Genomic DNA, 72089 nt, shown 5'->3' on the forward strand with positions numbered 1-72089 from the left:
AGCAAAATAATGTATAGTAGGAAAATGAATGCTCCCTATGGTAGCTTGTGTTATATCTCTAGATTCCCCCAGAGTTATATTAGCAAGAAAATCTCTAAACTCAGATTTGCGAGGCTCACTAGGACTACCCCATTGTGGAAGTTTGCAAGCAGTATTGAAATCCTCTAAGTCCATAGTGTAAGAATTTTCATAAAGATCAAACATGACAGTTTGAGAATTGCGTGATGATGAAAATTCAAACCTCCTCACAAAGGAATCAGTGAGATAGTGATACTAACGGCACTTGTCTGCCTCGAAGCTCACAAGATCAGCGTTACGCACATATGCGTTAAATTCTTCCTTGATTCCTGCTCGATCCATGAAGTCCTCTGAAGGCCATTCACAAGCCCGCACTTGAGCGTCCCTTGGTGGTTCCTCGTCGGCATCGGGCATTGCGAGCCTGGGTCCTTGCTTCCTTGAAGGGCCACCTAGGTACATTTTCCTAAACATATTTCTTCCTCTGAAAAATTTCTGAAATTTTAGTAACTTCAAATAAAAGTGAACCAAACTCAACAAAATTGATAGCAACTACTCCCACAAGTGCCTAGAGACTATATCATGCATTAGAACTACTTGGAACCATATAAATTTGACATGCAAGCTCAAGAACATGGTCACCTAGGCAGCACAAATTTGCAATGAATAAAGCACTAGAACAAAAACTAATTGGACCATTGGAGGAGTCATATACCAAGGAACAATCCCCCAAAGCAGTTTTGTGAGAGGTGCTTTGAGCAAGGAGATCAAAAATCGCAGCAAAATGAGCTAGAACTCGTGCTTGAGCTGGTTGGTGATTTTTTTGGGAGGAAGAAGGAGTGTGTGGGTGCAGGAATAAGTGGAGGGGAGCCACCATGGGCCCACGAGGCAGGGGGTGCGCCCTAGACCCTCGTGGCTAGCTGCTTGCGCCCCCTGCTGTGTTCTCAGTGCCAGATATTCTCAAATATTCTAGAAAAAATCATATTTCAATTTCGGGGCATTTGGAGAACTTTTTTTTGGGGTATTTTTTATTGCACGGATAAATCAGAAAACAGACAGAAAATACTAATTTTACTTTATTTCAACTAAATAACAGAAAGTAAAAGGAGGGTACAGAAGGTTGTGCTTTCTAACTTCATCCATCTCATGCTCATCAAAAGGAATCCACTAACAAGGTTGATCAGGTCTTGTTAACAAACTCATTCCGAATCACATGAAACCGGAGAATTTTCGAATAACACTATGTTACCTCAACGGGGATATGCACATCCCCAATAATAAGAATATCATATTTCTTCTTGACAGTAGGTAGAGGAAATTCAAAACCTCCAAAAATAATCGATGGAATTTTTCCAATAGAATTTATACTATGAACTTGAGGTTGTTTCCTCGGAAAGTGTACCGTATGCTCATTACCATTAACATGAAAAGTGACATTGCCTTTGTTGCAATCAATAACAGCCCCTGCAGTATTCAAAAAGGGTCTTCCAAGAATAATAGACATACTATCGTCCTCGGGAATATCAAGAATAACAAAGTCCGTTAAAATAGTAACGTTTGCAACCACAACAGGCACATCCTCACAAATACCGACAGGTATAGCAGTTGATTTATCAGCCATTTGCAAAGATATTTCAGTAGGTGTCAACTTATTCAAATCAAGTCTACGATATAAAGAGAGAGGCATAACACTAACACCGGCTCCAAGATCACATAAAGCAGTTCTAACATAGTTTCTTTTAATGGAGCATGGTATAGTGGGTACTCCTGGATCTCCTAGTTTCTTTGGTATTCCACCCTTAAAAGTATAATTAGCAAGCATGGTGGAAATTTCAGCTTCCGGTATCTTTCTTTTATTAGTAACAATTTCTTTCATATACTTAGCATAAGGATTCATTTTGAGCATATCAGTTAAACGCATACGCAAAAAGATAGGTCTAATCATTTCAGCAAAGCGCTCAAAATCCTCATCATCCTTCTTCTTGGATGGTTTAGGAGGAAAGGGCATGGGTTTCTGAACCCATGGTTCTCTTTCTTTACCGTGCTTCCTAGCAACAAAGTCTCTCTTATCATAACGTTGATTCTTTGATTGTGGGTTATCAAGATCAACAACAGGTTCAGTTTCTACATCATTATCATTGCTAGGTTGAGCATCAACATGAACATTATCATTAACATTATCACTAGGTTCATGTTCATTACCTGATTGTGTTTCAGCATCAGAAATAGAAATATCATTTGGATTCTCAGGTGTGTCAACAACAGGTTCACTAGAAGCATGCAAAGTCCTATAATTTTTCTTTTTCTTCCTCTTAGAAGGACTAGGTGCATCTACATTATTTCTCTGAGAATCTTGCTCAATTCTCTTAGGATGGCCTTCAGGATACAAAGGTTCCTGAGTCATTTTACCAGTTATAGTAGCAACTCTAACAGCAAAGTCATTATTCTTACTATTCAATTCATTGAGCAAATCATTCTGAGCTTTAAGTACTTGTTCTACTTGAGTGGTAACCATAGAAGCATGTTTACTAATGAGTTCAAGTTCACCTTTAACTCTAGACATATAATCACTCAAGTGTTCAATCATATAAGCATTGTGTTTTAATTGTCTACCAACATAAGCATTAAAATCTTCTTGCTTAACCATAAAATTATCAAACTCATCCAAACATTGGCTAGCAAACTTAGTAGGAGGGATTTCAGCTTTATCATATCTATAGAGAGAATTTACCTTTACTACCTGTGTCGGGTTATCAAGACCATGTGTTTCTTCAACAGGTGATGGATTAAAATCATGTATTTCTTCAACAAGCGGTAAATTAAGACCATGTATTTCTTCAACCGGAGGTAAATTCTTAACATCTTCAGCTTTAATACCCTTTTCTTTCATAGATTTATTTGCCTCTTGCATATCTTCTGGAATTGGAAATAGAATACCCCTTTTCTTCGGAGTTGGCTTAGGAGTTGGTTCAGGAAGAGTCCAATTATTTTCATTGGTCAACATATTATTCAATAGAATTTCAGCTTCATCTGGTGTTCTTTCCCTGAAAACACAACCAACACAACTATCCAGGTGGTCTCTGGAAGCATCGGTTAGTCCATTATAAAAGATATCAAGTATTTCATTTTTCTTAAGAGGGTGATCAGGCAAAGCATTAAGTAATTGGAGAAGCCTCCCCCAAGCTTGTGGGAGAGTCTCTTCTTCAGTTTGCACAAAATTATATATTTCCCTTGAAGCAGCTTGTTTCTTATGAGCGGGGAAATATTTAGCAGAGAAGTAATAAATCATATCCTGGGGACTACGCACACAACCAGGATCAAGAGAATTAAACCATATCTTAGCATCACCCTTTAATGAGAACGGAAATATCTTAAGGATATAATAGTAGCGAGTTTTCTCATCATTAGTGAACAGGGTGGCTATATCATTTAATTTAGTAAGATGTGCCACAACAGTTTCAGATTCATAGCCATAAAAGGATCAGATTCAACCAAAGTAATTATATCAGGATCAACAGAGAATTCATAATCCTTATCAGTAACAAAGATAGGTGAAGTAGCATAAGCAGGATCATATTTCATTCTAGCATTCAAAGTTTTTTGTTTCAGCTTAGCTAATAATTTCTTAAGATCACTTCTATCATTGCAAGCAAGAAAGTCTCTAGCAGTTTCTTCATCCATAACATAGCCCTCAGGCACAACAGGCAATTCATATCTAGGGGGAGAATCTTCATCATCACTTTCATCAATATTATCAGTTTCAATAATTTCATTCTCTCTAGCCCTAGCAAGTTGTTCATCAAGAAATTCACCAAGTGGCACAGTAGTATCAAGCATAGAAGTAGTTTCATCATAAGTATCATGCATAGCATAAGTGGCATCATCAATAACATGCGACATATCAGAATTAATAGCAGAAGCAGGTTTAGGTGTCGCAAGCTTACTCAAAACAGAAGGTGAATCAAGTGCAGAGCTAGATGGCAGTTCCTTACCTCCCCTCGTAGTTGAGGGATAAATTTTGTTTTCGCGTCTTTCAAGTTCTTCATAGTGACCAGCAGATATAAATCCCAAGTGACTCAAAGAATAGAGCTATGCTCCCCGGCAACGGCGCCAGAAAATAGTCTTGATAACCCACAAGTATAGGGGATCGCAACAGTTTTCGAGGGTAGAGTATTCAACCCAAATTTATTGATTCGACACAAGGGGAGCCAAAGAATATTCTCAAGTATTAGCAGTTGAGTTGTCAATTCAACCACACCTGGATAACTTATATCTGCAGCAAAGTATTTAGTAGCAAAGTAGTATGGAAGTAACGGTAACGGTAGCAAAAGTAATATTTTTGGGTTTTGTAGTGATTGTAACAGTAGCAACGGAAAAGTAAATAAGCGAAGAACAATATGTGAAAAGCTCGTAGGCATTGGATCGGTGATGGAGAATTATGCCGGATGCGGTTCATCATGTAACAGTCATAACATAGGGTGACACAGAACTAGCTCCAATTCATCAATGTAATGTAGGCATGTATTCCGAATATAGTCATACGTGCTTATGGAAAAGAACTTGCATGACATCTTTTGTCCTACCCTCCCGTGGCAGCGGGGTCCTATGGAAACTAAGGGATATTAAGGCCTCCTTTTAATAGAGTACCGGACCAAAGCATTAACACATAGTGAATACATGAACTCCTCAAACTACGGTCATCACCGGGAGTGGTCCCGATTATTGTCACTTCGGGGTTGCCGGATCATAACACATAGTAGGTGACTATAGACTTGCAAGATAGGATCAAGAACTCACATATATTCATGAAAACATAATAGGTTCAGATCTGAAATCATGGCACTCGGGCCCTAGTGACAAGCATTAAGCATAGCAAAGTCATAGCAACATCAATCTCAGAACATAGTGGATACTAGGGATCAAACCCTAACAAAACTAACTCGATTACATGATAAATCTCATCCAACCCATCACCGTCCAGCAAGCCTACGATGGAATTACTCACGCACGGCGGTGAGCATCATGAAATTGGTGATGGAGGATGGTTGATGATGACGATGGCGACGGATTCCCCTCTCCGGAGCCCCGAACGGACTCCAGATCAGCCCTCCCGAGAGAGTTTAGGGCTTGGCGGCGGCTCCGTATCGTAAAACGCGATGAATCTTTCTCTCTGATTTTTTTCTCCCCGAACACGAATATATGGAGTTGGAGTTGAGGTCGGTGGAGCTCCAGGGGGGCCACGAGGCAGGGGGCGCGCCTCCCACCCTCGTGGACAGGGTGTGGGCCCCTGGCCTTGATTCTTTCGCCAGTATTTTTTATTATTTCCAAAAATAATCTCCGTGAAGTTTCAGGTCATTCCGAGAACTTTTGTTTCTGCACAAAGATAACACCATGGCAATTCTGCTGAAAACAGCGTCAGTCCGGGTTAGTTCCATTCAAATCATGCAAGCTAGAGTCCAAAACAAGGGCAAAAGTGTTTGGAAAAGTAGATACGATGGAGACGTATCATACCCAGACATTCTGAGTATATGTTCACTGACAGAACCATTCTCCTCCATTTTGTAGCTGTAGAACTTATTGGAGACTTCATATCTCTCAATCCATATTAACTTCAACTCCTGGAACATCTCATATGCTCCATGACGTTCAAAACGTTGTTGATGTCCCGGTTCTAAGCCGTAAAGTATGGCACACTGAACTATCGAGTAGTCATCAGCTTTGCTCTGCCAGACGTTCATAACATCTGGCGTTGCTCCTGCAGCGGGTTTGGCACCTAGCAGTGCTTCCGGGATGTAATTCTTCTGTGCAGCAATGAGGATAATCCTCAAGTTACGGACCCAGTCCGTGTAATTTCTACCATCATCTTTCAACTTAGCTTTCTCTAGGAATGCATTAAAATTCAACGGAACAACAACACGGGCCATTTATCTACAACAACATAGACATGCAAAATACTATCAGGTACTAAGTTCATGATAAATTAAAGTTCAATTAATCATATTACTTAAGAACTCCCACTTAGATAGACATCCCTCTAATCATCTAAGTGATCACGTGGTCCATATCAACTAAACCATGTCCGATCATCACGTGAGATGGAGTAGTTTTCAATGGTGAACATCACTATGGTGATCATATCTACTATATGATTCACGCTCGACCTTTCGGTCTCAGTGTTCCGAGGCCATATCTGCATATGCTAGGCTCGTCAAGTTTAACCCGAGTATTCTGCATGTGCAAAACTGGCTTGCACCCATTGTATGTGAACGTAGAGCTTATCACACCCGATCATCACATGGTGTCTCGGCACGACGAACTGTCGCAACGGTGCATACTCAGGGAGAACACTTATACCTTGAAATTTAGTGAGAGATCATCTTATAATGCTATCGCCGAACTAAGCAAAATAAGATGCATAAAGGATAAACATCACATGCAATCAATATAAGTGATATGATATGGCCATCATCATCTTGTGCCTTTGATCTCCATCTCCAAAGCACCGTCATGATCACCATCGTCACCGGCGCGACACCTTGATCTCCATCGTAGCATCGTTGTCGTCTCACCAACTATTGCTTCTACGACTATCGCTACCGCTTAGTGATAAAGTAAAAACAATTACAGGGTGATTGCATTGCATACAATAAAGCGACAACCATATGGCTCCTGCCAGTTGCCGATAACTCTGTTACAAAACATGATAATCTCATACAATAAAATATAGCATCATGTCTTGACCATATCACATCACAACATGCCCTGCAAAAACAAGTTAGACGTCCTCTACTTTGTTGTTGCAAGTGTTACGTGGCTGCTACGGGCTTAGCAAGAACCGTTCTTACCTACGCATCAAAAACCACATCGATTTTTTGTCAAGTGTGTTGTTTTAACCTTCAACAAGGACCGGGCGTAGTCACAATCGATTCAAATAAAGTTGGAGAAACTGACACCTGCCAGCCACCTGTGTGCAAAGCACGTCGGTAGAACCAGTCTCGCGTAAGCGTACGCGTAATGTCGGTCCGGGCCGCTTCATCCAACAATACCGCCAAATCAAAGTATGACATGCTGATAAGCAGTATGACTATTATCGCCCACAACTCTTTGTGTTCTACTCGTGCATATAACATCTACGCATAGACCTGGCTCGGATGCCACTGTTGGGGAACGCAGTAATTTCAAAAAAAATCCTACGCACACGCAAGATCCATCTAGGTGATGCATAGCAACGAGAGGGAGAGTGTTGTCCACGTACCCTCGTAGACCGAAAGCAGAAGCGTTATGACAATGCGGTTGTTGTAGTCGTACGTCTTCACGATCCGACCGATCCTAGCACCGAAGGTACGGCACCTCTGCGGTCTGCACACGTTCAGCTCGGTGACGTCCCACGAACTCTAGATCCAGCTGAGGTCGAGGGAGAGTTTCGTCAGCACGACGGCGTGATGACGGTGGTGATGAAGCTACCGGCGCAGGGCTTCGCCTAAGCACTGCAACGATATGACCGAGGTGGAAATCTGTGGAGGGGGCACCGCACACGGCTAAACAATCAACTTGTGTCTATGGGGTTCCCCTCCCCCGTATATAAAGGAGTGGAGGAGGGGAGGGCCGGCCCTCTCTATCGCGCGCCCAAGGGGGAGTCCTACTCCCGGTAGGAGTACGATTCCCCCCTTCCCTAGTTGGAGTAGGAGAAGAAGGAAGAGGGAGAGGGAGAGAAGGAAAGGGGGGGCGGGCCCCCTCCCAATTTGGATTGGGCTTGGGGGGCGCGCCCCCACCTTGGCCGCCTCCTCCTCTCTCCCACTAAGGCCCATTAAGGCCCAATGACTCCCCGGGGGGTTCCGGTAATCCCCCGGTACTCCGGTAAATGCCCAAACTCACCCGGAACCATTCCGATGTCCAAACATAGCCTTTCAATATATCGATCTTTATGTCTCGACCATTTAGAGACTCCTCGTCATGTCTGTGATCCCATCCGGGACTCCGAACAACCTTCGGTACATCAAAACACATAAACTCATAATACCGATCGTCACCGAACGTTAAGCGTGCGGACCCTACGGGTTCGAGAACTATGTAGACATGACCGAGACTCATCTCCGGTCAATAACCAATAGCGGAACCTGGATGCTCATATTGGTTCCTTATATTCTACGAAGACCTTTATCGGTCAAACCGCATAACAACATACGTTGTTCCCTTTGTCATCGGTATGTTACTTGCCCGAGATTCGATCGTCGGTATCTCAACACCTAGTTCAATCTCATTACCGACAAGTCTCTTTACTCGTTCCGTAATTCATCATCTCGTAACTAACTCATTATCACATTGCTTGCAAGGCTTATAGTGATGTGCATTACCGAGAGGGCCCAGGGATACCTCTCCGACAATCGGAGTGACAAATCCTAATCTCGATCTATGCCAACTCAACAAACACCATTGGAGACACCTGTAGAGCATCCTTATAATCACCCAGTTACGTTGTGACGTTTGATAGCACACTAAGTGTTCCTCCGGTATTCGGGAGTTGCATAATCTCATAGTCATAGGAACATGTATAAGTTATGAAGAAAGCAATAGCAACAAACTAAACGATCATCGTGCTAAGCTAACGGATGGGTCAAGTCAGTCACATCATTCTCTAATGATGTGATCATGTTAATCAAATGACAACTCATGTCCATGGCTAGGAAACTTAACCATCTTTGATTAACGAGCTAGTCAAGTAGAGGCATACTAGTGACACTCAGTTTGTCTATGTATTCACACATGTACTAAGTTTCCGGTTAATACAATTCTAGCATGAATAATAAATATTTATCATGATATAAGGAAATATAAATAACAACTTTATTATTGCCTCTAGGGCATATTTCCTTCAAATATATCTTAATGTTATGATTGGGTTTTACCTTAATTAACTTGTTAGTAGTTGTGGATGCTTGTTAACAGTTCCAATCATAAATGCATAGAATTCCAAGTAAGGGTGGACATGCTAGCAGAGGCCTCTCCCACATGGAAACTTGCAATCAGTTTAGTAACTTAGCTAATTGCCTAGGGACAGTTCTGCACACCATACCACCATTATTCCACACTCGCTATTTGTATTATATTGTAATATATTGTATCTTTGCTTAGGAAGCACCTATCTTTTATGATTACTTGCATAACTACCTCTTTATACTCGCAACATACTTTTATTTCTTGTTTCTAGATAAAGCAAATGCTCTGTGTACGTAGGGTTGTATCAGTGGCAGAGAGGGCTTGAGAGAATATTGATCTTACCTTTAGCTTCTTGTGGGTTTGACACTCCATACCTACACTTCCATCATTGGAAAGTGCTACGATGATTCCTTGCACTTGGGGGATTATCACGGTGCTAATGAGGATGTTGATGGAGAGATGATTATAGTGATGATAGGGCCTGGAACGACATATTCACTCGTTATGCCAAACTAATTCGTACCTCCAAATCGGCGGAACGACTTGCTCTCACCACCCCACCCCCTTGATCCCACTCACCTCCAAACCATATCCCTCTCACAGCTACCACCCCTTGCCTTTCTCCCCCTCTCGATATGGTTGTGTGGTTGTAATGAACTTCAAGTCGGTGTGCTATCAGATGTTAAGTATGTTAACTTGACATGTATGGTTGTAGTGAGTATTGGTTCTTTTTGGATGATTTGGTATGTGAACTTAACATGTATGGTTGTAGTGAATTTGGCTCCTTTTGAATGATTTAGATGAACTTGCTACCTTATGATATCGTTGTTGAAAATTGTGTTATGTGTGTTGCTTGCCAGTATCTATTGTTATATTGTTTGTCTTGAAAATACAAATGAAATGTTGCCGAAACTTCAACTTTTATCTTGTCTAAATGAAAAGAGCTATAGTCCAGTTTTCGTTACACCTCTCCAACCAAACACAGAAATGGAAGCAACCCATTCTAAAAATAAAATATCTTGAGAGCTCAAAATAAAATTAATGAAATGAGAAATAGTTCACATTCTCTTTTATAACTTACACAAAACTAAAGTAGAGGATTTTATATTAAAAATACGTTATTCAAAGTTGGAAATTCTAAAGGCGACAATGCATAGCGGTCAAAGAACTACCATTGAACCTTGAGCATGATTCGCGCCAACTTTAGCCATAAAAGGTGTGGAATAAGCAATAGAAACAATACGACTTACAAAAACCTGCCAACACTTGAACAACCACCGAAATGGTTTCCATGCACGGTTGGATGATTTGACGATATCGCGGTATCAAGCTAGAACGATTTCAATTCCTTTGTGAGTCAGTGTGAGAGAATGCCGAGAGAGATGGGTTTAGTTGCATGTAGAATCACTCCCCTCTCTTCCTAATCAGAACAAATCCTTATTATTATTATTGTTATTATTGTTATTAGCATATATTGATTATTGATATCTTCTAAGCTAAAAGTTCATTTTTTAACTGTTCTGTATTTTTGAAATCCTAGCGAAAAGACCTTCTAAACAAGACCATCATTGGATATATTTTAAATGTTTAGACCTGCAAAAAACTTGTTTGTTTTTCACTATTGACAAATTGATTCAAATACATTTCACAAGTGATAACAACTATTTTAGAAAATGATTTTAGTCATTTCAGAAATGATTTTAATTGTTTCAAAAATAAAAATGATTGAGATATACTCCCATGTGTTCCATAATGTAAAGCCTATATATTTTTCTATAAGTCAAACTTTACTAAGTTTGGCTAAGTTTAGAGATGGAACCATCTATATCTATAATGCCACACATATATAATATGAAAATACATGTGCGACTGTACCCAATGGTATGGATTTTGTATTGTAGATGTAATTAATTTTCTCTAGAAACTTGGTCAAAATTTGTAAAGTTTGACTTTTAGAGGAAAAAAATCTATAGGCACTACATTAGGGAATGGAGGGAGTATGTTGTAAATATATACCAACAAGTGCTAAAGCAGGTGAAATAAAATTGAAATAGGTACTGAAGTGTTTGATTGAAAATATTTCAAATACTGAAATATGTAATATGCGAAATACTAAAAACAAAGTGAAATTGAAACAAGTACTGAAATAAGTGAAATGTGCAACATAACTTTTTGTGCGGGGAAGGTGAATGAGATCCATTCCAACTCACAGTCAAGGAAAGCGGCCTAGGCCACTTATTTTAGTGGAAAGCCAAAGAAAACCACCATTGGCCCCTTCTGCGCAGACCACCACGCGCACAAGCACAAGTCGACGACCAAAAACAGAGGAAGAAGAAGAAAAGGCCAGGCCTCCAAGATCTCGGCTGCGAGAGAGAGATCTGAGAGAGACGGAGGTGCTTCGGAGATGCACGACTTCTGCTTCACGATCCCCTACGGGTTCGCGGTCCTGGCCGGCGGCCTGCTGGGCTACCTCCGCCGCGGCAGCACCGCGTCCCTGGCCGGCGGCGCCGGCGTGGGCGGGCTTCTCCTCCTGGCAGGATTCGTCAGCCTCAAGGCCTTCGAGAAGCGCCGCAACTCCTACCTCGCCCTCGCACTCGAGACCCGTACGCTCCGTCCCCTTCCTCCAATTTCAACTGCGCATTTAATTTATGCTTTATACTTCATCACAAAAGAAAAGAAACGGATAGCTGCACGGTGTCGAGACTACCTCGCCATTTTCTTGTTTCTGTATCTTTGGATCATATCATTTCAGAAAAAGAAAAAATGTTTTTGTCATTGATGGTGGATGATACGTCACTGGTTCAACTAATGCGAAGTGGGCGGGGCATCATGGGAGTTACGCGATCTCAATGTGAATGGAATTACTAATAGAACGGTGGTTTCCAACATTTTGATTTGGCTAGGATCAGGATTTTGTGGTTATTGCGCATCCAGGAAATTGGGCTAGAGATTTCTGTTCTGATGTCAGTGAAAATTGGTACCACACGAAATTTCCTCTTTGTTGTTAGTGACGCTGAACGTGCTTGAGCACTATAAAAACTATAAATGTAGCAGTTGTATTTCTCAGCATAGTAGCCATTTTCATTTAGGACATGACAAGAGCACTTCTTGTTGACATAGGCATGGTTCTGGTGTGGTTATAATAGAATGCATTGCTGTAAAATGCTCCCTTCAAAGTTACAGTTAATTGCATCGGTGTATCATAACATTAAAGGTTAATAGACTTTACTGAATGGGACTTTGAGCATAGTCGATTGAATGATCAGACAGCACAGCACTGATTGCCCCCCTTGGCATTGTAAGTTGCGCTTTGCTTGGGTCCTGGGGTGTCTGAGTACCTGGTGACCAGGTTAATTCGTTATCCGTCATTCTTTAATGTAATGTGTGTCAATGTGTAGCTGGAACCTGTGATGCCTTGTCTCATGTAAGCATGTAGATGCTAGATTATTGGCTTGATCCTTCCAAATTTTATTTTGATGTTTGATTTGGATTGATATTCGGATCCACTTTAATGTGAATGAGTTACTTGTAACTACAAAGTTTGAGGCTCATTAGCAAAGCGTCTTTTGGGATTGTAGATTTCTAACTCAATGAACTGTACCTTTGCTTTTACATCTGTGCTGGAATGCTTTGAGCATATCGTCATATCTTCCTTCCACACAACTTTAACTGGAACATTGTTTGCTCTAGTAGAAAAGTAACATGTTAATCACCAATGCGTGAATCCGGAAATAAAAGGAAGTCCTCCCCATTAGGAATGAGGAAGCTTATGCAAGAAATGTACCTACTCTTGTGGGCTTGCCTGAAACATGAGTCTTTGATCTGTTTTTTCTGCTCTAACCGTGCATTTATTTTGGTCTCAAACAGTTTGCGCACTGGCCTTGACCTTTGTTATGGGGCAAAGATACCTTGAAACTTCAAAGATAATGCCGGCTGGTGTCGTTGCTGGTCTCAGGTAACCTCATTTCCTCTTTCTTTTCCAACCATGCACCCCCACTGGATTATACTCCCTCCGTTCCTAAATATTTGTCTTTCTAGAGATTTCAAATGGTTACCACATACGGATGTATATAGACATATTTTAGAGTATAGATTCAATCATTTTGCTCCGTATGTAGTTACTTGTTGAAACCTCTAGAAAGACAAATATTTAGGAACGGAGGGAGTACAACATTGTGCATCTGGTAGCGCCATGTGAAGAATTTTCATATATTTCATTTATGTCGCTGCTGTGAACACAATATGCATCTCTGACAGAGCTAATTTGTTCGCCGTCACAGTGCTCTGATGTCGGCATTCTATCTATTCAAAATTGCTACCGGTGGCAACCATTTCTCGCCAAAGAAAGAGTAGACCAGACGGTGCTTGGCCAAACTCAAAGACCATATGGCATATTGTGTTCTGCATTCGAATTGTAACTTAACTGATGCTCTATGTTGTGCTTGCACCTTTGCTCAAATGTTTTGTATGCGGACCTGGAAAGTATTCACCATGTAAATGAACTAACATTTCAATTGTGCTTCGCTGAGGCGCAAACTTGTCTTAATTGCCTGTTGTCATTGAGCAAAAGTAAATACGCCTGATTTCTTGTTCTTCGATTAATCGTGGAGAATTGCTGTCTGGATCATATGGTGTGTGATGGCATAAGTTACACGGCTTAAAACTTCTACGTAGGCCCCCCCAGCTTTGGATTTTTTTTTGTTGGAAAGGAACTTCATAAATCAATCGTGATGATTACATTCAGAATCAACAATGCTAGCTATCACCATAGGGAGTTTCGGAACCAACGTGTTGTGCGCTGTTCCAGTCGACCCATACAAGCAAGGGCGTGACTCGCCACATTCGCGCGCCTACTAATCTTATAGCTTGACTAATGTTCCTTTCTTGAGCTTTGGAGGTTGAAGACAATGCGGCAGGTAACCAACCAACAGCCTAGCTAGGCACCATTGTTTTTGACTGCTTTGCCTATTGGTGGTCCAGAACATTTTCCTGTGTGGCTGATCCGATGTGCGCACAGTTGCCATCACAAAGACGATGAGGCTGTTTCAAGTGGTCCATTGTCAAGGTTGCTGTAAAAATGAAGAGACGATGAGCAGTAACATTGTGTGCATTATTCGTCGATTACAGTTACATATTTAATATGCCCTGAAGGGGCGACTGTTACAAGAGGGGGGGGGGGGGGGGGGGGGCGATTGTGAACGCGATTGTTACAAGAGAGCTTATAATGGAACTGCTGTGCACACAACCATTGCACGATGGCTCATCTAGCGGTGTGCTGCCGTTTGTTGCCATGCATGGATGGCCTTATTGGATTTGTCATTCAAGAATCGTGTGCATAGTGTTGTGCGCATATCAGTGCTCGTGCTTAGAATGAGGGAAGCATATAAGGCATATCTTAATTGCCTGTTATCAGGCGCAAACCTTTCAATAAATATGCCTTATATGCTTCCTTCAAAAACTCTGATGGGAAATATATGTAGTATGACATAAAATCTTGTGCTGATATTACCTTATTAGAACCTTGAGAGTAGTAAGTTAAAAAAAAGATCCTTGAGAGTAAGTAATAAGTTCATAAAGTTTAAACGAGCGTGGAGTTTGTGGACTTTTAAACAAGTGTATGCAAAATCTGCAAAGCTTCACAAAAATGAGCAAACTGGGACGTCCACCATGGAGAAACCTCGGGCGCAGGTCCTGCCAGCTGTCACTGTCGCCAAGCGGAGCGCCAGGGGCAGCGCCAAGCACAGCGATAGCAGCACAGAGTCTACAACGGATAATCATGCCCAGCAAGTTCCAATAGTTCAAAGAGGAGCAGGCAAAGATCAAATGACGAAGCAGAACCAAGTTTCGGAGTTTCAGACACAGCAATCTGATAAGTGTACAGCGCACCATGTACATAAGCACATCACCTCAAGCACACAGATAGGAGATAGTTCAAACATATAAACCACCCACATAGCACACTTTAGGTTGCAGTCATACAAGTTCATAAAAGAGGGGAATGATCCGGCACCAACAAGGGAAACAAGACCAATCTTTATTCGTGTAGTAGCGAGATGTGGGGGCGATGGCAGCAGGTCAAGACCATGCTGGATGCTTAGTCGTCGTAGTTGTGGCGGCGGTGGTGGTGGTGCTTCTCGTAACGCTCCTTCTCATCATCCGAGTCATCGCGCTTCGCGTAACGGTTCTTCTTCTCATCATCAGAGTCGTCATCCTGTAAAGAAGCAGCACGAAATATTTAGGGTCGATGAGAAATATCTGATTATAACATAAGAGATTGCTTCTACAGGAAGCATAATGTTTGTCTGCTTCAAGAAGTGCACCAAAAAAAGGGAAAAGAATATAGCGAAAAGGTGGTACAAGCAAGATTGCAAACAATACTCCTATTGCTGAGGGCTATGCCACAATTTTTTTAGCTTAAATTTACAAAGATTGCATTTACTCAAGTACACAGATGATAAGTTAAGAAATGTACGATCAGTATGGTCATAAGATTGCATTCTTAAAGCTAGGTGTTCAATCTTAGACGAATAACCATTAGTGTGATTTTCTAATTTGTTTAGCTACATTTCTAATTCTTCTGGGAGACAACATAGCATATACCAGATTAATTTACAACCATATCAGTATTTAAGTAAATGATGAATTTGCACAACAAAAAAGTACCACATAGAGTCAAATCACTACTGTCAAATAATCAAAAGAAATACCACATATAAAATCAATCAGTGTTGTCAATGCTCAAAAGTAACATTACAGATTAAACTAACTCAATTTCTAGTAGACACGTGGGCATGCTTATTGAGTACTGGGAACAAGAAAAAAATCCCCATTGCACCAAGCATTTCAATGGACCAGCTGAACAGAACTGTTCATGTTAGTATAACTGTACTATTCAGCAAAACATTTTTCACTTTCCAGCGTTTAAATCTACTATACAAGCAACTTTTCTTTTTCTTGACCACATATAAAGCATGAGTTCTAAATTGTGCATTGGCATGCTAACTCTAATCCTATCAAAATCCACCACCTGTTGTCGGCTAACCACATGCAGTTGAATGGCAAAAAACGATTGCATCCATATCTCCCTCTTGATGCAAGACATAATTGCAATTCGCAACCACTACAACAAGTAATAATCGTCTAACCTTTCCTTGACCACTCACTAAACAAGTTAATCACAACAAAAATGCATAGGCACAAAACAGCAAACGCACAAGGGCAGGAGCTTACATGATCCTTGACCATTGCCTAAATAAGTTAATTGTAACAAAATCATATGCTCAAAACAGTGAACGGAAACGGGCAGGAGCTTACCTGCTTCTTGCGGCCATAGTTCCCCCCGCCGTAGCTGGGCTTCTCATACCCACCACCATACGAAGCCTGAGTCTCCTCTCCATACGGCTTGGGCTTCTGGTACCCACCAGAGCCATAGGCACCTTCATCCTCCTCTTGCACCTTCCTCCCAGATCCATACCCAGAACCACCATAGCCCTCCTCCTCAGTCTTCCTCCCACCATACCCAGCACTACCATACTCCTCTCCCCCCTGCGGCCTGCTTCCGTACCCCGACCCATAGCTCTCCTCCACCTGCGGCTTCCTTCCGTACCCAGAGCCGTACTCCGACCCGCCGTAGGTCTGCTCCACCTGCGGCTTGGACCCGTAGCCGGAGCCGTAGCCCTCCTCCGGCTGCGTCGTGTTCCCGTACCCAGATCCGTAGCTCTCCTCGGCCTGCGGCTTCCTCCCGTAGCCGGAGCCGTACCCGGACCCGTAGGCGGGCTCCTCCTGCTGCGGCTTCCGGCCGTAGCCAGATCCGTAGGTGTCCTCCTGGGAGCGCTGGGGCTTGGACCCGTAGCCGGAGCCGTAGGCCGGCTGCTCCTCCTGCTGGGGGCGGAAGCCGTAGGCGGGCTGCGGCTTGGATCCGTAGCCGGAGTCATCCTCCTCCCCGCCGCCGCCGTAGGACGGGCGCTGCTCCTCCTCCGCCTGGGGGCGGAAGCCGTACGCGGGCTGGGGCTTGGGCTTGGGCTTGGATACGTAGCCGGAGTCGTCGTCCTCGCGGCCGTAGGAAGGCTGCTGCTGCTGCTCGTTCTGGGGGCGGAAGCCGTAGGCGGGCTGCGGCTTCTGGTGGTGGGCGTAGGGGGAGGGCTCCTCGGCGGCGTAGTGGGGCGCGTCGTAGGAGGTGGAGGGGGCGGAGCAGGGGTAGCAGGTCTCGTCGGAGGGCGGGAGCGGGCGGCCGAAGGTGACGAAGAGGTCGTAGCCGCCGCCGTAGGGCGTGGAGTCGAACTCGTCGAAGTCGTCCGGCTCGTCGCGGGACCGGAGGTTGTAGGCGGTCGCCATGGCTGCTGCTGCGCTGGTGGGGGGATCGGCGCGGCGGGGAGATCAGGGGAGGGGAAGGAGTGGTGTGTGACCTGGGAGTCCAGAGGGCGCGCGTGCTTATGCTGCGATGGGCGATGGGATGCGATCGATTATTAGCGCGTCGGCGACGTGTCGGGGTGGACGCGAGATCTGTGGTGGGAGTGGCGGGGTGCACGTGGTGAGTGGCTGGGCGGTGGGACTGGCACTGGGGGTGACCGGGACACCGGGTGAGGTGTTCAAGACGAGCTGCCGACAGGGCACGCTGGACGCGCGGCACCGGGGGTATGGATGGGTGGTTTCCCATCGGGAGCGACCGCTCGCGTCGGGTGAAAACGGCACGTTCGGCTGCCGGGCGCCATGGCCTGGGTGACCGCGTCACCAAAATCATGTGACCGCGCACCGGGTAATAAGGTGACTGTCGTGTGTGTTTACCGTGACTTTTACTGGAGAAGACTCGCCAAAATGTATGGGAGTACACACTCTTGGAGTTGATCATGGTCGAACAGGGCAGTTCCGGCTGCGAGGCCAATAGAGACCATCGCATGCTCTGTTCGTCATTCATCGCGAATAAATCGTGGTGAAGTGGTGGTGATGGTCTACTGCAACCCGACACCCTCTCCGCCAAACGTAACTTTCTCATCTATGCATGATTTCCACTATTTTTCTTTAGGACCAACTTAGCCGAGCATGGCAATTGTGAACAATTGCATAGCGGATTATGTTCGCTAAGGATGTCATGTTTAGTTGATAAGCACGACAAATCCTCCATACTCGCATAATATTTCCGGAAAAAACATTCATTGTGCCATGCCCTCCCAGGAAACATCAGCACAATAACATATCGTTTATTTCATATGTCGTCCTATTACCTAGGTGACCTTAAATATTTCTAACTACAGGGCAGTTATAGAAAACTAATAAATAAGTATAGTTTTATCTAAAAAGAGCAATTTGTATGTTCAAATAAAACATTTTCTTTCTCACGGTTCCTACCATAAATCATGATAATGGCATACCACTACTCCAGGAGCAACTCAACTACCTGAGCACCAGTATTATAAATAAGGTAAATCTGGGCACATATAGAAAACAAGGAAATGTGGCAACATATTAGACTCTTCCTTGCCACCTAATTTCAGGGGAGTTTCAAAAAAAAAATCAGGGGTAAATGCATACAGTTCATGTTGGATCAATTAGCACCCTATTCTATGGGATATTTTTGTACACTTGTTACAGCAAAAAGAAAAAGAGAGAAGAATCAACACTGCTGCTGTAAAGAATAGTGATTTTAGCACAAACAGCAGAGATTTTCTTTGGAAATCTAACTGCCAATTCAGACAAATTTGCCATGGTGTGATATACACAAGGCCCTGGCCACGGTGCCTCTTGATGCTCAAGGTGAACGTATCAATAGCATCTTTCTGCCGAATAAACATGAATCATCCAACTTTGGCTGGAAAACTGAAGACATATAACTAAACAAAGGAGGATCCCATTCTACCTGACACGCTGACTCTGAAATCTCAACTTCGTTATGACATTGCCCAACATCACTATTGTGGACTAACTGTCCTGGATTTTTTTCTTCCTTTTTCCTTACTTTTCCTTTGCTTGATGGATGTGTTTATTTTTTGGATTGTCTTCCACCCAATAGATGGACTGAAGCAGTAATGCTCGGCAGATTTCTGCCAGCTTCACTGGAAAATTTACAGCTGTCTTTGGAGGGTAAAACGACCAAAATCTCACCTTTTCCATCACTGGCAAGCATTTGTTGGAGCTATACAAAGAATGGTATAGTTACAGACGGACAGCTGGTGGACGGCAGGAAAAACCAATGCACCCTTTTTGTTTATGTTATCAGCTGATGTTGATCTCTGATTTTTCTTAGTCATCTGCTTCCTGTGCTCGCTGTCTTCGTGGTTGGTTGGCAGACAATTTTTTCAATACTCGTTTTAAGGCAGCCATGATCTCTGAAAATGATGGACGCGTCTTTGGGTCTCTACAATCAGACAAAATACAAACAGAATTCAGACCCTAAGCATATATTGATATATGTAAGTACAGTTGGAGATGTAAAAGACTGATAAGGCAGAGAAGAAAAGAATCATGTAACTATCGCTTTCTTTTCCAACTTTGTTGAAAGCATGGCTATGGTAACCTGTTGTTTTAGTATTGGTCATCACATAGTAACATATGTATGTTGTTATACTAACTACTAATTTACTATTTCAGGTATGGTGTATGTTAGTATTTGTGATAAAAAAAATGTATGTAGTTTCTTCAGTATAATGCGAAGTCATTACTTTATTCCCTCACACAATGAGGCGATAGGTTCTTTCTTGAACACATTTAGGCATATAAAATGAATGTGAAATTAAGAGTACCTCCTTTGCTTATACTCTAGTACAAGTTGTACTAGAGTTGAGACTTGAGACACTTATTTTGGGATGGAGGGATTACCATTTTATACAAGTGGAAATATTATAGGAACTTCTAACAATTTATCATGCAAGAAGAGAACATACAAATTTGATATCTGAACAAGCTTACAAGATTCGACTTCTAAACCAGAAACTAGCAACTACAAAAAACCCGAAAATACAAATATCCCAATAAAAGTGTCATCTAGAACTTCGCTTGTAAGGAAAAACAGAAACATGATGTTCTTTGGCAAGTAGGCATAGCACCACTAGCTTTCTCTAGCATGCAAAAGAGGGCGATATTTTCTCTAGGGGTGCTAGTGTCCTTTTATACAATTAAAAGTTAAGCAAAATTGTTCATATTCCACTTTTCTTCCGACTTCTAATAGTTTGGTGTGTGAAACTTACGATCTGAATCATGAATGTATCTCCCATCCCATTACCTCTTAATTGTAGACTTAAGACACACTTAAATTGCAGGCATATGGCACGCAATTTAACCTATGCTTAGTGCCAAGCCTTCTTCTTTGAGCGGTTGGGAAAGAAATAATTATATGGTGAACAAATTATATTCTAAATATGAATTTTCACATCTGTTTGTATAGTGCCTCCATCCGCAAATAGATGGCGTAGAAACTGAGTCAAAAAGTCAATGCTTTCTAAGTTTTACTGGCGTATAAACTGAGTCAAAAAGCAACGCTTTCTAAGTTTGACCAACCATATATACAAAAATATGAAGATAAACAATATCAAATCAATATCAATATATCCACTATTAGATATTTTTTCATAATGAATTTATCCACTACGGAGGGAGTAGTTGTTAATAGCTTATTAACTACGGAGGGAATATATTTTCATAATGATCTTATATTTCTTTACGGAGGGAATACTAAAATTGAGACACTTATTCTGGGATGGAGGGAGTAGTTGTTAATAGCTTCTTCTATATATTTGGTCAAACTTGGAAGTAGTTAACTTTTTAACTGAATTTATAGGAGATCTATTTAGGGACGGAGGGAGTACTTCCCATTCAATATGTCCACAGTTGCTAGTGTAACTACGATGTGAGTAGCAAAATGCACAACGCCTTGAAACGACCAGCATATTGCAGCAAAGTACTCCAGGAAAATAATAGAAACAGTGATATTCTATCAGATAATGATGTATATGAAGCAAGTTAAGCATACTAACGTCTGCCAGCATCTCTCTATTATCTCTGCTATGGCAGGATCCACCTCGGCTGGAATATCAAGGCGTCGTTCCTGAAAACCAACAGCTCCAACCACTTGCATGGGATTCATACCTTCCCATGGCTGTAACAAGGTACAAAGTTCCCATAATATAACCCCATAGCTGAAAACATCACATCTGCAATGTAAACGGTAAATAAATCATTTGTCAAATAAAATAGGGGAAAAGCACACATATGAGGGAGCAACATGAATAACTTACTTCTCATCCGACGGTTCATTTCGAAGCACTTCTGGTGCCATCCATTCCGCCTGCAATTGATGCACATGGTCAGTAACCTGTAAAAGTATTTGACCTAGACCCAGCTACCAGATCAGCAAACTTCCATGTTTAAGAATACCCTAGATATGAGAATAGCGAACTTGTACATTCAAAATATGTAATGCTAACTTGCCCATAGTACAGTAAACACACAGTCGAGGAACAAGATAACCCAGTTGTGTCTAAATACATGCATGGAAATGGCCATATCAAGGGTGTGTTCTTATTGATGTACTGGTATTTCATCATTTGACCATCATTCCAATCCACTCAGTCTCATACCCACAGGAATGCATCACTCAGTGGTAGACAAACAAGTAACTACGGATAATAAATGATGAATCGGTATGCAAAGTCCACCACACAGGGGCCAATCTGTACTCTAGGTTTGTTATCCAGGGACCATGGTCCTTCGTGTAATACTTAGTACAAAGTTGTACTGAAGTTGAGACACTTATTTTGGGGCGGAGGGAGTATATAGAAAGCCCTTACATAATTTTATCTTTTCTTTTTTTAAAAACTTCTCCCAACCCCTGAAGCTACTTACAGCAATCTCTAAAATCAAGTCGGCTAGCGTTTCAACTTTTCCTACACAATGAAGTTACAGACCCATATACATGTTTATGGCTATGCTTGGCAATGATGTAGATTATGACAATCCCATTTTCTCAACTAGCTTGTGCATGTTTTATCATTTAGCTAACCAACTTCTGTTTCTGCAGCTAACCCACAGCAGGTTATAATATAAGTCCAGTACAACAAAGCTCAGCAAGCACAAACTCAGCCTACATTACAGTGAAATAAATAAGTTCATACAAAAGCAGAACCAACACATAAGTTGTCTATACTCTATGTTCTCCAACAAAAAAGGTTTCCTATTCTTAGTTTAGTGGAAAATGTAAAATTATACACAATCACAAGCAAGCTTACTGTTCCAGCCGTGGATCTTGAGGAAAGGAAGGTATTGTGCTTTATACGTGATAAACCAAAATCACAAACCTAAATAATAACAAGACAATGAAAATGGTTATACAGCAAGAAATGGCAGAAAGAATCCAAAAAATATCACTGTTTACTACCTTCACAACCCAATTCTTGTCAACAAGTAGATTCGGTGACTTCAAATCTCGATGAACTACAACAGGGGTACAATTGTGCAAATAATTCATTCCACGGGCCTGTGGCAAACAAGAACCAGGTAGGCAAGTTAGATACAGATTGTCAAATTCAGTCCAACATTCTGCACATGTGAGCTAGGATAACAAAAACGCAGGCATACCACATCAAGTGCCATCCTTATACGTTTTCTTTCATCCAACTGGTTGTTGGGGCGACGGATCAACCGAAACAAACTACCTCTGCATTGTGCCATTGTCAATATCACAGTTAGCAATTATGGTAGTCAACGAGTCCAGCAGTCTACTGAGAGAAAATATTAAGACCGTCACAATCTAGAAAGCTTAAATATACTGCTCCCTCCAGTTCGTGATAGAAGTCCTTTTGGATGACAACCGAATCAGGGCTCAAAATACTGATATAGTCGGATTCAAATACATATATAGTCAGACTCAAATACATATATAGTCAGACTCTTACTAGGCCGTGGACTCAAATATGTGGACTCCATTATACCAAAGTACTAGCTCCCCAACAATTATCTGCACGATAGCTAGTGTTTGATTTCCATGTGTGTAAAAAAAAGTGAGAGTTATTGTATATATGCAGGTTCTCTACGTATTGTTCTCAGCCGAGGGTGATTGTATCTCTCAACGTATGGTTCTCAGCCGGCAATCAGGTCAGGAGTCTCACAATTGTCGTTAGGAGATTATTTGGAAGTTCGCTACCTCGATTGTATATTCCCAGTTGTTATTTTATTCATTCAAAGATGATACAGTCCAGAAGATCAGGTGACCATAAACTTTTCACGAGGTTGATTTGTATCAAGAAATTACACGTTGGTCCTATGGGGACAACAACTTCATCTGAAACTTCTTTGAACAGCACACACAACTGTTAACCTTTGAGCCAAATACAACCTCTTTCAGTTCCTTTTTAGTGAGGTGACAGTCTGTGAACTAATCACTAATCCGTTTTAGCAAAACAAAAAAAAAGGTTAGAGGAAAGGTATTAGATCAAGATTATCAAATTCTGGGAAACTTTGGCATGTAAATTGGCCCCGGTATTGTTCAATTTTGAAACAGTTGCACTAAAAAACAAAAGAAAATGCATCAAGCCATCAAGGGAGTAAAACGTACCTCGGAAGAAATTCAGTCAAGATAGAAAGGTTGGGTATACGAGTGACAGCACCCATAAAAAGAACAACATTTGGATGCCGCAGTCTCTTCATTATCCGCACCTATACAACAAATAGCAAGGGGAGTCAGAACTCAGAAGGTCATGAAATGAGAGTCCTAGAGGGAACGGCCATGTTATCCATGGTGTTATGTCTTGGGAATAAAAGGATATAGGTGTGATTATTTACTCATTATGTTCAAGACTGGAAATAAATGAGCGCAGATGAGTGTCGTATTTTCAAACAAGATCAATGGAGGGAGCTTTTGGGAGCTCAACAGACAATTCTTAAGTAATTAACAGTATTGTGAGTTCGACTATTGGCTAAAATACTCTTGCCACAGGCTATGCATACATACAGATCACATCTTATCAACTCAGTCATATGTATTTCTCTACAATACAAAGGTAACATCAGCCAAACAGAAAGATATATTAATGCTTAAATCCCTACTACTGTCTCCAGGGCACAATGATTGGTTCATTCCCATTAAAAAAAGTAAGCACATCGGTACTACAGCTACAAGAGAATGCATTTTTAATCTTCAGGCATTTGAGTTGCAGAAAGCCATATACCTCAGCTTTTAATTCTTCCAGTATATCACTTGAAATATCCTGTTGCAAGAATTTCTTGACTGCAACTTCCTACAGAAGGAAAAAATTAATATGATGCAAAAAAGAACACTACAAAATGGTAGTGGAAGTACGACTCAAAGAAAACAGAGTGACCGAGAAGGAATGATAGCTAGATCAAATTTTAATTGGTCCATGATTATTATCTGAGGCAAAAGGTAGGAGTCTCTATCTTATCATTATATTGAAAACAACTGTTACAGACCATAAGTTACAAAGCAGTGAGGATTAAAAGCAGAAGTGAAACAAAAGCAGCAACAGACGGAAAAACTGGCCACCACCCAAGCGAAGGAAACAAAGGAAAGCAGGAAAAGTCATGAATTTGTCAGTACTAGTTGAGGTCAAGCAGGACAGTCCAAGCTATCATGGACAGGCTTCACTTGTCACTGAAGTCCAGAGCTGAAAGTCATCATGCATCAACCAAGCGATATTGGCCAGAGTAATGATTTGTTGCCGAAGATCAGCATATTCCACGCCTTCCGCAGGTGCAGGGCACAGGCAGCAAACAGACAGGAATGATGATTCACATAGCACTCCTGCCAGCGCATGCATCATGCTCCCACAGTAACACCAACGGTGGCCGAGCGCGAAACCAAGCGGTTCAAAGACAGTTGCTGTCCGACTCTTTGGGCACTATCATAGTGAAGCATAATGTGGTAGATAGGTCCATCATCCAACTGCAGGACAACAATCACATCTAGCATGAGGACAGGCTGGAAGCAAGCCAGCACGGTGTTGAGGCAGCCATTGAAAGCAAGCCAGAGGAACACCCTGTGTCTCAGCGGAATGACATGTACAGAAATATAATGCTAGTTTCCAGCACAGGCTGGAAGCAATGAATGAACTGTGGAAGATAAAGTGGTAGGCACTGTTTCATGCACGAGGCATCCATGATTACATTACCAGCAAACGTTATTTGATGCCTGAGAATGCAATCAGGTATCTAGGTGCAATTTGTAACAAGAGTTGATAGTGTTGAAGTGAAGAAGATGATTCGTCGTTGCTAAGTTATACACGGTCGGAAGTTAGATTTCTTGCTAATCCTTAGCAATTACGTTGTGACTATGATACAAACACCCCATTTTTCTTGATTGGAGTTAAACTCATTAGACCAAAAGTGTAAGCTCATTATTCCAACCTGGTGATAATTTCGAAATACGTTACATTGTACCAAGCAAGTTGAATTGATTTCCAGATACAATGAGCCATTTAAATGAAAAACTTACTGTTCCATGCCATTCCCCTCTGTACACTTCTCCAAAAGATCCTGAAGCACAGAAGAGGAGAAGGACGTTAGTCCAAAGAACAGCATATTACAATACAACATCTTTTACGAAGATCTTTATGCTGTCTCGTGGGAAAGCCATGTGAGGCACAAAAGAAAAGAAAGTGGGAAAATAATAAAATAGAACAATTTTTTTCAAGGGCAATACAACACTATTACAGGGTATGTTTTACGTTATGTCATAGGATAACAATGTCTGGTGAATGGTAGCTCGGTAATACTACAAAGACTCACATAGTTAAAATATCAGCAGAGCTATGAAAAATGATAATTTACAGAAAATCGAGATAATTTTACCTAGCCCAACACGTTCTCCTAGAACAATTTCTTCCCATTGGATCTCAAACTCTGCGACATCGTCCATAGTTACATCAGATCTTACACTCTCTGTCCCGATTGACTTGTCAGAGATCCGTTCAGCTTCCCGAGGCACTTCAACCAAAGCATTTCCTTGCTCGAGAGCATTTTCTTGTCCATGATCAACTTCCAGCTGGTCTTTATCCCAGCAGTCAGGTCGAACTCTATGGACTGGTCCATTTGCCTCTGAAGAACTAGGCAAGCTAATCAATTGACAACCCGGATCCATGTATTCATACTGTTTAACAGCAGCGGATGTAGCAACAACAGCAGCAGCAGTGGCAGCAGCAGCAACAGGCACATCTAGTTTAATATCACTTTTAGATTTAGCTGCAGCAACAACCATTGAAGATGCAACCACTGCAGCAGTTGCAACTGCAGCAGCTGTAACAGGCATTTGCTTTATGAGTTGAAATGGGTATTCCCGGGCAAGTGCAGATGATTCATACAGAGGTAAAGATGGATTACTGTTATCATGGAAATTTGAGGGGTGATAAATACCCATTCCTTGGACAGGTTTAGGCCGGTAAGGAACAACCTTTGTTTGGTGTTCATATCCAGGATGAGGTGGCAACGAAGGACCATGATCACTTTCATCATGTGATGTGGATTCAAGCTCATTCATCCGCTTTATCATTTCACCTTTTGTTTGAAACAGAGATGTGTCGTACACAATTAGGTCTTTTGGTTGTTCCCTAGATTCTTCTGAAAACAAATCAGGTGGTGGCACAACTCCATTTTCTAGTAATACAGCATGGATCTTCTCAGCTAACTGGGGGTTATCTTTTGCAGCACTAATCATATACTCTGAGACATCTTTCACCTTCGTCCTCCTTACAGCTGGAGCGCTACCCACCTCAGAAGACGAAGGTGAACTTGACGATGACTTATTTGCTGCAGTCGGCTTTTCTTTGTTCTTCACAGCCAAGGTATGGTCTGCATTTCTAGATTCCTTGATAATAGGCAAACTTTCACTAGCATGTGAGCCAGCTGATAGTTCCCCCAATGAACTTGATTGCAAAGATCCTTGGTTACGAGTCTGGCTAGTTGTTACACAATACGGATCCACAACATTGGTAGGTGTGGATCCTTTTGACTCGTTTTCAAAAGAACCACACACAGAACTTGAAGGTTCACTAATACAAGATCGCAACTGAGTGTCGCCGTCATCTTTGTCACCTTGGTGGTTATCTGCAAAGGAACTTTCTTCAAATTCTCTACCCAAGTCTGCACCGTCTGAAGCAATAAGAGTACCAGGATCTGACATGAGATCGACAATGTATTCCCTGCAAAAATGTGAAAGTAGTACATGTAATACCATGACAATGTATTAATGTAATGCAACTCTCCATTTTTCTCACTGCAAAAGTGGCGTAACATAAAAATCTGTCAAGGAATCAATAAGTACCTTCCATCATTCAATTTCACAATGTTCAAGGCTCCATCGTCTGATCCAGTGTACTGCCTTCCTTTGACTAGTCGACAAGGAACATCAAGGTTGTCGGCCAACACCTAGGTTCATGTTTGCACAGAAGTGGGTATTAACATGCTGTCATCGACAACTAATTGACTAAAGGACAAGTCTTGTGTGTATGCTCACGTGAAATTCAGCTCAAGGACAAGGAAGTGTACAACAAGAATATAGTCAGGTTATGTGCTACTGCTGGGACAAGGAGAGGAAGAATATGCTCACGTGAATTTATCTACTGAACTTAAATTTGAGAAAATAGATCAGGTATTGCATTTGAGAAATAGATGGACCTTAACACTTTTCATGTATTCTATATCCCATCAGATAAACTTTGTAATTACATAAAGGAGCTGGCCACAATGAAATAAGTTACTAGGTGTCAAAAAAAAAACAATGAAGTAAGTTACTGACCTTAAAAAGCAGCGCACGGTGACGAGCCAGGCCAATTGTGAGGCGGCCAAGAGGCATGACGGAGCTTCTAATACTAGCTCTCAGAGAACTACTCATATTCTGGTACTTCAACAGCACGTTTTCTGGATCAACAACTGGCCCACCCATGTGGTTTGCCACTAAAATAGCTAGCCTCTGAATTAAAACACGGCCAACAGAATGTGAAGTTTGAGAGCGGAAGTCAACGGCCATGATGAGTGCCTTCTGCCCAAGGTCTACAAGTTCAGAGTCTTGTGCTCTGTTGACCAACACAGCTTCTGTTTTAGCTCCAAGAGAAAAAGGTTGCTGATGCAGCTCCATCAGAGAGGGTATGGTTCGCAGTGCGGGCTTGCCCCCAGTGGCCCAAATGTCATAGAAACCATCCAATATTTTGTCGTCATAGCTAAGGGCACTGAAACTCTGTGAAGCACGAACAAATCTACCATATAAGGCAAGCAAGAAAATTGTAAGAATAGCAAAAATGTAGGACAATATTCACTTAACAGTCTCTACTCTCTAATTACGGAAATGATCAGTGGTGGATGTTCCAGGACTATTGGTTGAGTGTTCACTACACAAATTACTGTTAGCCCATATCTTCGAAAGTAGCAGGTTGGCTCATTATTTCATTTGGATTTGATAATGAAATCGACTTAGAACTTATATCAGTGAACTGTGCGTAGCCATCAGAATAGCATCAACATGTTTCCCCCCCTTTTTTACAGTTGGATGAGAATCTATGGCTCACGGTTTAGGCTGGGAATTAAGAAATCCACAGTCGATTGAGCCCTGGTCGTCCTCGAACCCAGGTGCTATTGCTCACAAGTCACAAACATCATTGTGGAGCAACCAGTGAAGCGAAGGAGCATATACCATATATATCCAGCTAAGTTGCCTTACTACAGTAGCAACAAAAAAATTGGTCCATCCCTTCGGTGACGATTGAATTGAACAGTCATCGGAAGAACAACACCATGTTGGGCACGTATTTTCAGCAAACAAATGAAATGTGTGATACAATCTGGTTTCAACTAACCTACTGGGTACTTGAGCAATCCAACGGACAAGTCGCATCATCAGAGCACGAGTAAGATCCCATCGCAGTTACAAATACAATGCGAATGTGTAGGATCAGAGGACGGAGGAGGAAGGGATTAGTTACCCAGTAGCGGAAGGCGACGACCTCGGCAGCGGAGCTCTGGAGCGGGCAGGAGCCGAGGCTGATCTGCTTGGCCACCTCGATCTGCATCGCCTCGGGGTCCTCCCGCGCGCTCATCTCCAGCGCCAGCTGCATGTGGTACTCCTCCAGCTCGTCCTCCCGCTTCTCCTGCTTCTCAATCTCCCTCTTCCTGTCCTCCTTCCGCTCGTCCCTCCTCGCCGTCTCCTCCTCCGCCTGCCTCTCCCCAATCGACGACGCCAGCGCCAGCTCCTCCGCCTCCGTCTCCACCGCCGCCGCAGCCGCAGCCGCAGCCGCCAGCAAGGGCGGCTGCGGCGGGTGCGGGCGCCCGGCCACGGAGCTGAGCCAGCTCGAGATTCCAGAGGATGCGTGGTGGCCCCCGGCTCCCCCGCCGCCGCCGCCCTTTTTGGAGGACGGGAGGGGAGGCGCGGGCGACGAGGCGCCGTCGCCGGCGGAGTCGCCGATGTGAAGCTTCCTGAGGAAGTTCTTCATCGCGCACGCCCGCCGCCGACGCCGCCGCCGCCGGCGCTATCTGCTGCGGTGGTGGTGGTGCTGGGGCGGTGGCGGATCCGACATCGCTCCGGATGCAGGCAGGCAGGCTGAGGAGACGAAGCGGCTATAGGCTATAGCCTCCCCCTGTAGCGAAGAGGAGGCGGTATTGACCTGCTGCTGCTGCTGCTTACGAGCGGCCCAAAGCCGCATTAACTTAACCCCAGCTTACTATTTGCTCCGCTGCCACCGGCCGGCGGCTGCCCGCTTGCTTGCGGCCGCGCCACACTCTTTTTTTCCTTTCTGTGTAGCCGACGGGGTGCTCTTAGCTTAATTCCATTTTAAATGTAGAAAAATCACTGGTAAATCGGCGCTTGAGCGCGATTGGTGCGCACTGTGCGCAATCAATAAAGAAAGTTTTGTTTGGGGTAACAGGGAAAGTTCTCGCTCGTTGCGGGCGAGCGGGGCACGGCTGGCTGGGACAGGACTATGCGCACCTCGTGCCGATGACGGGTGGGTCCGGGCGAGGTGAGCGCCCGCGCGGCAGGGAGAGGGGACGTGCGGCCCGCGGACGTGACGTCGCCGTGACTGCTCGCGGAAGCGGCCGAGGAAAGCGACGGGAAAAACTTGCGGGAGGGGCCATGCAGGACGGGGAGCCGGGAAAGCGAAGGCAGCCCGTCCCGGCGCGCGTGGACCCGGCCCACCGTGGGCGAGGCGGGGCTCCCTCTGCCTCGTGGGGCCCTGCGTACTGGTGACGGCAGGCAGGCAGGACCGTGGGGCCATGCCGCATCCTGGCGTCCCACTTGCCGCCGGACGTGCCGCGGCGCTGCGAGCAGGGAGGGAGGCAACTTGGCCGGCTGCGCCTCGAACGCCCCGCGCCAGGCCGTGCGGGGCCTTGGATCCCGAGTGCGCCCGCCCGGGCCCGCGTGGCATTGGGCGGACCGAGGACCCGCGCGAGCCACGCGGTTGACAGTGGGTGGGGTCGGGTGGCTGAATGGCTCAACTTGGACGCGGGTGGGGGTGCCTGCTGGCCTGCAACTGGGTAGGGTGATGGGCGTGGTGGATCGGCCGGCCCCGCGGAGCAGCCACTAGGCGGTGGGCCCCTACTGCTTCCTTGTGGAATTCGGGGCTGTGGCCTGGTTGGATGGCGTGTGTTTCCTAGTGGCGGAATCTTCTAGGTTTGCGTTGCGATTTGGGTCTGCGCACGTGGCTCTCGCTGCCAAGTTGGCATTGAAGATTCTGGCTAGGTTCCTTCAGGTTCGACAGTAATTTCGGGCGAGGGCTGGACGTCAGTCTCGGTCCGGCGCGCCCGACCCTCGGGCAATTGGCAGAGGCAGCGTTCTTTTCTTTTCTTTTCTTTTCTTTCCTTTCTGCGGGAAGAGGCAGCATTCTTCTACGAAAAAGCTAGCATCTGGCAAACGTCAGATTTTTGGCTTCTCTCAGCAAACGCATCGGCTGCGGTTGGATGCCCCCACAGATCTTGATGCGTGGTTGCTTGGCATGTCAGTTTTTGAAACTCGTTCCCTACAACCCCAAAAACTGCGCGAGCGCATTCTAAACACAATGCACACCACACTGGGTAGTGCCTTAAGCTCCACTCGAGAGATCTAGGATGGTTTCACCTTTTTTTTACTAGAACAGACGGCAAAATATGATTTATTTAGATTTTAGGTACATGGCAACTTTCTTGGAAAGAAAATGGGCATGTCAGTTTTTTTTAAACTTGACATATGGCAGATTTAAATATTTTTGTCATCTACTCCCCCCGTCCTAAAACAAGTGACTCGACTTTGTACTAAAGTTAGTACAAAGTTGAGTCACTTATTTTGAGATGGAGGGAGTACATTTTAATTCATAAATGTTTGTCTTTCAAACATGGCAATTTCAGGGTCTCTTTATAATGCTCCAATGGCAAAGCTTTGGGAACTTTTACCATTTTTTATAGCAACTCTATTATTAAGAGCATGAAATTTTTATTTTTTAATAACATGGCAATTTTATTTTTAAGAGCATGACAATTTTATTTATCATGGCAAATTCATGTCAGTAATTTTTATGTTTTTTAAAATGAAAATATAAATCATGGCAAACTATGTGTTTTTTGCACTAAATTGCCATGAAGTTTATTTTTTTACAACCTGGCAAATTATGAACTTGTTGAAATAGAACTTTTGTACAAACTATTTTATAGAGGAGGATGGCAATTATTTTAAATGACCATTTTCTAAATTTATGATTTCTTTACCTTTTTCTTTATAAGGAAATGTTTGTTTTCCTGTTGATGGCGATTTTTCGAAGAAAAAAATCAACTCACTTGGTCTCTGGGCCAACTGGGGGGTGGGGGGGGGCTAGACCCCCACTAGAACGAACGCTCGAGGGGAGCGTTTCATTTACTGGTTCGACCCCCCCCCCCCACGGTGAACCGTAGGATCGAAAGGAGTGTCTAGAGGGGGTTAATAGACTACCAGCACAAGCCAACGACCAATGTTAACATGTTTGACATCTGGGAAGGTTTTGGCAAAGGCTAGAGTAGTACAAACACACCCTACACATGCATTTCCAGAGTATAGGAAGCAAAATATAAAGAACATGCAAGTGCAAGAAAAGTAAGGAGTAGAGTTTAGGAGATTCGCAAACACAGTGGTAACACGGAAGGTTTTTTTACTCATGGTTCCGGTATGTGGTGCTATCATATGTCCACGTTGATTGAGGCTTCAATCTGAAAAAAAATATGGTTGCGTGATTCCACGGAGGAATCGACACCACGAAAGGCTCAAATCCACAAAGGTCCATGAAAAAGCAACCTTGTCTATCCTCTCGTGGCCTACGCCTGTGAAGGACTAGCCTCACTTGGGGTAGATCTTCATGAAGTAGGCGATCTCTTTGCCCTCACAAACTTCTTGGTTTCTCCACAAGATTTGGAGACTCACAAGCACACCTAACCAATCTAGAATACACACCCTCCAAAAGATAATAGACGACGTTGTTGGTGATTTCCTCCCTAATCGTGTGCTTCAAAAGATAATCTCCTCAACACCCAAACACTTTCTCACATTTTTTGGCTTTGGGTATAAGAGGTCTGGGTGAAAAGCAGTGAGGGGACTAGAAATCAATGGATCAATGGTTGGAGTGGAATTCCGTTGAACTCGGCACAAGGAGTGGAATTTCTCTCGGAAATATGGATGTGAAATGTGTTGCTTTTGATAGACGGCGGTGAGTGGGTGGGTGTATATATAGACATCACAAAAATCTGACGATTACTCATCTTTTAGCACATCTCGATGAGACCGACTGAAAACACTCGGTCAGAACGATATGTACAAAAGGTTTGAACTTCAGATATTATAGTGACTCCGGATGAAACTGTTCAGTGGCTCCGAGTTGTGCTGACCTAAGCAATTACACACTTTGGTGTCCCCGACTTAAATTGTTCGAAAATTCGAAATGAATTTCAATATGCAACAGAAGGTTGGAAAGTGCCCTTCGGTGAGACCAAAAATTTAGGGTTTAGGACAACTACTTATCAATGTGACTCGGTGACTCTGACGGGATTGGTTCAGTGAGTCTGAGTTGAATGTTTGGTTTGTGATACAGTGGGACTTTGGGAAATTATTTGAGGCTTTTGGATTTCAATCTTTAAGCACTTGAGCAACGAGCTCATCATCTCAACCTCATCCTTTTTTTATAGTATTGGCATACCTATGGAATCAATGTAATATTTGATCACTTAAACATAAAATGGAGTCGTGAGGCTTGATCTAGCATTTCTTCTTAGCATATTGAGGGGGCCATTTTCACTTTCCTTGTGGTACGTATCTTGAACTTCCCTGAAATATACTCAAGAACAATATTAATCCAAGGATATGTATGTTGTCAGGAATTACCAAAACCACCAAGGGGTTGTGTGTGCTTTCACGAATTAACCCTAGGGGGAATCTCCTGAGCTGGCGGTCGCCAGATATTATGGTCCTTCTTTTATTGGGTGTACAGACAGGTTGATGCTTAATGTTTTACTAATTAATTATAGGAAGATTAACTTTGATCATTAAACTTCTCTTCCCAAAATAATGGGTGTACATATGTACACCGATGTCCTTCTCTAACCTCGCCCTGCCTAGGGTGCAACTCCTTCGAAGTCGATATGTTCAAATAAAATCTTTTTTCCTATGTAGAACATGCATGAAATTTGGAAGACTAAATGCAACAATGCAAATAAACATGTGCAATAGGCACATAACATATGCAACATCAAAATTTGCACTACCAGTCTCATCCCACTAGCTAGCCGATGGCAGAGCCGGCCAACAGAAGCCTCGTTGTTACCGGATCTAGTATCTTGTTGTGCCAAACCATCATTCATGAGCTTAGCAGGCCATCAGGCCAATGGTCCTTTCAAGCTCTATCATTGCAATTCCGTTATGATGATGAAAAGAGGATGCATGAACAATGAGGTGATGTTTTGTACCAAGCACGAGCATGGGTGATACGATGAGCACATAATTATGCATGAATGGTAGTACGAGGCATGATAAGAGACTAGAAGAAGTTGTAGCATATCACTGTAAGTAGAAGGTAGATGGAGACAAGTCCACATTACCCCTCGCAACTATTTCCCGGTGTTCACTTTATCCATGAACTCCAAAAATAGTCAAACTATCCCTTGACGCTCAATAACATCCAGGTTGCACCCCCTCTCAATTTTATGGCAGTTGGGCGAGTGTGACAACCACATTGTCACTGCCACCTTATCATCATCTACGTCCTAGCTCGTGCCACCTCCCAACCAGCTGAGACAAGTTTGAAAAAATTACAAAAACAACATGGTAGCTCGCAGAAAATAACTTATTAATTTGCTGCGTCAAAATTTGTCTCACAATTTGAACAACTTATTGGAAATAAAAACACTACAGAATATCAAACATAATCGACTGAGCTATTGTTCAATTTGAATTACAAACAAATCAAGTATCGTTCATTGAGTCCACCTTTTGAAATTATCTAACATCTTGAGCAAAAAATAAGAGAAAGTAAGTCATTAAATGCTACCTTGATTTTTTGTACGGAAATTCAAATTTCCCATAACTGTTTGAAAAAATCACACACACTTCAACGATTTTAGCCCATTCGGGTAGTTTAGAAGAAAATGATATGTTTTAACTCAAGTTTTTGTCTAGAAATTCAAATTTGGTGTCACTAGGTAGACTAGAAGTCGAGACAATGATGATGTGGCAACCACATAGGAAAATCTATGTAAAAGTTGAAGAATGCTGAGTGGAGGGTCTGACGCGTATCGGAAGTTGAAGGGGGGAGGGGGGGTAATTTAACCGGTTTTGAAATGGAGAGGATAATTTGAACTTAGCCAATCTGGAAATTGAGATGATAATCTAAACCTCTGAGTTATATCTGAAAGCTGAATAAAACTGTTGCTTATTGATTGTTTTGGTGCTGCATACAAGAGTATATAAGAGGGTACAAACCGACTTGGGGTAGGGGTACAAAACTGACTTGGACTAGAAGTCGTATACCATAATGACTACTCTAACATCCCCCCGCAGTATCAACGGCAGGCTCGACGACGTTGAGACTGAAACAGATATCTTGAAACGGCTTAGTAGGCAGTGCCTTGGTGAAAATGTCAGCAAACTGAGCCGTAGAGGGAACATGAAGCACCCGAACCTGACCAAGAGCAACCTTTTCACGAACAAAATGAATATCAATCTCAATATGCTTTGTGCGGCGGTGTTGAACTGGATTGCTGGTCATGTAGACTGCTGATATGTTGTCACAGTAGACAATAGTGGCCTGCTCAATAGGCCTGTGTAGCTCGGAGAGTAACTGCCGAATCCAGATTGTATCTGCAACGGCATGTGCCACAGCGCGATACTCAGCCTCGGCCGACGAACGTGAGACTGTAACCTGTCTTTTCGAAGACCAAGAAATCAAATTGTTACCAAGAAAAACACAAAAACCGGAAGTGGACCTTCGAGTGTCAGGACAACCAGCCCAGTCTGCATCAGAGTATGCGGTAAGCGAGTTTGGAGAAGAATTATTGAGGTGGAGACCATGATTGAGAGTTCCTTTTAAATACCGAAGAATGCGTTTAACATGATTATAGTGAGGAACCCGGGGATCATGCATATAGAGACATGCTTGTTGAACAGCAAAAGAGATTTCAGGACGAGTAATGGTGAGATATTGGAGAGCACCTGTTAGGCTACGATAGAGAGTAGGATCGGAAAAGGGTTCACCGGTAGCCGAAAGTTTAAAACTAGTATCGACAGGAGTGCGAGATGATTGACAGTCAAGCATACCAGCACGATTAAGAAGATCAAGAATATACTGGCGTTGGGAAAGAAAAAGGCTGGAGGAATCTCGAACAACAGCAATGCCTAAGAAATGATGAAGGAGTCCTAGGTCAGTCATAGAAAATTCAGATCTAAGAAGAGAGACAATATGATCTAAGAACTTTTGAGAGGAGGCGGTAAGAATGATATCATCTACATAGAGAAGTAAATAGGCAGTGTCAGAAGTTTGATGATACACAAAAAGAGAGGTGTCGGAGAGAGATGGAGTGAAGCCTATTGTTTGAATGAAGGAGGAGAAGCGTTGAAACCAAGCTCGTGGGGCCTGTTTAAGACCGTAGAGAGATTTCTGAAGAAGACATACATGAGTTGGAAAGGATGGATTTTCAAAACCCAGAGGTTGCTGGCAGTAGACAGTTTCTTGAAGGGAACCATGGAGGAAAGCATTTTTAACATCAAGTTGGTGAATGGGCCATGAAGAGGAGACAACAACACTAAGAACGGTGCGAATGGTGCTAGGTTTAACAACAGGAGAGAAGGTTTCTTCGTAATCAATTCCTTGTTGCTGAGAAAAGCCACGACAAACCCACCTGGCTTTATATCGTGAGAGGCTCCCATCGGAGTGGAACTTTTGGCGAAAAATCCATTTGCCAGAAACAATATTTGTATTGGGAGGACGAGGAACAAGTTGCCAGGTGTTGTTTTGAAGTAAAGCATTATATTCTTCTTGCATGGCAGCGGCCCAATTGGGATCAAGTAGAGCAGTTTTGTAATTCTTTGGAAGAGAAGTGAGAGATACGGAGGTATGAAGGTTTAGGCGGTCTTGGGGTTGATGAAATCCTGATTTGGCCCTAGTACGCATGCGATGATCATTAATCGGGGCTGCTGTAGGAATAGCACGAGGGGGTAAGGTGGGTACTGGTGAGTCCGGCGCAGCGGAAGAGTCGGACGAAGGAGTAGGGCTGGGTGGTGGAGTGGGAGCAGGGCTGGGTGGTGGAGTGGGAGTAGGGGCCGGGGGTGTTGGGGAGGGAGCAGGGGTCGGGGGTGTTGGGGACGTCTCGGGTGGGGTGAGTGTATGGTTGGGATTGGCTATGGTGGGTGTTAATGGTGGTGGTGATAAGTTGTGTTCGGCAGGTAGGGGAGTATATAGTTGGAAAGGACGGGGAGAGGGGGTGTTTGCGGAGCTAGGGGTGTTGGATGGTGTAGTAGTGCGTTGTGAGAAAGGAAAAATGTGCTCAGCAAACGTGACATGACGAGAGACATGAACGTGTCCGGTGTGAAGGTCGAGACAGCGATAGCCTTTGTGCTCGTCAGAGAAGCCGAGAAAAGCACATGGGATAGAGCGTGGTGACAATTTATTTGCAGAAGTGGCGTAGGCATTGGGAAAACAGAGACAGCCGAAAACACGAACCGCGGAGTAGTCGGGGTGGGAAAGAAAGAGGGAATAATAGGGAGTAGTGTTGGGTTTAGTTTTAGAAGGTCGAATATTTAGAAGGAAGGTGGCCATGTGTAGGGCTTCAGCCCAAAACTTGGGAGGCATAGATGATTGAATGAGGAGAGTGCGAACTATATCATTGAGGGTGCGAAGAGAGCGTTCTGCTTTACCATTTTGAGGGGAGGTGTAGGGACATGAGAACCTAAGCAGGATGCCATGTTGTAAGAAGAAAGTACGATTTTTAATGTTATCAAACTCGCGACCATTGTCACATTGGATAAAGCGAATTGGGAGGAAGAAGTGAACAGACACATAGCGTTGAAAATTAAGGAAAAGAGAATGGACCTCGGATTTGTTGCGTAGAGGAAAAGTCCAGACAAAGTGGGTGAAATCATCTAGGATAACAAGGTAGTATTTAAAACCCGAAACACTTGCAATGGGAGAGGTCCATAAATCACAATGTATTAATTCAAAGGGATAAGTGCTACAAGAACTAGAGGAACTAAAGGGAAGACGCACATGTTTGCCTAATTGACAAGACTCGCAAAACACAGAATTATGAGAGTCCCTATTACATGGTATGGTAAATTCACTAAGCATAGAAGCTAAGACGGCGGGGTTGGGATGGCCCAAGCGACGATGCCAGAGATCGACGGAGGCCAGCATGGATGTTGGAGGGGTGGCGGCAGGAACTCCATTAAGAGAATAAAGATCACCGGAGCTATTGAAGCGAGCGATCTCGGCCTTGGTCAGGTAATCCTTCACAGATAAACCAAAAGGGTCAAATTCAGCCGAAACTAGATTGTCGCAAGTAAATTGGCGAACAGAGATAAGATTTTTAATGAGGGCGGGTGCAACTAGAACATCGCGAAGTAAAAGAGGTTTGGTGGAAGAGGGAAGTTGAGCCTGACCAACACAATATATAGGAATAGATGATCCATCTCCAAGGATAATGGAAGGGAAAGGAGATTTAGTGCAAGAAGATAACCAATTACTAGATGCAGACATATGACTAGAGGCCCCTGAATCAAAGATCCAATCCGTACCTGAGTTTCCTTGTGCAGCAAAGTTATTCATGGCCTGGAGAAAGGCAGCTTGATCCCAGCTCGGCGTCGCAGGTGAGGGTGGCGTCGGAAGCAGTGCCGGCGGATACGATGGTGAAGGCAGTAGGGCCGGCTGGGGAGTGTAGTAGGCATTGGCCGGCTGTGGTGGGGGTGGCGTCGGGAGCAGGGCCGGCTGAGGTGTGTAGTAGGCGCCGCCGTCGGTGCTGTAATGACCATAAGGAGCATACGTCGGGGCGGCGTGATAGGCATTGGCCGGCTGTCGGGGGTTGAGAACCCCGGGAGCACCAGTAGGCGGCCGAAGGCCGGGTTGCCAGGCACCTGAGTATGCCGGCGGAGCACCGAGGGTGGACGGAGCGGACCAGGGCATGGGCCATGCTTGAACAAGCCCCGTCCAAGGATCATGAGGAGGCCGCCATGCAACCGCAGATGGAGCACTGGTGGGTGGTGCAGGACTCGGTGCTGGTGATGTCGTAGGCGGAACCGAACGAGTCGACGGCGGCCTGTAGATAGGGTTTTTGCCGCGGTAGTTCGGACTAGGACGCCAGCCTGGGGGCGGTTGAACAGATGACGATGCGGACGGCCCGGCGGCAGGAGCCGGCCTGGAAGGCGGCGCTGGTGTAGACGACAGAGGAGGACGAGCCGCAGCATGAAAGACCTTGGGGCGAGAGTCCTTGCGAGCTTGTGTTTCCGCCGCGAGTTGTAGCAAGGAACGAACTTCAGCGAAGGTAGGAGGGGGCCGTATCATCGGTATGAACGAGGCTTGCTTGTCAAAGTCTTCGCTGAGGCCGACGACGACGATATTGATTAGCTGTGAGTCGCTAACTGTATCGCCGAGTTCGCGGAGCTCATCACCAATGGTCTTAACGCGCTGGCAGAACAGGTTCACCGGGGCGTCTCCTTGCACCATATTGCGAAGCTCGGTGTGGAGAGCGTTTTTCCGAGCGTCGGTGTTGCTTTGGAAGAGCTGACGGAGGGAGTGCCAGATGTTGGCAGCGGTGGCGCCGTCGTGATCGAGCATGTTGAAGATCTCGGTGGTGATGCGGGTGTAGAACCACTGGACGATCGCGAGATCGTCTTTCAACCATTGCGGATCGTCGGGGCGGGGAAGACAGTTGGCGGCGACATGCGAGCGCAGGTTGCAGCGGCCGAGGTGGAGATCGAAGAGATGTCTCCAATGGTAGTAGTTGTGGGCGGCGAGATCAAGAACTATGGGGATGTAGGGGCTGACGTCGGAGATTGTGTCAGCAAGAGATATTGGTGCGGCGAGGATGGGTGCAGGGTAGTTTTGCGGAGCTATGGTGAGGGCCGAGAGAGAAGCGGCCGCGGCGTTGGCAGCCTTGGCGATGAGTGCGGCCCGGCGCTCGAAGTAGCCGGGCGGCGGCGGCGGCGGTGGCGTTGGCGGAGCCATACCCTAAACCCTGGGACCGGTATCTGATACCATGAAAGCTGAATAAAACTGTTGCTTATTGATTGTTTTGGTGCTGCATACAAGAGTATATAAGAGGGTATAAACCGACTTGGGATAGTGGTACAAAACTGACTTGGACTAGAAGTCGTATAGCATAATAACTACTCTAACAATATCAACGGACGAATATATTTGCGAATATTGAACCATTTTTTTTGAGACAGGAATACCAGGTGCCGGGATGGGATGGGTTTGTCCCGCTTAATCATAAACTCCCCTCGTTTCAAAATAAATGACATGATTTTAGTTCAAGGCACAGAGTGAATACCTTGCTTTCGCATTTAGATACGTGGCTAAGAATATACATGCCTTTTTTTATGAGTACGTGTATTCAGTTGTAACGAGGGCTAGATAATTTATTTATTATTGAGTTGGAAGAAGTTAGTTCTTTCGTAAGCATGGGCTCCCAACGGCCAACCTACATTTCCCGCAAAAAGAAAACGGCCAACCTACACCTTTCACTGTCTTAGCCCAGCAAGTTGTTTTATATTCGATCACCTAGCAAGCATGACCTAACTATCATCTTTGAGCGGTGCCAGCTTTCGTCATTCTCAAAATTTTCTAAGCCCGGAACTAAAATATAGAAACTCTAAACAAACACGTCATGAGGTGCGTATCGCTCCACCTACAGAAATGAATAAGTGGACTCGGATCAAGCTCGGAATAATTGGAAGGGACTGTCTAAACCACAAGATTCAGCCGGGGAATATATTATTCTTCGTCGGGCATGCAATAACACCATTAGTATACTCCTGGCCCGAGCCTTCTAGGCGGGGAAAGAAAGGTTCGGCGGTCAGATGACTGGACGCGGCCAACTACCAGCATTTTCTTCGTTCGTGACAATATTATCGCCCATCAGTATCAGTTATCCGAAGTGCAATTTGAGTTGTGCCGGAGGCACGCACGGTGCGGTGTGAAAGAAGAAGAAGAGGAAGAAGAAGGGAGAGAGCTCACATGGGCAGCAGGTACGTATGCTCAAAGACAAAGAAGACGGGCAAGTTTTGTCCAGTCCATTTGGGCAAAGCCAGTGACCAAAGTGGGCGAAGCTGTGCATGTTGGTCTAGTCTACACGTACTCATCCGTGAGCTGGAAAAGCGCGGAGGCCGGGTCTGAAAGCTAGAATCGCTGCGTCACTTTGCAGATTCACAACGATATGGGAGTGTATCTTGTGCGGCCAATAATACAGGGATGGCAAGTTTCTGCCTTTTTCCCCGTTGCGTCTCTGGTTGCCACTAATTTGCCGAGAATGCGGTGATCCCAATCGGAGGACACTGCTTTGCTAGTAGGTGCGTTTCGTCCAACCAATCGGAGGCTGGGCTGCAGCGCTGGACGTCTTATCGGATGACTGGATGAGTAGAAGAACCTTTGGTAGATTTCAGCTCTGGTCTGGTCGGGTCGGGGCGGGACGCTAGCACTTGCAGGCTTGCCGCCCGTGCTTCAACCGGTACTTGACACTTTCTTTTTTGGTCTGAGACGGTTCACATTTGACAAAAAACACAAGGGAAGCCTTGGTCTGCTTCAGCACAGACAGTACTTGTACATTGTCATAATCGGTAAAAATGATGAACTCTGCTAGATTTGCGCATTTGCTAGATTGCGGCCTCTTACTTCTCTTTTGTTTCAAACAAATGCACACGGGGACTACAACGACGGAAAGGGCTCAGATGATCAGAAATGCAGCGGCATCAAGCGTGAAAGGGCACAAAATCGTTGATTTGCCCTGATTGCTTGGCACATCTGGTTGGAGCGCAACTCGCGCTTTTTCAGAGGCAAGCAAGCAAATGCGAGACACATCACCGAGGCACCGCCGGCGAGACATGGAACAATGATGGACGGCAGTTGAAGGAGAGTCAAGATACCTTTGGTCAATCTAGTGTCGAACCAGAGTGGGAAAGCAGGATATGGCAGTTAATCTGGAAGGCCAATATTCCTCATAAGATTAGAATTTTTATGTGGCGTGCTGCTACGAATAGTTTGGCAGTCCACTTGAATAGAGTTAAAAACCATCAGACTAATTCAGGTATGTGCACTATTTGTGGGGTGGAAGATGAAAGCACTTTTCATGCTCTGGTGAGGTGTTCTAAAACTCGTGCTCTGCGGTTGGTCTTGAGAGATTCTTGGAATATTCCGGATAAAGAGTTTTTCAAATGCTCGGGTCCAGATTGGCTTTTGAGTTTGCTAGATCAGTTGAGCCTACAGCAGCGAGAGCAAATTTTATTCCTCTTCCGGTGAGCTTGGCATATGAGAAATGATTTAATTTTTGGAAATTGTTGGTCCTCCTTTTCGGCCAATCACGACGCTATACAATTGGATTCTCGCGACAAAGGTAAGGAAAAGGTGAGAGGTATTATTGCGGATTTTGCCTCGGTGGAAGAGCATGAGGTGTGGAAATCGCCTCCTGCGGATTATATCAAGATCAAGTCGATGCTAGTTTTGTTGAGAGTATTAATGCTGATAGTGTGGGGGTTGTTGCTAGGAACTCGTCTAGCGAAATTATCTTGTCCTCGTGGGATTTTATTGGCCAGTGTACTAGTGTCAATGAAGCCGAGCTCCGCGCCTGCCTAGCAGGTCTTTATATTGGTATTACCCTTCACCAGCCTATTATTTTGGAGACTGGTTGTGCTTTGGTACATTCTTTCCTTGCGAATGACAAGTTTGACAGATCCCCTCTGGTTGACCTGAAGAAAGAGGCTCTGAGTACCGTCAAGATGTTCCGAGTATCGTTAAGATGTTCCAAAATGTGAGTTTCTCGAAAATAAATCGGCGTGCCAATGTGATGGCACATGAGATTGCTAAGTTTAGTTTTAATAGTAGGTCTGACGGGTTGCTCGTCAACTCTGTTCCGCCCTGCGTGGCATATGCTGTAATGACTGATTATAATAGCCTTCTGTTTAATTAATTAATATATGGGGGGTTTCAAAAAAAACCCACAGAGCAACCCTTTGGGACGTAACCTGAGGAATTGCATACGAGACATTTAGCCGGAAACAAAGTTTTTCTAGGCTGACTGTAATTTTCTCTTTTCACTGTGTGATGTGCATTGTAGTCCCCAAACTACCTGAAGGGTGTCATGTAGATCCTAAAACTATGAAAATCAGCATCCAGGTGCTCAAAGTGCGGTAAGTGCGTCATTCAGGTTCAAAATATGTCCGCCCCCACCTGAGCGGCCAACTGGCGCCATCGACCGTGGCATGTTAGAAGGGGAACCCGCAATGTAACGGCCGGTGACGGAAATATGCAAATAGATCAGTATTTGTGGTTTCAAAAATGTTCATGAAGATGAAAAAAATGTTCACCACTTAAAAAAATTCATTAGTTTATAAAATTATTCACGAATATCCAAAAATGTTCGTGACTTTAAAAAAATGTTCGCGAACGATGAATCTGAGAAAAGTTCGCGAACAATAATTTTGGAAAAAATGTCCACGAGTTTAAGAAAATGACTGCGAATGATAAATTTTATTAGAAAAGAAAATATGTTCACACGATAAATTTGAAACTATGTTTGTGAACTTTTTTGTTGTTCGCGAATATGAAATAAATGTTCGCAACTTTTAAAAAGTATCCACTAAAAATAATTTGAAAATATGTTCATGAACCACTAATATTGTTTGCGAATATGTCAAAAATGTTTGTGACTTTAAAAAATGTTTGCGGATGATGAATTTGAAAAAAGTTCGTGAACAATGAATTTGGAAAAATATTCACGGTTTCAAAAAACATATTTGCGAACGATAAATGTAAAAGAAAAGAAAATATGTTCGCAAACCACCAATATTGTTCGCGAACAACAAATTTAAAAATATGTTCACGAACCACAAAATATGTTCGCAAATATCAAAAAAATGTTCGTGAATGATGAATTTGTTTTTTTACAAAAATATAATAAAGTTTCATTAATCATTTTAAAAATTACCGATTTTCAAATTTTTTGTCAACTTAAAAATGTTCACGGATTTACAAAAACATTCGGGGTTAAAAAAATGTTCATGAATTTAATAATATGTTTATAAATTTTAAAAATGTTCATTAATTTAAATGTTCAAGGTTTTAAAAAATGTTCACAAATAGTGCGAAAAATTTCAGAACTTTAAAAATATTGCTAGCATTTTCAAATTTGTAGTTAGTGACTTTAAATGTTCATTAATTTGTGGTTCACGAACACATTTTCGAAATTATCGTTCGCGAACATTTTTTTAAAGTCGTGAACATTTTTTCCCATATTCACGAACATTTTTTTGAAACCATGAAATTGAATTCATTTGGAGTGAAGTGCATTTATCATTCCCTGGAACTTAATTGCATATTTCCGTCCTGGCCAACCTTGCGGGGGGCCCTGTCCAACGTGTCACGGGTCAACGGTGCCAGCTGGCCGGTCAGGCGGGGTCAGACCGATTTTGGACGTGAATGACACTTACTGCACTTCGAGGAGCTGTATGCCGATTTTCATAGTTTGAGACCTACATGACACCCCTGAAATAGTTTAGGGACCTACAATGCACTTCATTCCTTTTCACCCCATCGATCACTTGATCAACAATGTTTGTCACCTTCCCTCTGCTAAATCAATGAAATGCCAACAAAAGCTAGGTCTTTTAATGTTAGGACATGTCGTTTAACTTGCTCTCGTGTCGTTCCCTAGGACGACACTGGGCGGCCCCACGTCTCCAAGAGACCACCTCTGTCAACATTCTTTCACCCCCGCTACCACCGGCTTTAGCCATGATGACAGCGGGCCTATGTTGGCCTCGTGAAGATCGGGTCTCACGGACCCGTTGTCGGTACTAAAACCGGCGGATCTCAGGTAGGGGGTCCCGAGCTATAGATCTAGAAACGATGGTAACAGGAGACAAAGGACGCGATGTTTACCCAGGTTCGGTCCCTCTCAAAGAGGTGAAACCCTACATCTTGCTTTGATTACATTGATGATGAAGTATCGAGTACAGGATGATCTACCTCGAGATCTGATACGTCCATTTTGCATCATGTTTTCTTACTGTTATTTATAATATTTTGAGTTATTATTTCACTTTATAAAGCCATTCTAATGCCTTTTTCTATCTTATTTTGCAAGTTTCATATGAAGAGGAAGATTGCCGACAGACAGAATTCTGGACTAGAAAAAGCTAAGCAGAGATGGACATTCTCGAGAGCTCCAAATGACCTGAAAATTTATGGAGAATTATTTTAGAATTAATAAAAGATATTGGCGAAAGAAATACCAGGAGGGGACCCACCAGAGAGTCACAAGCTCAGGGGGCGCGCACCCCATAGGGCGCGTCGGGTGAGCTCATGACTCCACCAGCAGGCCTCTAGGGCCCATCTTCTCCTATATGATGTTATTTGCCCTATGAAATGTTGGGAAATGTAGCATGCAATTTCAAAAAAATTCCTACGCTCACGCAAGATCTATCTAGGAGATGCATAGCAACAAGAGGGGGAGAGTGTGTCCACGTACCCTCGTAGACTGAAAGCGGAAGCGTTTGATAACGCGGTTGATGTAGTTGAACTTCTTCTTGTTCCGACCGATCAAGCACCGAACATACGGCACCTCCGAGTTATGCACACGTTCAGCTCGATGGCGTCCCTCGAACTCTTGATCCAGCAACGTGTCGAGGGAGAGTACCGTCAGCACGACGGCGTGGTGACGGTGATGGTGAAGTGATCCGCGCAGGGCTTCGCCTAAGCACTACGTGAATATGACCGGAGGCGTAAACTGTGGAGGGGGCGCTGCACACGGCTAACAATTGTTGGTGTGTGTTCTAGCGGTGACCCCCCTATATATATATATATATATATATATATATATATATATATATATATATATATATATATATATATATATATAGGTTGGAGGGGAGGAGAGGCAGCCAAGGGGCACCCCAAGTAGGAGGAATCCTACTTGGGCGCCTCCCCAATTCGGCCTCCCTCCTTCCATAACTTCCTGAGGGGGAAGGAAGGAGGAGGGAGGAGGGAAGGAAGGGGGAGGCCGAATCCCTCCCCTTCCTTCTCTCTTCCCCTCTTTCCTTCTCCTCCTATTTTCGGCCTATATGGTGGGCGCACCAGCCCCTTAGGGGCTGGTCTGTCCCCCTCTTGGCCCATTAGGCCCATATAGTTGCCCGGGGGGGGGGGGGCCTGGAACCCCTTCCGGTGACCCGATATGTACTCGGTACCCCCAGAACACTTCCGATGTCCGAATATCATCGTCCTATATATGAGTCTTTACCTCTCGACCATTTCAAGACTCCTCGTCATGCTCGTGATCTCATCCGGGACTCCGAACAACATTCGGTCACCAAATCACATAACTCATGTAATACAAAATCGTCATCGAACGTTAAGCGTGCGGACCCTACGGGTTCGAGAACTATGTAGACATGACCGAGACACCTCTCCGGTCAACAACCAACAGCGGAACCTGGATGCTCATATTGGTTCCCACATATTCTACGAAGATCTTTATCGGTCGTACCGTAATGACAACATACGTTATTCCCTTTGTCATCGGTATGTTACTTGCCCGAGATTCGATCGTCGGTATCTTCATACCTAGTTCAATCTCGTTACCCGCAAGTCTCTTTACTCGTTCCGTAATGCATCATCCCGCAACTAACTCATTAGTCACATTGCTTGCAAGGCTTATTATGATGTGCATTACCGAGAGGGCCCAGAGATACCTCTCCGATACTCGGAGTGACAAATCCTAATCTCGATCTATGCCAACCCAACAAACACCTTCGGAGATACCTGTAGAGCATATTTATAATCACCCAGTTACGTTGTGACGTTTGATAGCACACAAGGTATTCCTCTGGTATCCGGGAGTTGCATAATCTCATAGTACAAGGAATATGTATATGACATGAAGAAAGCAATATCAATAAAACTTAACGATCATTATGCTAAGCTAACGGATGGGTCTTGTCCATCACATCATTCTCCTAATGATGTGATCCCGTTCATCAAATGACAACACATGTCCATGGTTCATCAAATGACAACACAAGTCCATGGTTAGGAAACTTAACAATCTTTGATTAACGAGCTAGTCTAGTAGAGGCTTACTAGGGACACTGTGTTTTGTCTATGTATCCACACATGTATCAAGTTTCCGGTTAATACAATTCTAGCATTAATAATAAACATTTATCATGATATAAGGAAATATAAAATAACAACTTTATTATTGCCTCTAGGGCATATTTCCTTCATGAAAAATCATAAGAAGATTTTCGGGACGAAGCGCCGCTGCCTCAAGGCAGAACCAGGGCAGAAACACTTTTGCTCCCCGGCGAATCGATTCCGCCAGGGATACTTCCCTCCGGGAGGGAAAAATTGAAGGCATCGACATCACCAACGATCCTCTCATCTGAGAGGACCAATCTTCATCAACATCTTCACCAGCACCATCTCCTCTCAAACCCTAGTTCATCTCTTGTATTCAATATTTGTCCCAAAGGCTCTGATTTGTACTTGTGGGTTGCTAGTAGTGTTGATTACATCTTATAGTTGACGCTAGTTGGTTTATTTGGTAGAAGATTAAATGTTCAAATCCTTAAGCATATTCAATACACCTATGATTTTGAACATGAATATGATTAGTTACCTTTTGAAAGTGCAACTAATCCCTGGGTGGTTTTGGTAATTCATAACAACATACCTCATTGAACTAATATCCTTTCAAGTTAATTATTTCAGAAAGTTCAATGATTGGTATGGCATGGACTAGAAATGTGGACCCCCCAAAATGCTAAGGACAAATATTGGCAAAAGCTCAAGACTCTTCATTTCTATTTCAGTGATCCAAGATCACATTGAGTCCATAGGAAAGCCAATACTATTAAAAGGGGATGGTGTGTTGCTTAATGATCTACTTGCTCAAAGTGCTTAGTGATATGCTCCAAAGCCCTCAACCATTTTCTCAAATCCAAATATTTCCTAAACCTGAAGTCAAACTCGCCCCCACCGATTTGATTCATCCGGCGCCACCGAGTTCACTTGACATAGCCATAGCCAGAAACCCTAATTAGTTCGGTCTCACCGATAGGGATCTCGGTCTCACCGAGATGGGACTGCAAACTCTCTGTTTCCCTTCATAACGTCAGTCCCACCGAGTTCGCGGTGCAAACTCCCTGTTTCTCTTTCGTAACGTTTCGGTATCACCGAAAGGAGTGATCGGTCCCACCGAGTTTGCCTGACCAACTCTCTGTTTGCTTATTACTGAAATCGGTCTCACCGAGTTGAAGTAATCGGTGAAATCGAGATCAAGTTTTGCCCTAACCCTAGATTATCGGTCCCACCGAGTTTATCTTGTTGGTCCCACCGAAAATCCTAACGTTCACATTTTGAACTAAATCGGTCTCACCGAGTTCATACATTCGGTCTGACCGAGTTGGCTCTTTTGTGTGTAACGGTTAGATTTTGTGTGGTGGCTATATATACCCCTCCACCCTCCTCTCCATTAGTGGGAGAGCCATCAGAACGTGCCTACACTTCCACTAATCATTTTCTGAGAGAGAACCACCTACTCATGTGTTGAGACCAAGATATTCCAATCCAACCACTTGAATCTTGATCTCTAGCCTTCCCCAAGTTGCTTTCCGCTCAAATCATATTTCCACCATAGCCAAATCCGTGCGAGAGAGTTGAGTGTTGGGGAGACTATCATTTGAAGCACAAGAGCAAGGAGTTCATCATCAACACACCATCTATTACCTTTTGGAGAGTGGTGTCTCCTAGATTGGTTAGGTGTCACTTGGGAGCCTCCGTCAAGATTGTGGAGTTGAACCAAGGAGTTTGTAAGGGTAAGGAGATCGCCTACGTCGTGAAGATCTACCCAAGTGAGGCAAGTTCTTCGTGGGCGATGGCCATGGTGGGATAGACAAGGTTGCTTCTTCGTGGACTGTTCGTGGGTGGAGCCCTTCATGGACTCGCGCAACCGTTACCCTTCGTGGGTTGAAGTCTCCATCAACGTGGATGTACGATAGCACCACCTATCGAAACCATGCCAAAAATCTCCGTGTCTACATTGCGTTTGCCTTTCCAAACCCCTCCCTTTACCTTCATATGCAATGATTTACATTCCGCTGCTATACTCTTAGAATTACATGTGTAGGTTGATTGCTTGACTTGTGCTAAGTTGTTAAAATATGCCAAGACTTAAAATTGGGAAAATGCTAGATTTTTATTTGGTCAAGTAGTCTAATCACCCCCCTCTAGACCTACTTTCGATCCTACAAGTGGTATCAGAGCTTTGGTCTCCATTTGCCTTGATTTCGATAGCTTTGGTGATCATAGCCTTGGTTTCACAACCTTGGAGAGTATGGCGTCTAGCGAGGGAAATTACCACCGTAGAGGTCCTTACTTTGATGGTACTCCCTCCGTTCCAAAATAGATGACTCAACTTTGTACTAACTTTAGTATAAAGTTGGGTCATCTATTTTGGAACGGAGGGAGTACTAATTTTTCTAGTTGGAAGCATAAGATTAAAATGCATATTCTTGGACATAACCCCGCCATTTGGGCTATTGTGTGTATTGGCTTGCAAGGTGAATTCTTCGATGGAAGAGAACCGAATCGTGAAGAAACCGCGGAAGAATCGAAGATGTTGCAATAAAACGCTCAAGCTTGCGATATCCCCTTCAACGGATTATGCCCTGAAGAATTCAACAAAATCAACTGTCTTGAGAATGCAAAGGAAATTTGGGATACTTTGATTGATATGCACGAAGGTACCGAGTCCATCAAGGAATCCAAATTGGATGTGCTTCAAAGTCAACTTGACAAGTTCAAAATGAAGGATGGTGAAGGTGTCGCTGAAATGTACTCTAGGCTTGATCTCATCACAAATGAGATTGCCGGCTCAGGAAGTGAAGAGATGACCGACAGATTCATCATCAAGAAGATCCTAAGAGCCTTGGATGGAAAGTATGATATCGTGTGCACATTGATCCAAATGATGCCCAATTACAAAGATCTCAAGCCAACGGAAGTCATTGGTAGAATTGTTGCTCATGAGATGTCACTCAAGGATAAGGAAGAGCTTCACAAAAAGTCTAGTGGTGCTTACAAAGCTTCATGTGATGCTCCTACATCATCAAGTGAGAAACAAGTCTTCAATGAAGAATTGAGCCTAATGGTGAAAAACTTCAACAAGTTCTACAAGAGTAGAAGCAAAGACAGAAGTTCCAAGTCAAGGTCCTACAATGACAAAAGATCTTCTAGTCGTGTTCGCAATTGCTACAATCGTGGAAGACCCGGACACTACTCTAGTGAGTGTACGGCTCCCTACAAGAGAAGAGAAGATTCACCTAAAAGGAGAAGCAAAAGAGAAGAATCACCACCAAGAGAAAGAAGGAGTAGAGATGATTATGAACGAAGATCCTCTCGCAGAAGCAAGGATTCAGAAAGGAAGGACAAGTCATCAAAGAGCTACACAAGACGAAGACATCAAGCTCATGTTGGTGAATGGGTATCCGGCTCTGATAACCCACAAGTATAGATGTGCCACAACAGTTTCAGTTTCATAACCATGGAAAGGATCAGATTCAACCAGAGTAATTAACTCTGGGTCGACAGAGAATTCATAATCCTTATCAGCAATACAGATAGATGAAGTAGCAAACTTAGGATCACATTTCATTCTAGCATTCAAAGATTTTTCTTTATACTTTTGTAGTAATTTCTCTAGATCATCTCTATCATTGCAAGCAAGAATATCTCTAGTGGCTTCTTCACTCATAACATAACCTTCCGGTACCTTAGGCAATTCATATCTAGGAAGGCTAGTTCTAGCAGGCATTTCAGGAGTTTCAGTTTCAAGCTCATCATCAGATTCAACAACATCATGCTGTATAACTCTAGCAATTTGTTTATCAAGAAAGTCACCAAATGGCACATCATCATTATCAAGCAAGGTACTAGCATCATCATAAGCATCATTCATAGTAGAAGTAGCGTCATCAATAACTTGCGACATATCAGGATTAATAGCATGTGGTGGTGTTGCAAGTTTACTCATAACAGAAGGTGAATCTAAAGCAGAACTGGATGGTAGTTTCTTACCTCCCCTCGTACTTGAGGGAAATATCTTAGGCTTTGGATCCTTCAGATTCTTCATAGTGATAAGATGATAATAATCCCAAGTGAATCAACAAATATAGCTATGCTCCCCGGCAACAGCGCCAGAAAAAGGTCTTGATAACCCACAAGTATAGGGGATCGCAACAGTTTTCGAGGGCAGAGTATTCAACCCAAATTTATAGATTCGACACAAGGGGAGCCAAAGAATATTTGAAGGTATTAGCAGCTGAGTTGTCAATTCAACCACACCTGGAGATTAATTATCTGCAGCGAAGTGATCAGTAGCAAAGTAGAATGATAGTTTTGATAATGGTGATAACAACAATGGTAACAGTAACAATGATAGCAGTAATTTTGTAGCAAGTGCAATAGTAACGATAGAGGTAGTAACTTAGCAGAAACAATATAGGATAAATTCGTAGGCATTGGATCGGTAATTTGTTGGATGATATTCATCATGTGACAGTCATAACCTAGGGCGATACAGCACTAGCTCCAGTTCATAAATATAATGCAGGCATGTATTCCGTAAATAGTAATACGTGCTTAAGGAAAGAACTTGCATGGCATCTTTTGTCCTACCCTCCCGTGGCAGCGGGGTCCATATTGGAAACTAAGGGATATTAAGGCCTCCTTTTAATAAAGAACCGGAACAAAGCATTAACACACGGTGAATACATGAACTCCTCAAACTATGGTCAACACCGGGAGTGGTCCCGACTATTGTCACTCCGGGATTGCCGGATCATAACACGTAGTAGGTGACTATAATTTGCAAGATCGGATCTAGAACATGGATATAATGGTGATAACATAAACGGTTCAGATCTGAATTCATGGCACCCGGGCCCAAAGTGACAAGCATTAAGCATGGCAAAGTCATAGCAACATCAATCTCAGAACATAGTGGATACTAGGGATCAAGCCTTAACAAAACTAACTAGAATACATGATGAATCTCATCCAACTCCTCACCGACCAGCGAGCCTACGAAGGAATTACTCACTCCCGGTGGGGAGCATCATGGAATTGGCAATGGAGAAGGGTTGGTGATGACGAAGAACGAAGATCCCCCTCTCTGGAGCCCCAAACGGACTCCAGATCTGGCCTCCCGATGAAGAACAGGAGGTGACGGCGGCTCCATCTCGTGGATCGTGATAATTCTTTCTTCCTGATTTTTTTCTGGAAAAATAGGATTTTATAGCTTCGGTTTCAGGGTTTGCGGGGCCACCAGGTGGGGACAACCCACGCGCGCCAGGAGGGGGGGCTGATGTCTGCTAGGACTACGTCGGTATTTCCCAAAAGAGGAAGGGATGATGCAGCACAACAGCGGTAGGTATTTCCCTTAGTGATGAAACCATGGTTATCGAACCAGTAGGAGAACCAAGCAACACAACGTAAACAACATCTGCACACAAATAACAACGACTCGCAATCCGACGTGTTAAAGGGGTTGTCAATCCCTTTCGGGTAACGGCGCCAGAAATTGGCAAACGAATGCAAGATAAATTGTGGTAGATTGATAGATCGAACGCCAAATAAAATAAATAAGAATAAAATGCAGTGAGCTATTTTTGTATTTTTGGCTTAATAGATCTAAAAATAAATGCAAAGGAAAAGTAGATCGCAAAGGCAAATATATGAGAAAGAGACCCGGGGGCCGTAGGTTTCACTAGGGGCTTCTCTCGAGAAAAATAGCAAATGGCGGGTGAACAAATTACTGTTGGGCAATTGATAGAACTTCAAATAATCATGACGATATCCAGGCAATGATCATTATATAGGCATCACGTCCAAGATTAGTAGACCGACTCCTGCCTGCATCTACTACTATTACTCCACACATCGACCACTATCCAGCATGCATTTAGTGTATTAAGTTCATGGAAAATCGGAGTAATGCAATAAGAATGATGACATGATGTAGACAAGATCTATCTATGTAGAGATAGACCCCATCATTTTATCCTTAGGAGAAACGAAAGATACGTGTCGGTTCCCCTTCTGTCACTGGGATCAAGCACCGTAAGATCGAACCCACTACAAAGCACCTCTTACCATTGCAAGATAAATAGATCAAGTTGGCCAAACAAAACCCAAATATCGGAGAAGAAATATGAGGCTATAAGAGATCATGCATAAAAGAGATCAAAGAAACTCAAATACTTTCATGGATATAAAAAGATATAACTGATCATAAACTCAAAGTTCATCAGATCCCAACAAACACACCACAAAAGAGTTACATCATATGGATCTCCAAGAGACCATTGTATTGAAAATTCAGCGAGAGAGAGAGAGGAAGCCATCTAGCTACTAACTACGGACCCGAAGGTCTACAAAGAACTACTCACGCATCATCAGAGAGGCACCAATGGAGGTGGTGAACCCCATCCGTGATGGTGTCTAGATTGGATCTGGTGGTTCTAGACTCTGCGGCGGTTGGAATTGATTTTCATCGACTCTTCTAGGGTTTTGGGAATATTGGGGTATTTATAGAGCAAAGAGGCGGTCCGGGGGGCACCCGAGGTGGGCACAACCCACCAGGGCGCGCCAGGAGGCCCCCCAGACGCAGCCAGGGCCCATTAGGTGTCTTCTGGTCCTTAAAAAATCTCCGTGAAGTTTTGTTGCATTTGGACTCCGTCTGATATTGATTTCCTGCGATGTAAAAAACATGCAGAAAACAACAACGGGCACTTGGTACTATGTCAATAGCTTAGTACCAAAAAATGATATAAAATGTCTATAAAATGGTTATAAAACATCCAAGATTGATAATATAACAGCATGGAACAATCAAAAATTATAGATACGTTGGAGACGTATCAGCATCCCCAAGCTTAACTCCTACTCGTCCTCGAGTAGGTAAGTGATAAGAACAGAATTTTTGATGTGGAATGCTGCCTAACATGTCATATCATATTCTTTTCTTTATAGCATGGACATTTGGACTTTTGTGTGATTCAAAGCAATAGTCTAGTTTTGACATGATAATTTAAATACTCAAGCACATCAACAAGCAACCATGTTTTTCGAAATATCAATGCTAAAAAAAGTTATCCCTAGCCCATCATGCTCAACCATTGATCCATTCATGAAACACACTCGCATATTAACTACACCCAATACTCAAGTACGATCATATTGCCTCCTAGTTGGTGCTTTTATAAGAGAGGATGGAGACTCAAATTCAAAATAAAAATTACATAAAGTAAAATAAAGGCCCTTCGCAGAGGGAAGTAGGGATTTGTAGAGGTGCGAGAGCTCAAAGCGAAAAACTTAGATAAAAACATTTTGGGAGGTGTATCCTTCCCACCAACGAAAATGACTTAGAGTTCCCAACACTTTCCATGCTAGATATATCATAGGCGGTTCCCAAACAGAAAATAAAGTTTATTCCTTTTTCAACCATACTTTCACTTTCCATGGCTAACCGTATCCACGGGTGCCTTCCATACCAACACTTTCCAAGGAATTTATTATTTTACAACATAAAGTAAATTCATTTTTCATTTCAGGACTGGGCATCCCTAATACCTTTGCCTTACTCTTGTGCAATGACATGTGAATAAACACTCATTGTGAGAATAACACATCTAGCATGGAAAATATTAGCCACCCCTCACCACTCCGCCAGTGGAACGAACACACAAAAGAGAAGTTTATTTTGAAAATTAGAGATGGCACATACAAATTTGCTTAGAACGGCAAAAGAATACCGCATATAGGTAGATATAGTGGACTCATGTGGCAAAACTGGTTTAAAGGTTTTTGGATGCACAAGTAGAGATCATACTTAGTGCAAAATGAAGGCTAGCAAATGATTGAGAAGCGACCAACCAAGTGTCAGTGTCAAAACTGGCGGATCTCGGGTAGGGGGTCCCGAACTGTGCATTTAAGGTCGATGGTAACAAGAGACTAGGGACACGATGTTTACCCAGGTTCGGGCCCTCTCTATGGAGGTAATACCCTACTTCCTGCTTGATTGATCTTGATGAATATGAGTATTACAAGAGTTGATCTACCACGAGATCGTAATGGCTAAAACCCTATAAGTCTAGCCTGTATGATTATGATTATGATTATGATTGCTTCTACGGACTAAACCCTCCGGTTTATATAGACACCGGAGGGGACTAGGGTTGTACAAAGTCGGTTACAGAGAAAGGAATCTTCATATCCATGCACTAAGCTTGCCTTCCACACCAAGGAGAGTCCCATCCGGACACGGGAGAGAGTCTTCGGTCTTGTATCTTCACAGCCCATTAGTCCGGCCCACGTACCATAGTCCGGACGCCCGAGGACCCCTTAATCCAGGACTCCCTCAGTAGCCTTTGAACCAGGCTTCAATGACGAGGTATCCGGCGCGCAGATTGTCTTCGGCATTGCAAGGCGGGTTCCTTCTCTGAATACTCCAAAACAGCTCTTCGAACGCAACGAACGTGTCCGGCTCTGCAAAACATGTACCACACACAACCGCAGAGAGTATAATATTTCACGAGTCCAATCTACTGACAACTTTTTTGTAGCGTGACATCACGTCCCTGCCCGGTTATTATTTCGAACCGTTTTTCGGCCTACCGCTTCACATTTCAAGCCGCGGTTTCTATTGGCACGTCTTGTCGCAGCAGAGATTGTGTCCCTTTATCATGAGATTCTCATCAATACGAGCATGGGTAATCCAACCGTGCCGTCTGCACAGCCCTTGGGAACAGGCCGGTTTTAAGGCGAGTGGGGAGGCGCTTGATATTCACTGCCTTTATAAGGAGATAAGGATCCCTTTCTTTCACCCACGCCTTCTCTCTCTGCCCTCCCATTCTCGAGCTCCAGTGCCCAAGTCCTCATTCTTTCTGCCTCAAGAAAGCACTCGACCATGTCCGGATCTGGAGCGCAAGACAAGTGGATGGCCTCCTCCGTCAAGGAGAAGGACATCTCCAAGCTTCGGGAGGCCGGGTACCTGGCCAAAGAAATCGCCCACCGGCTTCTGGCCACGGGGCAGATCGTCCCCACCCCGAAGCCCAATGAGAGGGTGGTGTTCATCCCCCACTTCATCCGCGGGCTAGGGTTTCCCCTCCACCCTTTCGTCTGTGGGCTCGTGTTTTATTACGGGCTAGATTTCCATGATCTAGCCCCAAACTCTTTCCTCAACATCTCGGCATTTATTGTCGTGTGCGAGGCCTTCCTCCGCATTCCACCCCACTTCGGACTGTGGCTTAAGATCTTCAACGTGAAGCTGAAGGTGGTGGATTGCCAACACGCAGAGTGCGGAGGTGCCATGGTGAGCAAGATGCCCAACGTCACATGGCCCAAAGGTACCTTTGTGGAGACCGTCAAAGAGTGGCAGAAACTGTGGTTCTACATCACAGAGCCCCGCTATGCTACCTGGGCTGCGGCTCCCGAATTCAAGTTCGGAGCCTCAATGCGGCTCACCTCCTGGCTAGAGAAGGGCCTGAATTGGTCTTCGTCGGACGAGCTGATAGCGCTGCAAACGCGCATCTAGAGCATGGTGGACAAGAACATCAAGCTCGTCAACGTGATCCAGGTGATACTAGTTCGCCGGATCCTTCCATGTCAAAGCCTGACTTGCCATTTATGGGAGTTCGATCCGGCCGAGCACCAGACCTTGCAACGGTTATTCGGAACTACGCACGAAGACATCTGGAAGGTGCTCTTTAAGGGCAACAAGACGCGGCCGGAGACGACCGAGGATCGTGGGCATGACCTAGCCCATCCCGCTAGTGCGGTAATTCTTTCGTGTTTCAAGGTGTATCCTTTACTTGCTTATTCAGGGTAGGTACCCAAACCTCACTATTTATTTTTTCAGGGTTGGACAAAGAAGGCGGAGTGGATTAAATGTCTGGCTCCGCTGCCCGAGGAACCAGCCATCCCGCTTCTAACGAAGATGCTGGTTCTAGCGCCTAACCAGGCGCCGGAGAAGAAGGCCAAGGGGGCCAGAAGTGGCCCCCGCCACAAGGGCGCTTTGGACATGACGTCTGAAGACAACGAGACCCACTCCTCTGCCGCCGAAGACGAGGACGAGGAGGAGGAGGAAAGCAACTCCCCCCCTGAGGGGAAGGAAGAATAGGGCGGCCTCCACAATTTTGGAGGCAGAGGCGTCCAAGAGGGGGAAAGGCTCCCTCGCGGATAACTCCGCATGGGACGTCGACAACAGCCCAGAACCGCGCCGCTGAAACAAGCCCCTGGCCGAATCGTGAGTACTAAAAAACCCGGATGCGTCCATGATACGTCTCCAACGTATCTATAATTTTTTATTGTTCAATGCTATATTATATTCGGTTTTGATGTTTAATGGGCTTTATTATACACTTTTATATTATTTTTGGGACTAACCTATTAACCGGAGGCCCAGCCCAAATTGCTGTTTTCTTGCCTATTTCAGTGTTTCGCAGAAAAAGAATATCAAACGGAGTCCAAACGGAATGAAACCTCCGGGAACGTGATTTTCGGAACAAACGTGATCTAGAGGACTTGGAGTCCACGTCAAGAAAGCAACGAGGAGAGCACGAGGCAGGGGGGCGCGCCTACCCCCCAGGTGCGCCCTCCACCCTTGTGGGGCCCACGTTGCTCCACCGACGTACTTCTTCCTCCTATATATACCTACGTACCCCCAAACCATCAGAGGCATCCACGAAAACCTAATTCCACCGCCGCAACCTTCTGTACCCGTGAGATCCCATCTTGGGGCCTTTTCCGGCATCCTGCCGGAGGGGGCATTGATCACGAAGGGCTTCTACATCAACACCATAGCCTCTCCGATGATGTGTGAGTAGTTTACCTCAGACCTTCGGGTCCATAGTTATTATCTAGATGGCTTCTTCTCTCTCTTTGGATCTCAATACAAAGTTCTCCACGATTCTCGTGGAGATCTATTCGATGTAATCTTCTTTTGTGGTGTGTTTGTCGGGACCGATGAATTGTGGGTTTATGATCAAGTTTATCTATGAACAATATTTGAATCTTCTCTGAATTCTTTTATGTATGATTGGTTATCTTTGCAAGTCTCTTCGAATTATCAGTTTGGTTTGGCCTACTAGATTGATCTTTCTTGCAATGGGAGAAGTGCTTAGCTTTGGGTTCAATCTTGCGGTGTCCTTTCCCAGTGACAGCAGGGGCAGCAAGGCACGTATTGTATTGTTGCCATCGAGGATAACAAGATGGGGTTTATATCATATTGCATGAGTTTATCCCTCTACATCATGTCATCTTGCTTAAAGTGTTACTCTGTTCTTATGAACTTAATACTCTAGATGCATGCTGGATAGCGGTCGATGTGTGGAGTAATAGTAGTAGATGCAGGCAGGAGTCGGTCTACTTGTCACCGACGTGATGCCTATATACATGATCATACCTAGATATTCTCATAACTATGCTCAATTCTATCAATTGCTCGACAGTAATTTGTTCACCCACCATAATACTTATGCTCTTGAGAGAAGCCACTAGTGAAACTTATGGCCCCCGGGTCTATTTTCCGTCATATTAATCTTCCAACACTTAGTTATTTCCTTTGCCTTTTATTTTACTTTGCATCTTTATTTCTCTTTATCATAAAAATACCAAAAAATATTATCTTATCATATCTATCAGATCTCACTCTCGTAAGTGACCGTGAAGGGATTGACAACCCCTTTATTGCGTTGGTTGCGAGGTTCTTATTTGTTTGTGTAGGTGCGAGGGACTTGAGCGTGGTCTCCTGCTGGATTGATACCTTGGTTCTCAAAAACTGAGGGAAATACTTACGCTACTTTACTACATCACCCTTTCCTCTTCAAGGGAAAAACCAACGCAGTGCTCAAGAGGTAGCAGTCCATATATCCGGCCTCTCTTCTTCATAGTTTTAATGTGTTGAATCATGCACTTGCATTCCGACTCGTTCTGACCTCGAGCGATCCTCATCTTCGGGGAATTCGCTGGACCCGAAGGTAATGGACAGTGGGTCCCTTCTGGCGGCCTCCTCTCCCAGGGCCATGGATGACACCGAGGTGTTGTCCTGCAGGATCCCAGGCCAGGGAGAGACGCAGGAGGCCACCAGGGCGGCGACAGAGGGTGAAACCTCAGCCGCCGGACACATGGGGGAGCAAATCCCCATGGAGCTGGCGATGGGGATCATATCCAGTGCGGCCCTCAGCCGAATACCATTCCAGAAGCCAGTGTGGCTTCGGATTCAGGCGAGCAGCCTCCTTCAAAAGAAGGAGGTGCGCCTGTTCCGCTGGTGACCTCTGTCCAACCAGAGGCGCCGAATACTCTACTGGAAGCACTGCGAGGTGCTTCCATTGTTGAGGAACACCGTATCCTTATGGGTACGGTGATTGAGAAGGTTCAGTCCGTTAAGAGCAGACTGACCGAAGCCTGCACAAGCCTTCTAACAGGTTTTGAGGTAAGCAACACAATTATGTAAAAAGAATGTCATAGTATAGACAGTAGCCCCTGAGACATTGTTCGGTGTTCGAAAAGAAAAGCCGGACAGAGGATCAAGTAATTTTCGTAGGAAACTAACTAAATATGTCTTATGTGAATAAGCAGGCGTCGTTGTTGGCCGCAACCTCTCATGCTGCTGAGGTCTCCGGACTAAAGCAGAGTCTAGAGCGGGCCGAGGAGGAGCTCGGCCGTGTAAAAAAGCAGCTGGAGGACAAGCAAGGCATGTGATGACCTTGTGTATATCCGTAAAAGGATGAATAACTTGTGCTGACCATAGTGCCATGATATTTGTAGGAGCGGCGACTGAGGTGGAAACCCTCAGGAAAGCGCTGGCTGAGGCCAAAGAGAAAGCGGCAAAGGAGCAAGCCGCCTGTGAAAAACACGAGGCCAGGGTTGGTGAGGTCCAGCAGGAGCTCCAGGACGCCGTCAGAAATGCGAGTCCTTGGAGCGCGACATTGCAGATCAAAAGACCGAACTCGCCAAGGCTCGCCAGAGTGCACAAGAGACCCGGGTTGAAGCCCAGGGCGCCCTCCAGGAAATCCAGGAGGCCAAGAAAATCGCGGCGGGTAAGGCTTTTATTATGCAAAGCAAGTATGTGAAGAAGAGGTATCTCTTACTAACCCGGATTTGGAGTTCTCCAGGAGAGTTTGCGGATCTGCCGTGCAATGTTTTTGACGCTGCGGAATTCTTCCGAGCCGAAGAGGGGAGCTCAATGGAGAAGCTGTTCTGGTCGCAATACCTTGCGCCAGAACATCCGGTGCCCTTTACCGATCAGCTAAAACAGCTGGTCGAACTGCATAGGGTGGCCGAACTAGCCATGAAGGACTTAGTAATCCGGTTGTGGCCTGTCGAAGCCATACCCAGCAGCTACTTTGGTCTCGTGAAGCGGCTAGTAAATGCCTGCCCCTGGCTTGACGCCATCAAGCGGTCGGTCTGTATCGAAGGTGCGCGGATGGCCTTCGCCCGTGTCAAGGTGCAGTGGGCGAAGATGAATGCCGTCAAGCTCGCGACCAAGGGACCGCCCGAGGGGAAGGAGCACCGCATGCCCAAGCGATATTTTAGCGATGTCCTGGACGGATCCCGCATTGTAGCGGAGCAATGTGCGAAAGATGTAATCTTTGAATGAATACATTCATGTTATCTCACCCTGTATTATGAAACAAAGTTGATTATGTGATATAATGCTTGTTAAAATTTTACCTCCTGTGCGGCCGTGTTTATGAAATCTGAGAGTTGGCCAGTCGTCGTCAGCCCCCACGTAGGTAGTACGGGGGTGTTCGGGATGGAATCTAAACACTCTTGATCCAATTGTTTGGTACTTGAAGGAGGTGTTTAGCGCAACGAACCAGGCAATCAAACTATGTGGCTTTATCACCCTCACGTAGCCATAGGAGTTTGACAATGAATATTTAGGCGCAGACCCTAGTATCCGAACTAGGGTGCTGTAAACACCTGATCGGGTAAGAACCGATTCATCGCATAATGCGGAAAAAATCGCTAAGGATTTGAAACCTCCGAAGAGCTGACCGGCTCACGCCGCATCATGACAGTCAGTTTTCGGCTTTCTCTACTGAGGTGCTCATCCGGATAAACCAGGACACAATCGCAGTAGTTCTCCCTTTACTACCCTAGCTGATATAGCGAAACATAAGGTAGTAAGCACAGGAGCCGGGCAACCCAACTATGGACCAAAGACATGATTCGGAGCCAATGCATATAATGCTAAATTCGGGGTGCCGAACTATACTGTAAAAAGTGTTCGGACTTTGTTGCCGTATTATGGGGCGCGATGAAGCCCCTGGCGTATTAAAGCGTACCAAAGTGTACGGGTGCGAAGTTATAGGTAGCAAGCTAGTGCCGCAAACTGTTTCCATTATAGTTTGATTAATACGTCAAAGCGTATTTGTACAAGTAGTGCAATAAGCGACAGGGCTTATTTAATAAGCCACAACCAAGGGAGAGCTGCGTGTGGGTCCTGAAAACAGGTAGAGTGATCATTAAAGAGACCACCTAGAAATTCCCTTATACGTCAGTGATTCTTGCCGTCTTGGTGTATCTATCCTTTCGAAAGGACCGGTGATCAGGCCGTCAGAAAAGGATTGTGGAAAAGAAAACCTGAAAAGGAGAAAAAAAGGAAAAAGTGAAAGTAAGTGTGTCCCGGGAAGGTCGAGCCGTATTATGGATCACAGTCTAGTTATGCCTCTGTCTATGCCCATGGTATTTTGAGTGCATAGTTATGTACGCGCGGGACGAACGCCGCTGCTTGGTCGGGGCTGGGATGGAGGCCAAATTGCTAGTCGAGCTCTTGACGAGCTGGGCTGTCCTGCTGCAGAGTAGTCTGGACTCGTTTGACAGTGTCCGGGAGCTCGGCCGCCGAATTAAGGTTCTGCTTGAGAAGGCCGTTCTGTACTTCTGCCGCTAAAGCAGCGGTGTGCTCCTCGGTACGGAGGGAGCGTTCCGTGTTTCCATTGACTGTTATGACGTTGTGTGGTTCGGGCATCTTGAGCTTGAGATAAGCGTAGTGTGGCACTGCGTTGAATCGAGTGAATGCGGTTCGTCCGAGCAGTGCGTGATAGCCACTGCGGAAGGGGACGATATCGAAGATCAACTCTTCGCTTCGGAAGTTGTCCGGGGATCCGAAGACAACCTCTAGTGTGATTGAGCCCGTACAGCGGGCCTCTACACCTGGTATGACTCCTTTAAAGGTAGTCTTTGTGGGTTTGATCCATCAGGGATTAATGCCCATTTTACGCGCTGTATCCTGATAGAGCAGGTTCAGGCTGCTGCCTCCATCCATGTGGACTCGCGTGAGATGGAATCCATCAATTATTGGGTCGAGGACCAGTGCGGCTGAACCACCGTGACGGATACAGGTCGGATGGTCCCTGTGGTCGAAAGTGATCGGACAGGAAGACCATGGGTTGAACTTTGGGGCGACTGGCTCCATCTCGTAGACATCCCTGAGCGCGCGTTTGTGCTCCCTCTTGGGGATATGGGTAGCGTATATCATGTTCACTGTTTTAACTTGGGGAGGGAACTTCTTCTGTCCTCCTGTGTTCGGCGGACGGGACTCCTCGTCATCGTCCTCGCTTTGCGACCCCTTCTCCTTGTTCTCGGCATTTAATTTGCCGGCCTGTTTAAAAACCCAACAGTCTCTGTTGGTGTGATTGGCTGGTTTGTCTGGGGTGCCATGGATCTGGCATGGACGATCGAGTATGCGGTCCAAGCTGGATGGGCCCAGATTGTTTCTTTTGTATGGCTTCTTCCGTTGACCGGACTTGGAGCCACTGAATCCGGCGTTGACCGCCGTGTCATCCGTATTTTCACCATTGCTTCGACGCTTGTGTCTGTTGCGTCGGGGCTTGCCGTTGCTATTTCTGGCTTCAGAAGTGCCATGTTCATTTGCATTGTTATTGCTACAGGCTAGCCAGCTATCTTCGCCCGCACAAAAGCGGGTCATAAGCGCCGTGAGGGCTGCCATGGACTTTGGCTTTTCCTAGCCGAGGTGTCGGGTGAGCCATTCGTCGCGGATGCTATGCTTAAAGGCTGCTAGGGCTTCGGCATTCGGACAGTCGACGATCTGGTTCTTTTTAGTTAAGAACCTAGTCCAAAATTTCCTGGCTGACTCTCCGGGCTGTTGAATTATGTGACTTAAGTCTTCGGCATCCAGAGGTCGAACATATGTACCTTGGAAGTTGTCAAGGAAGGCTTCTTCCAAGTCCTCCCAGCTGCCAATGGAGTTTTCAGGCAGACTGTTCAACCAGTACCGAGCTGGTCCTTTGAGTTTTAATGGGAGGTATTTGATGGCATGGAGATCATCACCGCGGGCCATATGAATATGGAGAAGAAATTATTCGATCCATACCGCGGGGTTTGTTGTTCCATCATATGATTCGATATTTACGGGTTTAAACCCTTCTAGGAATTCATGCTCCATTACTTCGTCAGTGAAGCGGAGGGGGTGTGCGGCGCCTCTGTATCGGGCCAAGTCGCGACGTAGTTCGGATGTAGTATGTCTGCGGTTTTCAGCCCGGGCGTGGTTATGTTTGTCACGTCCGGCCAGATGGCCGTCGTCGTGCGTCGGGGCATGCCCCCGCGATCCGTAGATCGATCTGGTCTGACCTGTTCTATTCCTCAGGTCCTGCCGCAGGTCATATGTATAACCCCGAGCTGTTGTGTCCCTGCCTTTATGGCGAGGTGGTACGGGCTGGAGTTTGGCTTGAGGTGCCGCTTTATCCCGGCCGCGTGGTGGTCGATCAGCCGCGTTGCACGCTGATGGTACGGGCTCCAATGCCTCGTCATCGAATTGGTTGAACAATTTGCGCTGTGGGTAACTTTTGGTTGGGCATTCGAGGCCGCATTCCTCGGCAGCCAGGACATTAGTCCATCTGTCGTTGAGCAGATCTTGATCAGCTTGAAGCTGCCGCTGCTTCTTTTTCAGGCTCCTCGCAGTGGCTATTAGCTGGCGCTTAAAGCCCTCCTGCTCGAGAGGTTCCTCAGGCACGATGAAATCCTCATTGCCGAGGCTCACTTCCTCCTCAGAGAGTGGAAGATAATTACTGTCCTCTGAGTCTTTGTTTATGGCCTGTTCATCAGGGCTAATTAGCCCATCGTCCCGATCGTCCTGTCGGTAGTTTGCTCGTCGAGGTCTTCTCTGTCTTCGGCACCGTCCGGAGTGTTATCTTCTCTCGTGCCGGTATCGCTATCTTTTCCACGGCGTGATTTAGTGCGGCGCCGCTGACGTCGGCATTTTGGCTGTGTCTCAGGGGGTTTATCCTTGACTAGATCCTTCTCATTATCGCCATTGTTCTATTTAGGTGTATCCACCATGTACACATCGTACGAAGAAGTGGCCGTCCAGCGCCCGGTAAACGGCGGGTCTTGGCCCTGCTCCTCATCGGCATCGTCGTCCATACCGTCGATGTCTTCGGAGTCGTAATCGAGCATGTTGGTTAAGTCTTCGATAGTGGCTATGAAGTGGGCGGTGGGTGGGAAGCGAAATTCTCCGTCATCAGCCTCCAGTTCGAACCGGACACAATTCGGCTGTGAGTCCCCTGCTAAGGAGAGGGTTTTTAATGAGTTTAGCACATCACCTAAAGGTGAGTGCCGGAAGATGTCCGCGGCGCTGAATTCAACGATCGGCGCCTGATCAGGCTCGATGGCCGTGGATGCACGTGGTTCGGAACCTATGGCCGGAGACGAATCCGAGGTTCCGGTGACGCAGATCCCGCTCGAGGTTGGGTATGTGTGCGGCTCCAACGCCACTGAGTCTGCGGCTTCCATGGCGGGGTTGAGCTTCCCGTCCTCAGAGGGCGCAATCTGCTCCGGATCTAGGGCCGGAGCATTTACATGTGCTATCTCCTGGGTATGGTCCGATGACAGATTTAGGTCATGTTCATCGCGGTGGCAGGGAGCGGCTGCCGTGGGCGTGAATCCATCGAAGATCAAGTCTCCGCGGATATCAGAGACGTAGTTCAAGCTTCCAAATCTGACCTGATGGCCAGGGGCATAGCTGTCGATCTGCTCTAGATGGCCAAGCGAGTTGGCCCATAGTACGAAGCCGCCGAACGCGAAGATTTGTCCGGGGAGGAAGACTCCCCCTGGATAGCATTGTTGTAGATGATTGACGAGGCCATCGAACCTTTTGGAGACGACGCAGCGGAACTCTCAATGAAAGCACCAATGTCGGTGTCCCGAACTGTGCGTCTAAGGTCGATGGTAATAGGAGACAAGGGAGACGATGTTTACCTAGGTTCGGGCCCTCTCTATGGAGGTAATACCCTACTTCCTACTTGATTGATCTTGATGAATATGAGTATTACAAGAGTTGATCTACCATGATATCGTAATGACTAAAACCCTAGAAGTCTAGCCTGTATGATTATGATTATGATTGCTTCTACGGACTAAAACCTCCGGTTTATATAGACACCGGAGGGGACTAGGGTTGTACAAAGTCGGTTACAGAGAAAGGAATCTTCATATCCAGGCACCAAGCTTGCCTTCCACGCCAAGGAGAGTCCCATCCGGACACGGGAGAGAGTCTTCGGTCTTGTATCTTCACAACCCATTAGTCCGGCCCACGTACCATAGTCTGGACGGCCGAGGACCCCTTAATCCAGGACTCCCTCACCAAGAAATGAACAGTCTCATAAGCGAGCATTAAGCATAATTAACGCCGAATAATGCACCACAAGTAGGATATAATTTCATTGCATAATTATTGACTTTCGTGCTTGCATAGGGAATCACAAACCTTAACACCAATATTCTTACTAAAGCATAATTACTCATCAACATAACTCACATATCACATCATCATATCTCAAAACTATTACTAAGAATCAAGTTTATTTTGTCCAATGATCTTCATGAAAGTTTTTATTATATCCTACTTGGATATCTATCACTTTGGAACTAATTTTCATATGTTGCTTTTGATAAGCTCAAACAAATATAAGTGAAGACCATGAGCATAATTTTTCTTTCTCTCAAATTAATTTAAGTGAAGCAAGAGAGAATTTCTTGAAAAAAATTAATAACTCTCAAATAAATCTAAGTGAAGCAAGAGAGCATTTCTTCAAAAATACTAAAGCACACCATGCTCAAAAATATATAAGTGAAGCACTAGAGCAAGTCCATAGCTCATAAAAGATTTAAGTGAAGCATAGAGAGCAATTCTAACAAGTCATGACATAATTTTGGCTCTCTCAAATTGGTGTGTCCAGCAAGGAATCAATACTTAAAACACAAAATAAAACAAGAAAAGACTCATATCATACAAGACGCTCCAAGCAAAACACATAGTATGTGACGAATAAAAATATAGCTTCGAGTAAAATACCGATGGTCGTTAGAAGAAAGAGGGGATGCCACTCGGGGCATCCCCAAGCTTAGTTGCTTGCTCATTTTTGGATAATAGCTTGGGATGCCGGGGCATCCCCAAGCTTAGGCTCTTCTTACTCCTTATTCCTTCATCCATCGTAAGATAACCCAAAACTTGAAAACTTCAATCACACAAAACTCAACAAAACCTTCGTGAGATCCGTTAGTGTAAGAAAAATAAACTACTACTATAAGTATTGTATCAAACCAATTCATATTTTATTCTTGCATTACATCTACTGTATTCCAACTTTTCTATGGCAAAAACTCATCAAAGAAAACCATAGAGCCCAAAATAAGCACACAACACAAAGAAAACAGAATCTGTCAAAACAGAACAGTCTGTAGCAATCTGATTTGTTCGAATACTTCTGGAACTCCAAAAATTCAAAAAAAAATTAGGACGACCTGGGCAATTTATATATTAATCTACTGCAAAAAATTGGTATTTTATCACGCTCTGGTTAAAAATAAGAATTGTTTTCGTGAGCGCAAAAGTTTCTGTTTTCAGCAAGATCAAACAACTATCACCCAAGAAGATCCTAAAGGCTTTACTTGGCACCAACAGTAATTAAAACACAAAAACACAATCATAATAGTAGCATAATTGTGCAAAAACTCAAGAACAGAAAGCAAAAAGCAAAAATAAATTTTATTCATTGGGTTGCCTCCCAACAAGCGTTATAGTTTTACGCCCTTAGCTAGTCATAAAGCGAGGATCTAAGTTTTGTCATCCTTGTCCTTTTGAAACCAAATAAAAAACTTCCTATCAATGACATTTAATTTTCTATTTTGTGAAAGCACATGGCCATTGATAGTAGAAGAGAGATTAAGCATGTTGCGAAAATTCGTATATAAACTAGCTTTCATCTCTTTAGTTATTTCATTTTGATAAAAGCACATAAGGGTAGTTGATTCAACATTTTCTCCTTTGGGGTGCCCAAATATAGTTTTCATCTTTTCATAAGTATCAATGGCATCCCCTTCAAGAAAACCGTTCTCAAAAATAGAATCCAAAACTTGTTTGAAGGAAGAAGGTAAACCAACGTAAAAACTTTTCAAGTATATCTCTATCTGATATTGGGGCACAAAGCTAGCTCAAATTCTCAACAGCCTATCCCAAGTATCTTTCAAAGATTCATCAAGCAAATAACGAAAAATTCCGGGATCATCTTCATCACAATTGTTAAAATTTTCCTTAACAACCCCGATAGATCCTTCCATAGCATCATTGTTTATGAGCTTAGAGAGGACAGAGGGGCTATCCAAAGCAAAACTCGGGAGAAAACCCTTAGCCTTTTTAGGATCGGTCATGGCGAGAAAACAACAAGCCGAAAAGAGGGGCGAATAAAATGGCAAATTTTTGTGAAGTGGGGGAGAGGAAAATGAGAGGCAAATGGCAAATAATGTAAATTGCAAGGAGATGAGATTTGTGATTAGGAACCTGGTATATGTTGAAGATCCTCCCCGACAACGATACTAGAAATTCCTTTTGATGTCTGCTAGGACTACGTCGGTATTTCCCCAAAGAGGAAGGATGATGCAGCACATCAGCGGTAGGTATTTCCCTCAATGATGAAACCAAGGTTATCGAATCAGTAGGAGAACCAAGCAACACAACGTAAACAACACCTGCACACAAATAACAACTACTCGCAACCCGGCGTGTTAAAGGGGTTGTCAATCCCTTTCGGGTAAGGGCGCCAGGAATTGGCAAACGTACGTGAGATAAATTGTAGTAGATTGATAGATCGAACGCCAAATAAATAAATAAGAATAAAATGCAGCAAGGTATTTTTGTATTTTTGGTTTAATAGATCTGAAAATAAATGCAAAGGAAAAGTAGATCGCAAAGGCAAATATATGAGAAAGAGACCTAGGGGCCGTATGTTTCACTAGTGGCTTCTCTCGAGAAAAATAGCAAACGGTGGGTGAACAAATTACTGTTGGGAAATTAATATAACTTCAAATAATCATGACGATATCCAGGCAATGATCATTATATAGGCATCACGTCCAAGATTAGTAGACCGACTCCCGCCTGCATCTACTACTATTACTCCACACATCGACCGCTATCCAGCATGCATCTAGTGTAATAAGTTCATGGAAAAACGGAGTAATGCAATAAGAACGATGACATGATATAGACAAGATCTATCTATGTAGAGATAGACCACATCGTTTTATCCTTAGTAGCAACGATACATATGTGTCGGTTCCCCTTCTGTCACTGGGATCAAGCACCGTAAGATCGAACCCACTACAAAGCACCTCTTCCCATTGCAAGATAAATAGATCAAGTTGGCCAAACAAAACCCAAATATCGGAGAAGAAATATGAGGCTATAAGAGATCATGCATAAAAGAGATCAAAGAAACTCAAATACTTTCATGGATATAAAAAGATATAACTGATCATAAACTCAAAGTTCATCAGATCCCAACAAACACACCGCAAAAAGAGTTACATCATATGGATCTCCAAGAGACCATTGTATTGAGAATTCAGCGAGAGAGAGAGGAAGCCATCTAGCTACTAACTACGGACCCGAAGGTCTACAAAGAACTACTCACGCATCATCAGAGAGGCACCAATGGAGGTGGTGAACCCCATCCGTGATGGTGTCTAGATTGGATCTGGTGGTTCTAGACTCTGCGGCAGTTGGAATTGATTTTCATCGACTCTTATAGGGTTTTGGGAATATTGGGGTATTTATAGAGCAAAGAGGTGGTCCGGGGGGCACCTGAGGTGGGCACAACCCACTAGGGCGCGCCTGGGCCTCCTGGCGCGCCTTGGTGGGTTGTGCTCTCCTCGGAGCACCCCCAGACGCAGCCAGGGCCCATTAGGTGTCTTCTGGTCCTTAAAAAATCTCCGTGAAGTTTCGTTGCATTTGGACTCCGTCTGATATTGATTTCCTGCGATGTAAAAAACCTGCAGAAAACAACAACTGACACTTGGCACTATGTCAATAGTTTAGTACCAAAAAATGATATAAAATGACTATAAAATGATTATAAATCATCCAATATTGATAATATAACATCATGGAACAATAAAAAATTATAGATACGTTGGAGACGTATCAGGGGCGTGCCCTGGTGGGTTGTGCCCACCCAGGTGCCCCCCTCCGGTGGATCTTGGCTCCAGGAATTCTCTTTATTGATATAAAAATTCCTCGCAAAGTTTCGTTCCATTCCGAGAACTTTTATTTCTGCACAAAAACAACACCATGGTAGTTCTGCTGAAAACATCATCTGTCCAGCGTTAGTTTCATTCAAATCATGCAAATTAGAGTCCAAAACAAGAGGAAAAGCATTAGGAAAAGTAGATATGTTGGAGACGTATCAACTCCCCCAAGCTTAAACCTTTGCTTGTCCTCAAGCAATTCAGTTGATAAACTGAAAGTGAAAAATAAAAACTTTTACGAACTCTTTTGCTCTTGTTTGCATAAATAAGCTTAAACAGCACCCAGGTTTTCAGCCAACATTATAACTAACCATGCCGACAATAACCAGTACAAAAAAAGACACATCCGTGACATTTTGGGCCGAACGAAAAAAAATTCTGTCATACTTGTGACACTTCTATGACGATAATTGTGACCAAACCCGGTATCATCATAGATGTGGTGGGCTCCTACTCCTATGACAAAAAATCATGACAGAAAATGGGATTTTCGTCCTGGGCGGGCCGGAGACGCAGCTGCATGACATTCTTTGGGCCGTCCATGACGGAAAAAACCGTGGTAGAAGCGAGGGCAAGGAAAATATCGGGGTGTTCCCGGTTACGGTGGGTGGTCGGGGCCGAGCGATGCGCGTTTCTCTCGTACACTCACGCGCGTGGGTGCGAGGCGTTGGGCTATAACTGAACCCGAGCGATTGCACTGCAGGCTACGCGTTACTGAACCCGAGCGATCGATCGATGGCTGTTAACTGAACCCGATCGAGTGATTCCTTCGCTACTGCTGCTAACTGAAGCCGATCGATGCTGCCTCTGGATGAACAGTGAGTGTTGCTGGGGGGGTTTGGATGAACAGTTCCCGGTGGGGGTGGATGAACAGGACCCCGTGGTGTTGCCTCTGGATGAACAGGACCCCGATCGATTGAGCCGGTTGGGGCTGGATGAACAGGACCCCGTGGAGGGCTGGATGAACAGGACCACCCCGTGGAGGGCTGGATGAACAGCAGACGGTGGAGGGCTGGATGAATAGTAGCCCGTGGAGGGGTGGTTGAACAGGAGCCTGTGGAGAGGGCTGGTTGAACAGTAGCCGGTGGAGTAGCACCCGGTGGAGGCTGGATGAACAGGAGCCCGTGGATGAACAGTCGCAGGTGGAGGCTGTTGGAGGTCGACGGTGGATGAACAGTAGCCTGTGGAGGCTGGAGGGGGTCGACGGTGGAGATGAACAGTATCCCGTGGAGTCCCGTTTTGCGGTATGCCACACCCCTCCCGATGAACAGGACCCCCGTTTCGACCGTAGTGCTCCAACACAAGTCCGTTTCCTCCGTTTTGCGGTACGCCACACCTCTCCCGATTAATAGAACCCCCGTTTCGACCGTAGGAGGTCCGTTTCCTCCATTTTGTATTACGCCAGACCTCTCCCGATGAACAGGATCCCGTTTCGACCGTGACCGGTCGAACAGAAGGCCGTTTCCTCCGTTCTGCGGTACGCCAGGCATCGTTTCCATCGGCTGTTCCGTCCAAGCCCTCCCGATGAACACGATGACGCATTCCATTACGACCCAGCCAGTTGGCTCCCCATGAACACGACGACGATGTTGTTTCTCCGTTCCGACCCAGCCATGTACACGAGCCCTGGCCGTACGTATGCGCGAGTAGGCGTTCGAGACCCCGCCCGTATGTACGTACGTGGCCGTATTTTCTTTCTTGCACACTGCCGCTGTACGTATGTGTACACGCTACATGCGCGCCTCTACTACGACACGTGCGCGCTCTACATCGACCAGTATGTACGTACACGTTCGCGACCAGAATGACAACGCTACGTACGCTTCGACCGGGTGGGTACCGACTGTCAGGCAGTTCCTTGCGTGCGAAGATGTGGCTGGTGGGTCCCAGCAGCCAGGGGGAATCGTTTTTTCACGAATTACGGTGGCCCGTCTGGTGGGTCCCCGCTGTCAGGTGGAGGAATAATTATTTTGCGTGTAATATGGAGGCACTTCCTTGCTGCGGCCGTGGACCCAGCTGTCAGCCTCTCCACATACAGTCCACGTCCGATGGAAGCCGTTCCTTGACCACGTTGACCACGCCGCGCCGAGAGCACCAGGGCGGTGGACGGCGGCGAGGCCTAGGAAGGGGACGACGCGGAGCCGGGGAAGACGCAGCAGTGGATGCCCACGCGTAGAGGAGTATGAGGGTTCATTGGTTCGCTGCGGTGTGAGGCTACCGTCGCCGCAGAATATGTTGGAAATATGCCCTAGAGGCAATAATAAATGGTTATTATTATATTTCTTTGTTCATGGTAATTGTCTATTATTCATGCTATAATTGTATTGTCCGGAAATCGTGATACATGTGTGAATACATAGACCACAACCTGTCCCTAGTAAGCCTCTAGTTGACTAGCTCGTTGATCAACAGATAGTCATGGTTTCCTGACTATGGACATTGGATGTCATTGATAACGGGATCACATCATTAGGAGAATGATGTGATGGACAAGACCCAATCCTAAGCATAGCATAAAAGATCGTGTAGTTTCGTTTGCTAGAGCCTTTCCAATGTCAAGTATTTTTTCCTTGGACCATGAGATCGTGCAACTCCCGGATACTGTAGGAGTGCTTTGGGTGTGCCAAACGTCACAACGTAACTGGGTGACTATAAAGGTGCATTACGGGTATCTCCGAAAGTGTCTGTTGGGTTGGCACGGATCGAGACTGGGATTTGTCACTCCGTGTAAACGGAGAGGTATCTCTGGGCCCACTCGGTAATGCATCATCATAATGAGCTCAATGTGACTAAGGCGTTAGTCACGGGATCATGCATTGCGGTACGAGTAAAGAGACTTGCCGGTAACGAGAT

The 72089-nt window shown here is 44.6% G+C and overlaps 2 protein-coding genes across 4 annotated transcripts; one reads left to right on the forward strand and one right to left on the reverse strand.

Moving 5' to 3' along the window:
- The first annotated feature begins 11169 nt into the window (after positions 1 to 11169).
- LOC123169034 (protein FATTY ACID EXPORT 5) lies at positions 11170 to 13554 on the forward strand. The gene is made up of 3 exons (XM_044586890.1): positions 11170 to 11555; positions 12820 to 12907; positions 13233 to 13554. Exons 1-3 carry the CDS (start codon positions 11357 to 11359, stop codon positions 13303 to 13305), a joined length of 360 nt encoding a protein of 119 aa, XP_044442825.1. The 5' UTR covers positions 11170 to 11356; the 3' UTR covers positions 13306 to 13554.
- Positions 13555 to 14776: 1222 nt separating this feature from the next.
- Positions 14777 to 29563, reverse strand: LOC123166299 (probable serine/threonine-protein kinase SIS8). Of its 3 annotated transcripts, XM_044584079.1 has the most exons (15): positions 28869 to 29561; positions 27689 to 28126; positions 27215 to 27318; positions 25747 to 27092; positions 25391 to 25431; positions 24108 to 24176; positions 23495 to 23595; positions 22519 to 22597; positions 22319 to 22417; positions 22170 to 22238; positions 21180 to 21229; positions 20915 to 21095; positions 18347 to 18376; positions 16183 to 16200; positions 14777 to 15163 (listed from the first exon to the last, which is right to left on the reverse strand). In XM_044584079.1, exons 1-15 carry the CDS (start codon positions 29373 to 29375, stop codon positions 15047 to 15049), a joined length of 3249 nt encoding a protein of 1082 aa, XP_044440014.1. In that variant the 5' UTR covers positions 29376 to 29561; the 3' UTR covers positions 14777 to 15046. The 3 variants fall into 3 exon arrangements, with proteins under 3 accessions (XP_044440014.1, XP_044440012.1, XP_044440013.1); XM_044584077.1 differs by lacking the exons at positions 14777 to 15163; positions 16183 to 16200; positions 18347 to 18376 and adding an exon at positions 18474 to 19303 and having other exon boundaries at positions 20919 to 21095; XM_044584078.1 differs by lacking the exons at positions 14777 to 15163; positions 16183 to 16200; positions 18347 to 18376; positions 22170 to 22238 and adding an exon at positions 18474 to 19303 and having other exon boundaries at positions 20919 to 21095; positions 28869 to 29563.
- Positions 29564 to 72089: the final 42526 nt, after the last annotated feature.

Source organism: Triticum aestivum, chromosome 7D (genome assembly GCF_018294505.1).
Source record: "Triticum aestivum cultivar Chinese Spring chromosome 7D, IWGSC CS RefSeq v2.1, whole genome shotgun sequence".
NCBI lineage: Eukaryota > Viridiplantae > Streptophyta > Magnoliopsida > Poales > Poaceae > Triticum > Triticum aestivum.

Excerpts from the sequence above, each read along its gene's own strand:
- LOC123169034 (XM_044586890.1), top strand. The coding sequence starts at position 11,357 with ATGCACGACTTCTGCTTCACGATCCCCTACGGGTTCGCGGTCCTGGCC. Across the intron at positions 11,556-12,819 it reads CGCCCTCGCACTCGAGACCC|TTTGCGCACTGGCCTTGACC; the intron begins GTACGCTCCGTC and ends GGTCTCAAACAG. Across the intron at positions 12,908-13,232 it reads GGTGTCGTTGCTGGTCTCAG|TGCTCTGATGTCGGCATTCT; the intron begins GTAACCTCATTT and ends TCGCCGTCACAG.
- LOC123166299 (XM_044584079.1), bottom strand. The coding sequence starts at position 29,375 with ATGAAGAACTTCCTCAGGAAGCTTCACATCGGCGACTCCGCCGGCGAC. Across the intron at positions 28,127-28,868 it reads TCGTCGCCTTCCGCTACTGG|AGTTTCAGTGCCCTTAGCTA; the intron begins GTAACTAATCCC and ends CGTGCTTCACAG. Across the intron at positions 22,239-22,318 it reads ACAAGAATTGGGTTGTGAAG|GTTTGTGATTTTGGTTTATC; the intron begins GTAGTAAACAGT and ends GTTATTATTTAG.